We start from the raw sequence: 72,089 nt of genomic DNA on the forward strand, positions 1-72,089 counted from the left end.
ACAAAACCATGTGGACATCATGGCACATGAGGCAGACCATCTGATAAAAATCATTGTCACAACCAATAAAAAATAATAAAAAACTGCTCTCATGGTCGTTCTTTCCATAAAATATAAGACTGAAGTCACCAGATGAAACTACCACTGCTCGCCAAACACCAGTCGGTCCTCATGTCCCAAATGCTTTTTCAAGTGGACTTGACTCTCTATAACCTTGTAGAACCAATATCGGATCTGCGTTTTCAGGTCAGGCGGTAATGAAACACTAACTCACCTCTCGTTCTGCCGCGGCTGGTATAGGGAAAAGTGTTGTGTTAATTGATATTCTAGTTTCAGTAAATGTTGCACCCTCGGACTTGTACAGTTGCTAGGAGCTCAGATAAATGCCAACGAAAAAAGAGAAAAGAAGAAAAAAATTACCTCGCATACTTCACACGAAATATACCATCGTATTGCTAACTGTTACTGCCACCGTCCGCAATCGAAGTGAGCTGCCTTCTGCTGGCCGTGCAGAAATGACGTTAGTGTTGACATTACCTGCAAGAAAAGAAATGAGCTACTTAAATTCAGCTCAACAATTTGAAATTTTAACAAGTAGCAGCCGTGATGGTCGATACATATTTGATCGACTATCATCACATGCAAAGTTTACGTCATCATGAGTAGCCACTAGATATGCAGCAATACGTCAACAGATGGATGATAAATGAAAGAATCGTCTCAAATTTTTATTTCTTAACCAAGTACGGAAAAGCGAAGAAAGCGTGATTTAGCTGCAGTGTGTAGTTGCACACGTGCGCACGTGCGACGACCTCATTGCTAACTTCAATGCTAGAAAAATACGGAAACGGTGCAACGTATCCAATATTTTTTGTTATCAATTGTTTCCAGCGCCACCTCCACTGCGACACCCTCACAAGATTTCTAGACTTTTTCTAACCACCCCGTATAGGAACTCGTCGATATAGGTGGGTTAACCTTTTTGATGTTCCAAAAGCGGCAAGAATTATTAGCTTCTGCTGAGAAGGCAGAAATTTCAAAAAAAGGCTCTGAGCACTATGGAACTTAACATCTGAGGTCATCAGTCCCACAGAACTCGGAACCACTCAGACCTAACTAACCTAAGGACATCACACACATCCATGCCCGAGGCGGGATTCGAACCTGCGATCGTAGCGGTCGCGTGGTTCCAGACTGAAGCGCCTAGAACCGCTCGGCCACACTGGCCGGCAGCAGAAACTTCACAGACAATACCAACTGGTTGTATTTCGCATCTGTTTTTGCGGACAACTTTGCTCAAATTAACGTTCATATTCTGATGAAACAATGTCACGTGGAACCTCCTGCAAAGGGAGGTCTTACACCGCTTACAAAAAAATCTAATAGATCTCGATTCTGCAGGTAGCGCAGATAAAAAACCGTTTCCTTTTAACTCGCTGGACAGGAAACAAATTAAATTAGCAGCTACTGCTGCTCGGACCGATGTGTTCCGCTGCTGCAGGGGCGAAAATTTTTAATGAAATATCTAGCCATTACGGAATGGCGCGCGAAGCGGTGCGGATGAATGTGCAGGCGGCGGGCGTGTGTCCGGTAATACGACCGCCGAGAGCATAAACAAGGCAGCGACAAAGCCGATGAAAAGCCAGCCGCCGTGAACAAGCAGATGTCGGGAGAGTAGGGCGCTTCCGCCTGCCGCACGCTCCACACCCACTAACCAACGCACACGGACACACATATATGTATGTACAACGACAGCGGTTCTGTTATTTCGCTCCGAACACCGCAGTTGTGACAGATTGCTCCCCTGTAGGGATCAACGCACGCATGTATATCATTTCCCAGGACACAGTTTTAGTGCCACGTTTGCTTACGCCATAGTTTCTATGCTGTAGCTTATGAGGAAACTACTGATCTCTGAAGTCAAGTCAAGGTACTGAAGAGACTCGTTAACTGGAATATAAAGAATATTCACTACTGCATGAACCGCTGGTACCCTTCAATGTGAAGATGCCGCATATTCATAATACTTCACAGAACAGACAATAATATGTACAAGGTATCCCAGAAATGTTTCGACAGACTTCGAGACGTTGTAGAGCGTGTCTTGAGTAACAGATCGAGGATAGAAACCCGTGGCCGGAAAAATCATCCAACGACGGATCAGAGCACTGAGGTTACAGGAGTCTGCACCTGCCACCAGGCAACGGCTTCGGCAACAAACATGACTTTGACCACTGACAGACCATAGACGCCAGCTTTTTCTTATTCTGTGATTGCAACTGATTGGCACGATCAACGGGTGACAACATGGTGCTAGCGCTGCACAGAGAGGCCTTGTCTCCTATGAACGTGACGGTCTGTTGCCTCGGTGTATGACGGTTTAGGACGCAGATTATTTTTCTCCTGAAAACCTCTAAAACCTCCGTAGACAGGAGTTAAATAAAGCGCGGATGTAAACCGCTGTCAGAAACCGTCATCTATCTAAGCAACAGAGCATCACGTTCATAGAAGACAAGGCAACAGCCATCTCCATCTTCTCCACTGACAATCGTGGCAATCAGTTGAGATCACTGAATAACAAACAACATTGCGAGACGTTTCGCCTACTGTCGGTGAGCGTACAAAGTCACGTTAGTAAGTATCACCCTGTGTATACTGCTGGGCCAAAACGTTCAGGAGTCATTCCAGCAACGATACGGTATCCAAAAAGCTTAATCCACTGGTATAAGCAACTATGACACAGGGCAGATAGTTATGGTCCAGCGTCTAGGAACGTGGATCACGCAAACGATGAAGGTAATCGGCTCTTCACGTTTCGCTGTCGTGAGCATCAATGGAAAGTGGTTGGAGGACGCTGAAACCACGAGTAGGTGACAACATGTTGGACGTCAACATCGCATCATAGAACGTGGAGGTCGGAAGTGCGTCCACTATGCAAAACAAAATAGGCGGCGATCTGTGCCAGATCTGACGACAGAGTACAGTACCGGAGCAGGCACAAATGTTTCGGAGCACATTGTTCAACGTACTTTATTGAACATTGGGCTATAACCTGCTCACATGTTCACCCAACGACATAGTCGATTACGACTGCTTTGGGCACGTGGTCAGAGACATCGGAGCGTGCATCAACGGAAACGTGTCGTCTGGTCGGATGAATTACGTTTCTAATTACAATACGTCGATGGCTGTGTCCATACAAGCCGTCATCCAGGCGAACATGTGCTCGAGATACAGATCGTGCCACAGACACAGGCTGGTGGAGGCAGAACTTGGTGCTGGAATCATTTACCTGAGCCTGGTTGTTTGATTTGGGGGAGGGGACCAAACAGCTAGGTCATCGGTCCCATCGGATTAGGGAAGGATGGGGAAAGAAGTCGGCCGTGTCCTTTCAGAGGAACCACCCAAGCATTTGCCTGGGGCGACTTAGTTTCATCTGAACTTACATGGGACCTGCAGAATGTAACTGAAGGCACCATGACGACTGTGGATGATGTGAATATTACTGCAAAGCACCTGCACCCGTTCTATATTGATGACTTTCACGGCAGCGAGGATATCTTCCAACAGGATAACAGACCATGTCTGTAGACCTGAAACGCGCTACAGTGGTTTGGGATGCATGACAGTGAACTAACATTGACGCCTTGAGCACCAAATATGGCTGAACAGAACCCGATGGAAAACACTTGGGTACTATCGGATGCCAGCTCTGCGCCCGCAATCGACCGCCCACCAATTTACAGGAACTGCGTAACCTGTGCATAGACATCTGCTTCCACATACCCCTGCAAGCCAAACAATGACTTCTTAAATCCATGCTACGCAGGATCGCTATCGTGGGACAAAACGCTATTAAACAGGTGGTCACATAATATCATGCCTCATCAATGTGTATTACTGAATAGATACTGGAAAAATATATATACAGAGTGTAACGGGTATAAGAGCAGATACTTCTATTGGTGAATGACGGCTGTCTGCTAAACAACACTACCGCAATATTTACGTCATTTGCAGACTAATAGCTATAGCTATTACAAGTCTTATGTGTTTAGGTTGGTTATTACCGCCAAGTACATGTGGCGAGAGCATGCTAACTTACTCCTGCGCAGCAGTTCAGGTACTCAAGTGTGGGCGCTTAGACGCAAAGCGGTTAGCCTATAGCAGTCCGCCTAGCAGTGCAGTTAGCAGAGCATCAGGTAGTAAATTGTGTTAAGTGTCTGAGGGACAACTGTTCGACGCAGAGTAGAAGAGAGAAACACGCTGACGTGTGTAAGTATTAAGGTCCACATATAAAAGCATCTGTAGCTATACTCTTTACATCTTTTATACAGTATATCCTTATGGAAAAGTACATATCTCTTCACAAGAAACAATCGAGGCTCGATTATGATAATATTATATAATGCAAGTGTAGATCTGGCTTACATTCGTATTCATGAAACTAGTTCTGAACTGAAAGAATTTTAGTTTACTTCATCAACTGAAATCACAGTACAGAAAAGAAGTTCACCGTCTTGTTAATATCGATGCACTTAAGGTGTTTAGAGATAGAGTATTACTACAGTTGATCAGCCTACACAATGTGAATGAGGAATCAACTATGAAATTTTTAAGAAAAGCATCCCTGTTTTCACCAGAAGACAAAGAAAAAGAATATGATTCGGGATTGTTTGTATTGCAATACACTGGGGACCTAGAAACGACGGAGAGGCTTCGTCCCGCCGTAGCTCTCAGTGGTGCACAGCCCCACAACAGGCTACAGCAGTCCACCCACCCCACCACCACCCCACACCGAACCCAGGGTTATTGTTGGTTCGGCCCCAAGTGGACCCCCTCCCTTGAACGTCTCATACCAGATGTTCGCGTGGTAGAGTAAGTATCGTGCGTGCGTACGCGGAGACAGTGTTTGTGCAGCAATCGCTGACATAGTATAACTGAGGCGGAATAAGGGGAACCAGCCGGCATTTGCCGAGGCAGATGGAAAACCGCCTTAAAAATCATCCACAGGCTGTCCAGCACACGGGAACTCGACACTAATCCGCCGAACAGATTCGCACCGGGGACCGGCACGCCTTCCCGCTCGGGAAGCAGCGCGTTAGACCGCTTGATTCGGGATTACTCGGACACAGTCTTGGGTTGATGAAGGACAGGGAACAAAACGGACTGCGTCGTTCTTAAAGGAATCATACCGACATTTGCGTTACGCAATTTATGGAAAGAAAATAAAACCTAGATCCGGGTAGCAGGACAGGGATTTGAACCGTCTCCGTGTCCGCTTTGATAGCTGTGCGCCAGCACAGCGGATTACAAACCAAAGGGTCGCGGGTCTGGTTTCCGGCCGGACTGGAGATTTTCTTCGCTGGAGGACTGAGTGTTGTCTTGATCTCATTCTGACATTCCACTTTTGCGACAGCTGTATGGGCACGACGTCTTCTCGTGGGTCCAATGTCTTACCGCACCTTCACCGAGAATACCGACTGGTGACTCTCCAGGAGGTACTCAAAAAACTCGCCACACGACTGTACAAGAAATCAAGTCACTCGAACAATCCTCACATCCTACACCTGGGCAACTACGATCACAACCATAGATGGAAACACAAGCGCCCGAAGACACTCCTTAGGGACTAACCATCTATGGTAACTTCGTAACTGCCGGCCGGTGTGGCCGTGCGGTTCTAGGCGCTACAGTCTGCAACCACGTGACCGCTACGGTCCCAGGTTCGAATCCTACCTCGGTCATGGATGTGTGTGATGTCCTTAGGTTAGTAAGGTTTAAGTGGTTCTAAGTTCTAGGGGACTGATGACCACAGATGTTAAGTCCCATAGTGCTCAGAGCCATTTTTGTAACTTCGTAACAACGCAAACGACACAATTAGGCGAGCCCCTGCACATCAGCCACTGACTAGGTTGCTAGCTGAGCCTCTGCCATGAGAACTGGCATCGCAGGGAAGCCATAAACGACTCTCAAACAAACCCCCAACACATATCACACTGCCAGTTCCTTCGAGGACCATCGAACTGACAAACCTACAACGACATGGCTATGTTACGGGAGCAGCAGCAGCAGCAGCAGCTGGCCCACGAGACATCGTCGGTGCCAGCAGCAGCAGCGCTCACCTCCTCGACAGGACTGATCATTCCATGACAATCTAGCATTGCTTCTATGGTACTGATGCATGGTACCCAACCGCTAACATAACTTTACCTTGCACGATCTGTCGCAGACAGCAAGAAACCACTACTGCCCTTACTGACACTGTCGCAGAGGTTTTTTTCCCTTGACACTTGCCTTGACACGTTTTTCCCTCTGTCCTTCAAACCGCTCTTCTTTCAAGCTTGATTCTGTCGAGCTTTTTCGACCACTTCTATCACCCAGATGCGCCCGTATTAATGGGTAATCCTACCCAGATGTACGGATAACATCGCAGTTCCTCGCTCCTGCGATCTCCTCGATTCAAAATACTAACAATGCAGAGGTGACAGTAGACCTTTTGAGTTGGTCACCATGCTTGTGCGAGCGTTGAGGGGCTCACACCTATATATAAAACACCACTATCGCACTTGGTTTTACACGAAGAACTTTAGGGGACCTTTAATATTTCTAAAATTTAAAGAACGTCTCTCACACCTGCCTGATTTAGCTTCACTGATCAGGATAGTAAAAACATGCGTATATTAAGGGAATTTTCATTGAAGCTTAACTTAAATTCCATAAGGCAGTGAAGCAATTTCGAAGTCTCGGTGCGACGAAAATTGTCAGTCGATCTCCTGGAAACATTTGTAATAATTATTAACTTTCGGTGATCACATGGGGAAGACCGGAGATCTGCTGGTAAGATCGTGTTAGCCTATTTATTTGAAGTAACTGGATATCTTGAGCATTCAAAACGGCAGGTTCGTCCAGTGTAAATCAGACGTTCCCCACTGATCCCGTGCAACACAACGTAGTAAGCAGACACTGTCAATAATAATAATCCGTTAAATAATACGCGAACACACTTACTTTAGTTTAGTTCATGTATTAAATTCCTTCTCATACAGAATCTCATCAAGATGGCGACTCGCTCAACAATACGTACATATAGATCCTTCTTTTACGACTAATCGGCAAGAAGTTTTTATTCTTTTCATAAGAGAAAACATAGATAGCAGAGAAGCTATTCCACGGAGTAAATGGACGCTCCAAGGAATAATTGGGCTTGAAACTACTTTGCATTGATAATCGGTAAGATAAGAAGAGATATTTCGAGATATGTACTGAGTTATACAATTTATAAAGTTTCTGAAAATATCGCGGAGAGACCGCTGCAAGAGACATTACAGACCCATATCCAAGTCAGTGTACCATCGTCTCTTCCTCCCTTCAGTGTACAGATCATAAAAGACAGCGTACGATGGAATGCTGCTAACAATGCGAATGGTGTAAGAGAGGATATTCATATACAGCAATTAGCAGTAAGTGCAACTCATCGCTGAGAAGAGAAGCAACTGTCCTCGCCACTTACATTTTTTGTACTTGTAGAACACTTCCCAGGGTATTCAGAAACAAACAACGGTTAAGCTCAGTCTGAATAAGGATGGTGACCCATCTGTTATTTTCGGCGTCTTCCACAATAAGCTGATAAAGCGGAAGAGGAAGTCGGATTCCTCGACCTCTCCTCGAGTACATTAAGGAGGCCTCGGTCCGTACAATGGCGTATTTATCTCGACAGCGGCGGCGGAGGGCTGAGAGTACGGTGGCGAGCCAGAGTGTCAGGGGAGTTAAGTAGCGCCGGGAGCCCTCGGCGAGCCATTGATAAAACCAGAGGCGAGGGTCTAACAGGCCGAAACACACAGAGTTCCATTGTCGCGGCCGTTTGCTCCCACTCGTCGGTTCGAGGGTGGCCAGCGCGGGGTGGCCCTCATGAGGTTAACACACTTCACGACAGGGTTGCCCAACAGCAAGCGGTTGCTGTCTAACAGAGTACGGGTGCAGCGTTAGTGGAACCGTCAAACGTGCCTCCTAAATGGAACTTGCTAACAGACTAACAATTTTTCTGTTTCAACTACACATTACGAACTACATCGGATGAACTAGTGGCACATGGGGCAGTTGTCGTTAAGAAAGAATTGCCCACCCAGTTCCTATATTCCGATATAAAATAGTTGGCATTCGAATGCCGAGTGGCCGAACTGCTACAACACCACTATCCTAATGGCAGCCCGGAATTGCCGGCGCTCACTTCCCCTGCGCAAAAGCATGGCGCATGCCAGCAGGAAACTTTTCGCCTATTTCAAGCAAAACACGTATCTCCAGCCCTAATTAAAATAAATTAAGAACAGATTTTTGATAGGTTTAGAGACACCGAATTTCTACGTCATTTTTGTAGGAAGATGATGATTAGGTTTTGAGGGCACACGACAGCATGGTTTTTTTGCGCCCGATTTTGTACGATATAGAGACTTTAAACTTCATACTTCTTACTTACACAAAACAAACGCCACGTGGTATTGAAATTTGGGAAGATATATTGCAGAACGAAACACTTTGTTAATGAACAAGAGAAAAGAGTATTTCACGAGCTCAATAGTTTTCGAGGTATGTCGAGAAAGGTATTTAAGCTGTGTCATGAACGAGAAAATTATACCTGTTACCAAAAAAGTAACGTAGTCCTGCTCTGGCTCGAATTAGTGTTAATTTTTCTTTTGACATGTTTAGAAACTCGAAAGGCATCTTTCTTATATGTCAATCTCAGGTTTGGAAGTGATTTTTTTTTAAGACGCAGCCCACTGATAAAGTGAAGCACGTGCAAAAAGGTAGTCATAGAGACTAAATTATCTACTCGGAATAATTTGCGTAATTTTTGCGAGGTGACAATTAAAACTTTTCGGAAAGCTGTGAGGGGGAGGAGGTTTGGAAAGTCAGTCAGCAGAACAACTACCACGAAAGGCAAAGGTCTCAGTTTCGAATGCCAGTGTGAAGCACTATTTTCATTTCAAAATTTTCAAAACTTCACGATTCCCCTTCGCATAATTTTAGATCTACATCTGTACTCCGCAAGTCATCCTATGGGGTATGGCGGAGGGTACTTCGGGTACGACTGTTATTTCCCCCATTCTCCGTTCCATTCGCGAATGGCACGTGGCGATGACGACTGCTTATAAACTTGCGTACGTGCGTCGAAGCAATATGTTGCCCGGCTATTCTTCGGAATTTCAACAGTAACCTTCTCCGTGATACACCACCCCTCACTTGTAAGCGACTGCCACTGGGGTTTCTTGAGCATCACCGTAACTCTCTCTATGATCCCGTGACGAAACTTGCCGTTCTTTGTTGGATCTTCTCTATCTCTTCTGTTCAAAAAAATGTTCAAATGTGTGTGAAATCTTATGGGACTTAACTGCTAAGGTCATGAGTCCTTAAGCTTACACACTACTTAACCTAAATCATCCTAAGGACAAACACACACACCCACGCCCGAGGGAGGACTCGAAACTCCGCAGGGACCAGCCGCAGAGTCCATGACTGCGGCGCCCTTAGACCGCTCGGCTAATCTCTTCTGTTAATCCTACTTCGTAAGCGTTCATGACAGACGGACAATACACAAGACTCGGTCGAACAATTGTTTTGTAAGCCAACTGTCTCGTGGATGAATCACATGTCTTGAAGATTCTTCGAATGAATCTCAGCTGGCATTTGGTTTTTCCATTGTTAACTTTACGTTGTTGCTCAAAGTTAGGTCGCTCGGGACGTTTATTGTTAGGTATTTTACGGTTGTAACTGTTTTCAGTAATTTTCCACGAATTGCGTAATCCAACGATAACAGATCTCTTTGTCTATTTACGAGCAGTACTTTATATCTGTTTGCATAGTGGGTCACCTGCCAGTCCCTACCTTCGCAGGCCTTTCGGCATTTCATCACAGTGTTCTGGCGATGCAGTATTTCTATAGGCAGCATTATCGTTTGCATAGAGTCTCACAGAGTTTCCAACGTTACGCTCTAGATGATTTACCGTCACTGTAAACACTAATGGTACTTAACACTTCTTTGGGGTACACCAGTTAAGAATAACGTACTGAATTCTGTCTCTCAGGGAGTTCTGTATACAATCAGAGATCTGGTCCGATACTCGATGCGCTCGTATTTTGTTCACTGAACGACTGTGCCGAACTGTGACGATTGCTTTCCTGAAGTCAGGGAACACTTCATTAACCATGGGCGAATAGAGCGATTTGTATTTCACAAGATCTCTGTTTACAGAATCAATGTTCGTTTATACAGAAGAGATTTGTGTTACCCAGGAGCGTTATAATGCGTAAGAGCAGAGTATGTCCCACAATTCTAAAACAGATTGACGTCAGCGATATAGGCCTTTAATTATGTGCCATCAGTTCGACGATCCTTCTTCAGAACAGGAATGACCCTTAAAGTTTGGTGCACGCCGTACTTCACAAGCTGTAAGTAGGCTGTTGATGTTTTCTTATTGGCAACGTTACCTAGCGCAATGTATGAAAATCACTGGCTGTGCTGTGTGCAGTCTGTGGCTAGTTTGCATTGTTGTCTGCCATTGTAGTGTTGGGCAGCGGCAGCTGGATGTGAACAGCGCGTAGCGTTGCGCAGTTGGAGGTGAGCCGCCAGCAGTGGTGGATGTGGGGAGAGAGATGGCGGAGTTTTGAAATTTGTCATGAACTGATATATATATATATATATATATATATATATATATATATATATATGATATTAAGGTAAATACATTGTTTGTTCTCTATTAATATCTTTCATTTGCTAACTATCCCTATCAGTAGTTAGTGCCTTCCATAGTTTGAATCTTTTATTTAGCTGGCAGTAGTGGCGCTTGCTGTATTGCAGTAGTTCGAGTAACCAAGATTTTTGTGAGGTAAGCGATTTGTGAAACGCATAGGTTAATGTTAGTCAGGGCCATTTTTTTTGTAGGCATTTTTGAAAGTCAGATTGAGTTGCGCTAAAAAAAAAATATTGTGTATCAGTTTAAGGACAGTCATGTATAGTTCTTCAAAGGGGACGTTTCAAAGCATAAGAGTAATATGTTAATTACGTAAACTGTACTAAGGACTGGAAGACTTGCTATCGATGCGCTGTTTCCATGTAGCATAAAAAATACGAATATTTGTTTGTTCGTCTTCTACGCGTTCATTCATGTGATGAAACTTTGGTGATTTATGCACATGCCTCCCATACGGTTGGGAAGTGAAAAGGGATTGACTTAAACACATACCTCAAGAACACCTGGAGCAATGTCACCCAAATTTGGTACACACATGACTCTTTATTTGTACAGAAAAGCTGTTGGGGTATCCCCTAGGGGTGAGGGAGGGATGAGAAAATGTGAAATTTTAAAATATGCAGGAACTCACTATTGGTATTTCTTTTCCGTATTTAGTCGATCTGAAGCACTTTAAAAGTACGAAAGGCAATCTGTCTCTTTCGTGTTGTTCATTGCACCACCCAGGCTAAGAAAATTGGCACCAGAACGATGCCAATAATTTTGTCATCGAATATATTGCATGGGGGCTTAATTATTAAATGAAAATAATTTTAATTTTAGTAGCTGTGTATCCGTTTACGAAGTCTCGCAACCGGTTGGCCCTGAGTAGTATTAGTACGCAATCTAACTGCATAAAATAACAATAAAGAATGAAAGGAAATTTCCGTTAACACAACTGATTAATTAAGTCGCCAGCAACAAAGCACAAATGTAACTGTTCTGTGTGTGGAAGTGTGGTTCAACGTACACGTATCTGGCACGCTTCTTCCTCAATACGACGAGTAATTTTAAACACCATTTACAACGAACTAATTGAAAAACCAGAAATACTATAATTGCCCGTAGAAACCAGAATTACATGTCTAATACATGTACACGAGCCAGATGCTTTGTTGACTGAACCTGTGACCAAGAGGCATTATTATTAAGGAGATTTGAAATATAAAAAAAGTTTTGTTACCTCCATATATATTGACGAAAAATACACTGTGGTCATTGCAACATTTGCCATATACACATTACACAAACCGAACAGCACCTACTCTCTCGCCCAGCAGAACAATAACTGCACACGACATGCTCTCAACTAGTACTGTTCTCGACATCCTCTCAACAAGCACTGCCCACGGCAACCTCTGAACTACAACTGCCCTCGACATTCTCTGAACAACTACTGTGCCAGTGGAGGCGGCGGAATAATACTCTTTGGCGCAATCTCTGGAGCTGTGACTCAGTGTTGCCACCTTCCAATATTCGTAAGCTGGCGAAGCCGTGGGCAAAAAGCAAGTTGAGCTTAAGAAATGTCATGTTTACAGTTGAACACGAGCTGTGCTATCGAAATCTGAACGCCACAAGGGGCGCGCTCGGAATAACACGAGCCTAGCGCTGGGAACGCACTGGGAAAGCTTGGCGGTCCGGAGCTGGCGAGGGACAGCATTGATGGATGTCCGGCCAAGTTTCTTCGGCGAGCCCGAGTGGCGGGCAGCCAGCGCCGGTCCTTTTTATGACGGCGGAGGCCGATCAATCGGGCACGCAGCGGCGGCGGGCTGACGGCGACAAGCGGGACAGCTCCGGGCGGCGACAACTTGGTCGCCCGCAGTTCCGCCCTCACTGGCGAAACAGGACGGCGGGAAACGAGTGGGGGGCGCGCGGTCCAGATGTCTCTCCCGTAACTCGTCGCGAGCTGCCGTCAACTTGCTGCCGTCTCGCCCTTCGTGTCGGCTGACCGCCACACGCATGTGTGTTTGCTGGTGAAAGTCCGAGATGAGATCTGGATTATGGAACGGCAAGAACAGCAGCATCATTCATTAGACTGAAATACTCAACCGGCCATTAAAATTGCAACACTAGGAAGGATAGAAATAACGAAAATTTATGCAAGGTGCCCCAGAAATGTAGCAACACACTTAGAGGGTTTGTTGAGGAACAAATCGAGGATGAGAACCCGTGTCCGGAATCGTCATCCAACGGCACTACAGAGCGTCGATGTTACAGGCCACTAGGCCACCCCTTCGGCAGCAAACGTGACTTTGTAAGCCGACAGGCAGTAGGCGGAACATCTAGCAATGTTGTTTGTTATTCAGTGATCGTGACTGAATGCCACGATTTCCAATGGAGAAGATGACGCTAGCTGTTGCGTATACAGATATTGTCTCCTTTGAATGTGATGCTCTGTTGTCTTGGTAGGTGACGGCTTCGGACACAGGACTACATCTGCTGTTTATTTTTCTCCTGCACACCGAAAAACAACGGAGGTTTTAGGGGGTTCCAGGAGAAAAATAAAATGTGGATGGAAACCCATGTCAGATTGGTTCAAATGGCTCTGAGCACTATGGGACTTAACATCTGAGGTCATCAGTCCCCTAGAACTTAGAACTACACTCCTGGAAATGGAAAAAAGAACACATTGACACCGGTGTGTCAGACCCACCATACTTGCTCCGGACACTGCGAGAGGGCTGTACAAGCAATGATCACACGCACGGCACAGCGGACACACCAGGAACCGCGGTGTTGGCCGTCGAATGGCGCTAGCTGCGCAGCATTTGTGCACCGCCGCCGTCAGTGTCAGCCAGTTTGCCGTGGCATACGGAGCTCCATCGCAGTCTTTAACACTGGTAGCATGCCGCTACAGCGTGGACGTGAACCGTATGTGCAGTTGACGGACTTTGAGCGAAGGCGTATAGTGGGCATGCGTGAGGCCGGGTGGACGTACCGCCGAATTGCTCAACACGTGGGGCGTGAGGTCTCCACAGTACATCGATGTTGTCGCCAGTGGTCGGCGGAAGGTGCACGTGCCCGTCAACCTGGGACCGGACCGCAGCGACGCACGGATGCACGCCAAGACCGTAGGATCCTACGCAGTGCCGTAGGGGACCGCACCGCCACTTCCCAGCAAATTAGGGACACTGTTGCTCCTGGGGTATCGGCGAGGACCATTCGCAACCGTCTCCATGAAGCTGGGCTACGGTCCCGCACACCGTTAGGCCGTCTTCCGCTCACGCCCCAACATCGTGCAGCCCACCTCCAGTGGTGTCGCGACAGGCTTGAATGGAGGGACGAATGGAGACGTGTCGTCTTCAGCGATGAGAGTCGCTTCTGCCTTGGTGCCAATGATGGTCGTATGCGTGTTTGGCGCCGTGCAGGTGAGCGCCACAATCAGGACTGCATACGACCGAGGCACACAGGGCCAACACCCGGAATCATGGTGTGGGAAGCGATCTCCTACACTGGCCGTACACCACTGGTGATCGTCGAGGGGACACTGGATAGTGCACGGTACATCCAAACCGTCATCGAACCCATCGTTCTACCATTCCTAGACCGGCAAGGGAACTTGCTGTTCCAACAGGACAATGCACGTCCGCATGTATCCCGTGCCACCCAACGTGCTCTAGAAGGTGTAAGTCAACTACCCTGGCCAGCAAGATCTCCGGATCTGTCCCCCATTTAGCATGTTTGGGACTGGATGAAGCGTCGTCTCACGCGGTCTGCACGTCCAGCACGAACGCTAGTCCAACTGAGGCGCCAGGTGGAAATGGCATGGCAAGCCGTTCCACAGGACTACATCCAGCATCTCTACGATCGTCTCCATGGGAGAATAGCAGCCTGCATTGCTGCGAAAGGTGGATATACACTGTACTAGTGCCGACATTGAGCATGCTCTGTTGCCTGTGTCTATGTGCCTGTGGTTCTGTCAGTGTGATCATGTGATGTATCTGACCCCAGGAATGTGTCAATAAAGTTTCCCCTTCCTGGGACAATGAATTCACGGTGTTCTTATTTCAATTTCCAGGAGTGTACTTAAACCTAACCTAACCTAAGGACATCACACACATCCATGCCCGAGGCAGGATTCGAACCTGCGACCGTAGCGGTCACGCGGTTCCAGACTGAAGTGCCTAGAACCGCACGGCCACACCGGCCGGCAAACCCATGTCAGACACGGTCATCTAGTGAGGCAACGGAACATCGAGTTCATAGGAGACAATTCCCTTCTACGCAGCAGCTAGCTCCATATTCTCCACTGGCGACCGTGGCAATGAGTAGCGATCACTGGATAACAAACGACACTGCGAGAAGCTCCGCCTAAGATCTGTCAGCTTAAAAAGTCTCGTTTGCTGCCGCATGGTGGCCTAGTGTCAGGCGCTGGCGGCTGTAACTTCTGCTCTCTGTAGCGTCGCTGGATGACGTTTCCGAACATGGGTTCCAATCCTCGATTTGTTCCCAAACTAACCTCCTGCAACCACTCGAAGTTTCTAGGTTTATGGATGACTACAGAGTGTGAAATGTAGTACAAAGAGCTACCATCTTTGGCAGTGACAACGACTCTAAGTCGTCTGTGCATCGAGTCAAACTGTACTTGGATGACAGTATTATGTATGCCATTCCATGCTGCTCCAACTATATGCCAGACTTCACCATTGGTAGTGCCTAACGACTGGTGGCGAGCCAGATACTCAGTAAACTGTAAGCAGATATTCTCACATCAGCTGTGAAGAGCCTTGAAGATGTTTTGTCTTACATGAGGTACAACACGATATTCTTACTGACAAGCAACACTCAAATGCCATTTCTGAATGAGAAAGTCGGTGTGTAAACATTCTTTATGTAAAGAATGAATGTGCCGTTAATCCTACCAATTTCGTGTGGCTGAGTTGCAATGCTAAATATTTGTATGTCCAAACATGAAATTAATTTTATGACAATTTGTCCTTTGCTGCATACCGCCTTCGTAGTGTTGCAGCTGTAATTGAGTACACATTAGAAAATAAGGGAATAGGAGCCATGTGCGAACATATGGTATTCACAGTTCAGCCCGCATCTCGTGGTCGTGCGGTAGCGTTCTCGCTTCCCACGCCCGGGTTCCCGGGTTCGATTCCCGGCGGGGTCAGGGATTTTCTCTGCCTCGTGATGGCTGGGTGTTGTGTGCTGTCCTTAGGTTAGTTAGGTTTAAGTAGTTCTAAGTTCTAGGGGACTGATGACCATAGATGTTAAGTCCCATAGTGCTCAGAGCCATTTTCACAGTTCAGGTTGTGCAGTTTACGGCACACTAAGCCTTGTTTCTACATGTCACTGCCTTCAAAATAAGAAGAGAACATTCGGATCCTCTTCCTGAGCCAGCCCTCTAGAGAGAGAATTAGCGCCAGCTAAAAATTGTGTGCGTCTTTGACTTTCGATAATAGGCAAACAATGAAATTAACAAGGGTTTTCCCACAAAGAGAAACTTTGCGGCGCTCGGCTAGTGCAGAAGGTGTGATGGTAAGACGCCAGCAGTGTGTGGTTGTGATATGACAAAGTTGACCTCCTTCGAGTCAAAATACAAAAAAAGTATAAAAAAGCATCAATTTTCTATTACAGGTAATAATTTCCTTTATCTATGTAGTTACATAAGTAACCCGTCGCATCCATATGGAACTATAGATCAGAATACTGCGGTTTTGAAGTGAGGAATACACGCCATCGCCGGCCGAAGTGGCCGCGCGGTTCTGGCGCTGCAGTCTGGAGCCGCGAGACCGCTACGGTCTCAGGTTCGAATCCTGCCTCGGGCATGGATGTGTGTGATGTCCTTAGGTTAGTTAGGTTTAACTAGTTCTAAGTTCTAGGGGACTAATGACCTCAGCAGTTGAGTCCCATAGTGCTCAGAGCCATTTGAACCAATACACGCCATCAATTCAAATTAAGTTTAGCAAAATCTGTTTTTCTATATATACAAAAAAATTCGTTAACAGGACGTACATATCTGAGCATCTTTTCTACACCTTCGTGAGCAAACTGTATCGATTGTTAACTTTCAATCGCTACTACAGCCAATAATGGTAAACACAGGAGTCAAGATGACAGCTGTTTTTTGACTGCTAACTAATACGAGTGCTCAGCACTCCGCAAACATTAGAATTTAATCGTGTTACGATTTGTTAAACAACTCTAGGAGGAACATCCACCTAACAAGCGAAAAAATACGTATAGCAGATAGAAACAGTAACTGTTTGTTACTGTAAGAACAGCCTATGGTAGTACCAAAATGCGTTTCTCCATCGCCGCACTCGTATCCAGTTACTGAGTAAAAACATCATCACTGTTCTGGAAATTAAAAAATCGTTCAAAATTTTCCACTGGTGGAGTCTAGAAGGAATTAGGTTATTAGACTATTGGTACAACATAAAATCACCTCATTAATCTAATAAACTAACTTTTTTGGACCGCTGCAAAATAAAATTACGAACAACGGGTAATTTTCAGGCCAGTGATGAAGTTTCTGTTCTATAAAGAACAAGCGTGTGGTGGCGATGATATGCAATTCGGTAACTGAGTAGATTGTACCTGAATTGATAAAATGTTGGTTGGAAACTGCAATACACAGACATGACTACTGTTATTTTCACCATCGATTTCTCACTATCTGATCATCCTCGGGCTCTCTGTATCAAAGGAGAACAACTGAATATCAAGTGTTTATAACAACTGTTGATAATGCCTCAATCATCGAGTAGACATAGATTATACATACATTATACATAAATTATACTGAACTGTACAACAATATACAAAAGACGTTTTTAACTGAGCATTCCACAACTGGAATAATCAACTGAAGACTTGAAATGTTGCCACATCGATGACAAATTTATTATTGCAAGAGAACGCATGGGAGGGACGCACCGCAACGATGCAAACGCACATGCACGTATTGTACAGGTCCCGGATGTCAGTTTGTGAGTTGGAATTCCATGTCAGTGGCACTTGGTCGGTCAATACAGGTACGGTTAATGCTGTTTGCAGGTGACGCTGGTGTTGTCGTCCGAGTCAACACTCTGTAGAGCACGTTCGGTTACAATAGCTGTACGTGAGCGAGAGTTATCCTTTTGGAAAACACCTCCTGTAATACTTTTTATGACTGGCAGCACCACAGGTCGAATCACAAGACTGAAGTACAAACTTGCAATCAGGATGCGTCGGATAACCACAATAGAGCTCCTGCTGTCATACGAAATCGCACCCCAGACTATAACGCCAGCTGCAGGTCCAGTGTGTCTAGCACGCATCCAGATTGATTGCAGGCCCTCAGTTGGCAACCTCATAACCAACACACGTTCATCACTGGCACAGAAGCAGAACCAGTTTTCATCAGAAAACATAAGAAACCACCACTCTGCCCTCCAATGTGCTCTCGCTTCACATCACTGGAGTCGCAAATGGCGGTGGTTTTGGTTCAGAGGCATGCATGCTACAGCACGTCTGCTTCTGAGCTGGCCTTGAAGTACACGATTTGTAACCGTTGTGTCACTGTGGTGCTAAATGCTGTTCAGATTGCTGCTCCAGATGCAATACGATGCGCCAGAGCCATACGCCGAACACGATAAACTTCCCTTCCAGCAGTACCACGTGGCCGTCCGGAACGTGACCGTACCATCCCGTGACCACTGCTGGTAGCAATCATGTACAGTGGCTACATTCCTGCCAAGTCTCTCTGCAATATTGCAGAAGGAACATCCAGTTTCTCGTAGCCCTATTACACGACCCTATTCAAACTCCGTGAGGTGTTGATAACGGAGTCTTCATCGCCTCAAAGACACTCCTGACTGACATCAACTCAACACGTCCGATTTCAAAGGTGACTACCATACACAACCGGTACAGCGTGAATTTAAAGAAACCCTATTTGCATCCTGATGGCAGGGCTACTAGGACCACTCTTATGCGACTGGCGCGAAATTTGAACAGCCATCGTATTTCAGACGTAGAAACTCGCTTACCAATTTCCATTTATGCCGCACGACTCCTTGATGTTACGACATTTTCCGTCACTGAAGAATGAATTTGGTCTCGAAAACGCGTGTTTTGAGGCATAATTCATTGACGTGGCCAGTTGTAAAAGGTGTACCATTCATATCGGTGCGTTGTCCTATAAACACTAACGTTACAGACGCTATAGTTTTGACTTAATGCGTTACGAACGCTGCTGTCGCGTCATGTGACGAGACGGTGTGAATCAGGCACGCCGATGTGCAAGCCAGGCTTAGCCGTTTTACGGTGAAGAAACGGAGCACACCTCGGAGTGTATGCATAAAACTGTATTTTATCCAAGCTATCATTTGCAACAAAGTGCATAGCTGTATCTAGCGTAGTTCCTCAAAAAAAAAATTTTGTAATCAGGGAAAGGTATTATACTCACCGCATATTTATAACAACATATTATTACAGAAACTGCGGCCGCCTTTACTGCACAATGGAAGAAAGAAGATGAGATACTAATTGTCCGATATGGCTCTCGCGTCTCGGATGAAGCTACGGGACCTAGAAAGTGCCCCTTAAGCGGGCTGAGCGGCAAGCACCGCTTAGACATTTGCGTCGGAATTCGCCGCCCTCGCCCTGCGAAGATAGCGTCCGCAGGGCGGGGGCGAGTGTCGGGATTTAGTATTTCCCTTTGTTCCCGCTCCGCGACTCCCTGTGCCCCCCGTCTCGTCTCTCCGCTGCTCTGCTCCGGCACAGGAATGATCTAATGTTCCGTAACGACTTTTAAACTTCCCTCGCGAGAGAAACTTCTGTATCTGTTCCTCAACAGAGGCAGACAGAAAATAATAATAATAATAATAATAAATTTCCTAAGCTCCTCAGACTTTCTGCCCCCGCGGAAGTTCTTAATAATGCACATTCCTTCAAGTGCTCTGCAGAGTTGAAATAATTCCTGCGGAACTTTTTTACGTAGGATTATGACGCACCGTAGACGCAAAAAAAGGGGAAGAGAAAAAATGTACGAATATACGGCTGTTACGGTGAAACGCTGAAACACTGGCGAAGTTTACAGCGGTAGCGCGGCTTTGGCTTCCGGCACAAAGACACCTGCGTTCCAGCAAAGTATTTTGCCCGCGTGTCGTCGAGGAATCCACTGTGCCCCTCGTACTTTATGCGCGCTTGTATGTCTCGCGGTATAAACAGTGGGACGACAGGGCACTACGCGTGTGAAGAAGCAAATCTTCCTCGAGAATCTAACCTTACGTTTGCTAGCGTTAATATATATCTTTCATACGTAACTTTGCCTGATGACAGATCCAAGTACCAGATTTGTGGTACAGCACTGAACGTATGACCACCAGGTGACTGGGTTCATCAGTCAGTCAGTGTGTAATGTCCTTAGGTTAGTTAGGTTTAATTAGTTCTAAGTTCTAGGCGACTGATGACCTCAGATGTTAAGTTGCCTAGTGCTCAGAGCCATTTGAATGGGAGTATAAGTTTTTCCTTTTCAAAAGAGCCATCCGATTTTACAGGGGTATATCTGTTACGTGCATACACATATAACTTAGTGTGTACGGTCTCTTCTGTCCCGGAGTGATTTACAAAATTTAGCCGATTTATCAACCTTCTTTTCTTTAAATACATATATTTTTTTTAATTCGTACTATCATGATTCCCTCTACAACTGTAGGACTTTTTTCTGGTATCCGATGTGTGTTCTTTCAAATAAATAAAGCTCTTGTGATTATTATTTCAATAAGTACAGTATATACAGTGTGATTTAGATGTCCCTACGGATTCAGTTTATGCAACTTGCACTACGTCTGTATGGGGAACGGTATCCAGAAAGGCGACAGTCATGTAGTTGATACAGGTTCCTTCTCAAAGCTTCGGCCTATTGTTAGCAAAGGGAATCTCACTGTAAAAAATGCAATCGAGGAATCTTCGTGAGTTGGTGTTTTTGGATCAAGATATGCCTTACTTCTGCCAACTTATCATCCAATCCTTCTGTGTGTAATTAGCGTCGTAGTCAGACAGGCTTCCGATTTCTCTATAAGTTTATTGCGTTTATAGTACATAATCGTTCGTGAACGGTTCACAAACGATGCCTTATGAAGTGTGTTTCACCATCGAAAACAAAAAAAAATAAGAGATACAAAATGGTAAGTGTGGAAATAACAACTTCCCGGTATATAATCTCTAAACTACTTACGAAACATTATGTACGTACTACAAATGGAATAAAGTTACGGAGACGTTCAAAACCTGTATGTCTACACAGCTAATTACTCAAAGAAAGACTGGTGGAAGTAAGATAGATGTTGGTCCGAAAATACCGGGTAACTCATGGCCAATGCTCAATTATATGTTTTACAGAATGATTCCGTTAGCTAACAGTCACCCAAAGCTCTGAGAGGAAATTTGTATCGATTACGTCAATGTCGCCTGCCTCGATCTTTTACTGATACAGACGTAGTGCGGACTGCATGAAACGAATCGGCAGGGACAGCTGAATCATCGTGTATATCGTAGTTCCGTATCGCAGTCTCCACTTAAGCTGTACAGCTAATGCGTATTTTCTGATGCTAGCTTCGATTTACTTAGATAAATATTGTTTCAGTTCGTACTGTGTGTCGTGAGGGTCTTCGTAGCTGTAGAACTTGGTTTTACAGCAGCTTTATTTTCAAGAAATGTTTCTCTTATTTCTAAGCCATTGATAATAATTGTTTTAAATCGATCTTTATCCCGATGTAGTAAATTCTAGTAATGAAATTTGTTTGTTTTGTTAATGTGTCGGATTGAGTGCCAAATAGGACGTTCAAATGGTTCAAATGGCTCTGAGCACTATGGGACTCAACTGCTGAGGTCATTAGTCCCCTAGAACTTAGAACTAGTTAAACCTAACTAACCTAAGGACATCACACTCATCCATGCCCGAGGCAGGATTCGAACCTGCGACCGTAGCGGTCTCGCGGTTCCAGACTGCAGCGCCAGAACCGCGCGGCCACTTCGGCCGGCCCAAATAGGAGGAACAAAGTTAGAACAGGTGGACGGTTTCAAGTACTTAGGATGCATATTTCACATAGTGAAAGAACTGGAAGCGAGGTGTAGCAAAGCTAATGCAGTGAGCGCTCAGCTACGATCTACTCTCTTCTGCAAGAAGGAAGTCAGTACCAAGACTAAGTTATCTGTGCACCGTTCAATCTTTCGACCAACTTTGTTGTATGGGAGCGAAAGCTGGGTGGATTCAGGTTACCTTATCAATAAAGTTGAGGTTACGGATATGAAAGTAGCTAGGATGATTGCAGGTACTAGTAGATGGGAACAATGGCAGGAGGGTGTCCACAATGAGGAAATCAAAGAAAAACTGGGAATGAACTCTATAGATGTAGCGGTCAGGGCGAACAGGCTTAGATGGTGGGGTCATGTTACACGCATGGGAGAAGCAAGGTTACCCAGGGGACTCATGGGTTCAGCAGTAGAGGGTAGGAGGAGTCGGGGTAGACCAAGGAGAAGGTACTTGGATTCGGTTAAGAATGATTTTGAAGTAATAGGCTTAACATCAGAAGAGGCACCAACGTTAGCACTGAATAGGGGATCATGGAGGAATTTTATCAAATGGTTCAAATAGCTCTGAGCACTATGGGACTTAACTTCTGAGGTCATCAGTCTCCTAGAACTTAGAACTACTTTAACCTAACTAACCTAAGGATATCAAACACATCCATGCCCGAGGCAGGATTCGAACCTGCGACCGTAGCGGTCGCGCGGTTCCAGACTGTAGCGCCTAGAACCGCTCGGCCACTCCGGTCAGCAGGAATTTTATAAGGAGGACTATGCTCCAGACTGAACGCTTTTAATATTTTTGTGGGATCTGAAATTCAAAAACCCTTCTCACACCGGCCTTATTTAGCTTCACTGATCAGGATAGTAAAAACCATGCGTATATTAAGGGAATTTTCATCCACAAAGCAGGCTTATCACATTCACACAGTTCAATACTGTTCTATCCTGATTAAATTGAGCTTAACTTAAATTCCATAAGGCAGTGAAGCAATTTCGAAGTCTCGGTGCCACGAAAATTGTCAGACGATCTCCTGAAAACATTTGTAATAATTATTAACTTTCGGTGATCACATGGAGCAGACCGGAGATCTGCTGGTAAGACCGTGTTAGCCAATTTATTGAAAGTAATAAACTGGATATCTTGAGCGTACAAAACGGCAGGTTCGTCCAGCGTAAATCAGACGTTCCCCACTGATCCCGTGCAACACAGCGTAGTAAGCAGACACTGTCAATAATAATCAGTTAAATAATACGCGAACACACTTACTTCAGTTTAGTTCATGTATTAAATTCCTTCTCATACAGAATCTCATCAACATGGCGACTAGCTCAACAATACATACATATACATCTTCGTTCTTTCACGGTTAATCGGCAAGATCTGAATCATTCTATTCATAAGAGAATACATAGATAGCAGAGAAGCTATTCCATGGAGTAAATGCACGCTCCAAGGAATAATAGGGGTTGAAACTACTTTGCATTGATAATCATCGTATTTTATGAAATTTCTGAAAATATCGCGGAGAGACCGCTGCAAGAGACATTACACGTTGAAAGGCATAATCAGTCTTAAATGATGATGATGATGATGATAATGTTTCAAAATGTAATACGACGCTATAGTCGCCATCGTTTGTTGTATGTTCTTTACGCCGCTGGTCGAAGCCGACTTCCAGTATCGTAATTTCCTTTTTATCTGCGCCGTGTGATTTTGCTGTGCCGTGTACACTGGCTTGCAAAGCATGTACGCAGACGTACATGTGGTGCAGATACAGACGAAGAGCTGCTCACGTTCCATCCGAGACAAAGTAGCTCCACGCCACGCTGTCTTGACAATGGCTGAGACGCTACGCACTGCTTGCTTGTCCGTTAGAGGAGGGTTCAAGGTGACGACGCAACACGCACGGCGGCACGACGGGTCGTCGTCGGTAGGCGTTGTCGCCCCGTCTCGTCGCGTCGCGAGCGTAATCCCGGCGCGCCGTGCGGTGCCTGGCGGGTTGCCTGACTTGTGACTTGCAGGCGCGCGGCGGGCAGGTAGGCGGGCCGGAAGTTTTAAGCGGATTACGAGAGGAGAGGCGGGCGGCGTGTGTCGGCCCACGGCGGCTGCGCACTGCCTGCGACTGTCAGTGTCGAGGCTGCAGCCGTCCGCCTGCGGGACTAAGCCGCGGGCCCGTGGACGGCCCGAGCAGGCGCGCCTTCCTCGCACTAGGCGAGCCGCCTCAGCGACAGGCTGGAACCGCGTCGGAGGTGAAAATGCCTCATTGCCGTCTTCAGCACTGGTTCGGTGGGGAAATGAAGGGCCTCCTACCACTACCAGAGTGCATATACACTACTCTTCGTGAAAACTAATTTCCCAAGAAGAGGACATACTGCAATGAAATTTATTCTACAGGGTGACTCAATTGCCCCTACCGATGTCATTTAATGCAACCCGCACTGCTGTATCTGGCGTTCAAAAACCATGCGCGAGATTTTCACATTCTCTCGCTCGCAAACTATTAGTGCTACAGGAGAAACGAACGGGACTTTTTCGTAGGAATCTTAATGTAGCTAAATTTTGTACTGGGATACGTTTTTGGTAGAAGCCGTAATTACCGAGTTATACAAGAAAAACATTCAAATGTGACCTTCAAACGCAACCCCCTCCCCTCCGACACTCAGCCCCCACCTGTCAGAATTTCTAGTATGTTGTTCGTGGCACTTCCTCCCACCAATGCACAAAAATTTGCGACTGCACGAATTGTTTCCCACATTTGACCTCCTGAGTAGGTAACAGTGACGCAACCGGTGTCAGCACGCGGAAGAACTGAAGCACAAACATACAAGAAGGTTACTGCATCATAGTGTGCGAAGGAAAACGTCAGGAGTATCTAATTCAGCACTTAAGACAACAGCATAGAGCAGACACAATACTCTTCTGTAACAGGGCTACGTCTAGTAACTTCACCTGAGGATGACACAAGAACGCCTTTCAGCGAACTTTGCATAAAGGAACGCTCTGAAGCCCTGAAGTTAAACATTAGGCCAACCAACAATGCTGCCAGGCACAGAAAATGGGAGCACATTTTGTCACGCATACGAGGGGAATCACATCATCGACTGCTATAAAAACCTTGAATTACTTCCATTCGCTCTCAGAGATAGGCCACTGCATCTGCATCACTGTTACCGACGGAAGGACAGCTCTACTAGTCGCAGGATGCCCCGGTGAATATAACAAAGTGTCTATAGCTGCCACCACCCTTGCGCGGGCTCAGCACGGCCGTTGATAGACAGTACTGGAAAGAAGACAGAGTGATTGTAAAACTCTCGGAAACAAAATTTCTGTCAATAGAATTATGTCTCAAGGGCGCCCCGAACCTGTACACAACCCTACCATCCGCTCGCCTATGCTACACCCACAGGAGGCTATATCTGGTGGGCTCATACAAATATGGTGCCAGAAAATGGTCTTCTGATGCCATATCACCTACATTTCTGACACTTGTTATTGGCATGTGCAAGATTGTCAGTTTTTGTACTCCAAAATTGTTAAGGGTTTCGTGGCCACTTGTTGGCTTGTGAGCAAACACGGCGAAAATACTATTTATAAAATTACGAAGAAGCTCAAAAAATGTCTCATATCAGCAGAGGAGAAAAGAGACCCATTTGCAACGTCGCAAATATAGCGTCCACCATGTACATGTGGGGAAGTCTACGATGGAATGACGATCAATCAACACCAGGATCACCGAACAAAATCGGCATTACAGGGTGGGGTAGGTAGGGAAATCGGCTGTGGCGAAGCACGTGCTATGAGACCGGCCACATAGTTAAATTCGATGTTGCACTCTCTTGCTCAGGGAAGCTATACAAACACACAAACATGACATCAACTTCAGCAAGAAAGAAGAAAGCCCCATGGCAAACGGATCCTGGATTCCCGTGCTGCAAAGAATGGCCGTTGAAAGTAGTAAGGGGAAAACGGCAGTGGTTAATGACCACGGAAAAGACCTTCATCACTGGTGCGCCAGGTGCATATAATATGCTGCCACGAGGTCGACTCCAGTCCATCATCATCAACTGAAGGTGAAGCTTTGACAATGCCAGTCACTCGTGATAGCGAAACGTCAGAAAAATATCAAACAAACGTCGGTCGAAGAACCCGGGACAGTCGCCAATGAGCAATTTGTCACTTTTTGTATTGCCTGTGCAAATATGTAATTTTCAATTATTTTCACGGTCGTCTCTATTCGTCTCCAGCATCACAATTCAAAACTTTCCACGTATTTTTTGCTCCATTCCTTTTCTTGGTCCACATCTCTGCTACGTACGAGTGCAATGCTCGAGACGTAGCCCTTCGCCAGTTTCATCCTTAATTTCAAGCTCAGCTTGCTGGAGAGCTGAGTCCTCTTCTTGTAGAACGGGGCTTTGGCTGTGTCAATTCTTGCTCGAGTTTCATTTGTGCCGTGGGCATCAGTAAGTTTGTCAGGTACTTGAACTGCATCACTTCCTCCAGTTATCAATTACTGACAGTTAACCTCAGAGGTTTCTACCGTTCTGATATCCACATCACTTTTCATTTTTCGATGTGGATTTCCATGCCACATTTCCTTCCAATTTCCACCAACTATTCCATCATGCGTTATAGCTGTCTTTGATTTTTGGCGAGCACTACCAGGTCATCTGCATGCTTGATGATGCTGATGAGTCGTCCTCCTATCCAGAAGCTTCCGAATTCTTTCAAAGCTTCTTTCGCCAGCCATTCTCCATATAGTCTGAAAAGCCTCGGCGAGAGACATCATCCTTGTCTGACTGCTCTTCCGAATTCCAAAGCGTTTCTTTCTCCATAGTTCAGCACTTTTACTCTTAATCCCAGGTACAAGCTGAGAATTAGTCTCTGGTCTCTCCAGTCCATTCCTGTCTCCTTAACGACGTTCATCAATGTTGTCCAGTTGACTCTGTCGGTAGCATTTGGCGGTCTATAAAAGAAGTGCAAATTTCTTCGGTAACAGCCAAAACTCTCTCCAACAAAATCTTCACCGTGCCGATGTCGCCCCTGGTTCTCTTTTCCTTTTCTAAATCCAAACTGGTCCAGCACATATCAGCGATATAGCAGATCTCTGAGTTTCGATTCGCAATACGTGTCGTGGCACAACACTAGCAGGCAAGCGAGTCAGTCTCCCCATATTGTCATATCGAATTACTCGTAGTTCGCGCCTACACTCGGGCAACCAAACGCACAAATTTCCAAAACGAGCTGCTGTTGTTAGGCAGGCTCGCGTGTTGCATGCCAGCATTGCTAGGACACAATTAATGCCCATACTGAACATCCGTAATGTATGAGTGTCCAAAATTTCAAGAGATGCTCTGCCCACTGATGTGTGTCTGTTTTTCATACATCTTGTAGTTGTCGCGCAGTCGTCTTCTGAAACCCTGGAGGCACTCATCAGTAATCCTGTATAACTCGTGGAGGTCCGTGGTCCTAGAACGTGCGGTTACTGTGTCGGTAGGACGCGATGCGAGCCAGCAAAATTAGCTCTCTCTCTCTCTCACTCTCTTTCTGTTTCCCCCTCTTTCTCTTTCCACTCCCCTTTGTCGACACCGGAAGCTGTATGCAGGGCCCAATGCTGGAACGCAGCCACGGCATAAAAATTAGAACAACTGCCAAATGTCGGCGAGCGCTCGCATTTAATTGCCGCCTGTCGTCTACAAACGCAGAAAATTCACGGCCCGCGGGAATGCGACACTCCAGACGCCGGGGTCACCGACACTCGCTTATTTTTAATTCCGCCTCTTTCCGCTTCCGCCGAAAATATTTGTTAGCCACGCTGGCGAAATTAAAGCACACAGAAAAAAAGATACATACGAAATGTACACACTCGTTTCACTAAAAGCTCCACAACAGTATAAACAACTGTTTTGCTCTGACCCCGTGGTTGGTTACTGAGGAGAATATTACAAGGTATTAACCTTCGTTAAAATTTCGCAATGCCCATAAAAACAATAACAAAAACAGGAGAAAAAAAAGAGATTTAGAAAAGTTGGTGGATGGAAGGAACGACGAGTTAACACAGATGTCCACTCAGCAATTTTTTGCTTAGCTGATGTCCGTCTGATGCACAGATATCACATTAAATTATTGTAAAATGGCTGTTTTACACAAATTTGCAGTGACACTATTACGAAGCGCTCTGTAGGATGCTCCGCAATTTGTTTAAGTTACGTCATCTTATATTTCACCTAAAATGTTTTTATTGTCCTGTAGCAGTTTCGGCTTTTGTGCCATTGTCAAGCATCCACAAAAACATAATACAACGTAAAGATTTGATATCATGTTATGGCATATAACAGGTTAAAAACAAAGTTATTGTACGGATGTTTCACTATTGATGGTAGGAGAATCAATAATTGTTATGAGTGACATGTTTAGATTTGTGTTATATACATGCAGGTCGAAATCAGTCACCGTGGTGCAGAGATAACAACGTTGACTCACGAAAAAAAGTGTCAGGGACAGGATTGTCTATAACCTACACGTACAATAACGAAAATCTAAATTAAAAGTGCTGCATGTAAGTGAAGCGAGCCGCGGTGGCCGTGCGGTTCTAGGCGCTGCAGTCCGGAACCGTGGGACTGCTACGGTCGTGGGTTCGAATCCTGCCTCGGGCATGGATGTGTGTGATGTCCTTAGGTTAGTTAGGTTTAAGTAGTTCTAAGTTCTAGGGGACTGATGACCTAAGAAGTTAAGTCCCATAGTGCTCAGAACCATTTGAACCATTTGTAAGTGAAATGTGTCTGTGTTTCATGCTACTGAAAATAGTCCAATAAATTGAAGGGTGAATAAAGTCCTTCCCGGCGTTAGGCCACGTCATCAACAACCATTAAACCTACTATAGAGCCGACGTTTCGACCATCATTGCAGTCATGCTCATCTGGGCAACTAAATTGGTGGGTTCTGAACATGGTCTTCCCTATAAATACATTATATACGTCTTCAGTCAACCGAGATAATATATATGTATAACGACATAAGACTCTGAGTTAACTGAAAACGTTGAGCACACACTTCGCATTTCTTCTTTGCTTGAGATCAAAATTTCTGATTTTAGTGAAGCCACTAGAGAGCCTGTCGTCAGTTACAGAAGACACTATGAAGCTGTCGCTCTAGGTACAATCTCCGCGCGAGTATATATGAGGAGTCATCGACAAATAAGAGTATAGAAGAATCTTCAGGCGTGTCCTAGCGCGTAGAAACTTCAGTATTTTTGCAGATGGTGCAGTTACCTAAACTAAAATTATAAATTAAACTCCTCCCGAACAGGCTACGGAGGCCCAGCGGTACCGATCGGCCGCAGTGACAGTCTCAGCCCACAGGCGTCAGTTTAGAAGCAAAACTTTATACGTACTCTTGCTGTAGACTCGATGACTCAATGCCATATGACACCAGCGAATTTCTGTGCGCCGGACGCAGCTGCTTCGCGTATCTACAACGTGATTTCGTATGAACAAAAAAACCTCGGAGTTTATACGCAAATCTATTGAACGACATATCGCACAACGATATATTTGTGCATGTCCATTCGGTGGAATTTGTGGGTACTGATTATTGGGAACTATGATGCGAATCAAGTCAGCAGCAAAGAAGTAATAATTTTATACTTCATATGAATTGTATGTTACATGGGACATGTCAGAAAGAACAGACACCACGCATTCATATAACTCACTTGCCTCGATTGGCAACGAGTTCAGTATCTTCAGTGTGAATGCACACTTCGTCCTACCAGCGGCAATCTAAAATTAGCAAGCATCGAGTACATTGACGGGGATGACATCGGAAGTTCAAAATGGCTCTGAGCACTATGGGACTTAACATCTCAGGTAATCAATCCCCTAGAATTAATAACTACTTAAACCTAACTAGCCTAAGGACATCACGCACATCCATGCCCGAGGCAGGATTCTAACCTGCGACCGTAGCGGTCGCGCGGTTCCAGACTGAAGCGCCTAGAACCGCTCGGCCACCAACGGCCGGCACATCGGAAGTTCACAAGCTTTTTGCGGATGATGCTGTGGTATATCGAGAGGTTGTAACAATGGAGAATTGTACTGAAATGCAGGAGGATCTGCAGCGAATTGACGTCTGGTGCAGGGAATGGCCATTGAATCTCAATGTAGACAAGTATAATGTGCTACGAATACAAAGAAAGAAAGGTCCCTTATCATTTAGCTACAAAATAGCAGGTCAGCAACTGGAAGCAGTTAATTTCATACATTATCTGGGAGTACGCGTTAGGAGTGATATAAAATGGAATGATCATATAAAGTTGATCGTCGGTAAAGCAGATGACAGACTGAGATTCATTGGAAGAGACCTAAGGGAATGCAATCAGAAAACAACGGAAGTAGGTTACAGTACGCTTGTTCGCCCACTGCTTGAATACTGCTCAGCAGTGTGGGATCCGTACCAGATAGGGTTGATAGAAGAGATAGAGAAGATCCAACGGAGAGCAGCGCGCTTCGTTACAGGATCATTTCGTACGGGCTTTTGTTGAAGTTTCGAGAACATACCTTCACCGAGGAGTCAACCAGTATATTGCTCCCACCTACGTATATCTCGCGAAGAGACCATGAGGATAAAATCAGAGAGATTAGAACCCACACAGAGGCATACCGACAGTCCTTCTTTCCACGAACAATACGAGACTGGAATAGAAGGGAGAACCGATAGAGGTACTCAAGGTACCCTCCGCCACACACCGTCAGGTGGCTTGCGAAGTATGGATGTAGATGTAGATGTAAATATAGAGTGTGGATATGTGGGGCTAGGAGAGAATGTGATCCAGCCGGGGAGAGTGCCGAGATAAGTCGGCGGCCGAATAGTGCAGTGGTTAACACAGCTACCTAATAAGCATGACGTCCAGAGTTCGAGTCCCGCTTTGGCATACATTTTTACTTGTGTCCGCTGCTTCCGCGTAAAGTTCCGATATAATATTTTCCTTTCCTGTCTCCCCCCCCCCCCCTCCCCTCCACCTATAATATACATACCGTAATTTATACGACATACATGACACGGTAGTTTTTCATGCATCTCGGGGTTTATGATAGGCAGGTGGTCTTTACCCCAACAGCGATTGTTGACTGACACACACACACACACACACACACACACACACAAACACACACACACACACGCATGCTTTTTATAGTATGTATGAATTTATACATTTGTATCGTTCGGATATTCATGACGTGAAGGCCGTGGAAGGGGGTTTCGGTAATGCTGCTATGTTAAGCTGTCATTATGGGGAGATGTGTAGATCCTCATGACACATACATAAGACACCATGAAGGGTGCTTCAAATGGCGCGGATCGGCTACTTAGATGCTGGTGTAGATCTAGATAGAGTGACGGGGAGTGGCGGCGGAATCTGAAGGCGTCTGCGGCGAGCGCCCGAGTCGGCAGAAGCGTGCCGGCCTGGGTAGGTCATTAGCTGTGCTTGCGCCTCGGCGCCTACCCGGGAAAGCCATTACCGCAGACGAGCCAGCGCAGCCGCCGCGAGTGGCGACCTCGCCGGCCTTAAAGGAAAACCGCGTGTGTACACGACACTGCTGCCGCACGGGGCGGCCAGAGCGGAGTCTGCTGCAACCAACAGTTCGCGCCTTCACGGAGAAAATCTTGCCGTATACACTCCAGCCCCTGACAAACCTCTCTCTCTTTGTTCTGTTTCGACATAATAAAGGAAGAAGAGCATGGTTTGAGTTTCCTCGACGGAGAGATCGTTACAGACGGAGCACAAGCGCCGAATAGCGAACAGGAACAGATACAGGGGGGAGGGTGGGGCTAGAGGGGTGAAAAGAGGGGAAGTGGTCATGGACAGTTGGCTACATGAGCCCTGCCTCTCCCGCTAAAAGGGCATTTTATAGAAGTTCTTTCTTTTTTGCATATATCTGTTTCTAAATCCTGCCCAGTTATCTTTTGCGGAATAAAGCAGCACGAAAACTAAAGGTCTCTTAACATCAAGGAACTCTAGAAGTTTATCAGTTGAAGATATTAAGTCTGTGTAGGAGTCTGCGATCGTGTTTTGTTCATTGTAAACAACTGTCCACTTATTATTTAATTTAAAATATTACTAGTTTCAGTGTTCTTGCCATCAACGAGACTTCGTTTCGTTCAATCACTTTCATCTTGTCTGATTATTCCGTTGGTCCTTGGCAGAACAACATTACAATAAATGAAAAGCTCTACATTGCTTATGTCCTACAGGATAGTTTACTGAGTTTACCCGTTTTCAGCTTGCAAGACCTTCATCAGACAAAGTTTTGGTGATAGCCCTGCAAATCACTTTTCTTTCGACGACTCGCTTTATATACTGTATGATGCCAAAAGGCTTTCTATAAGTAGGTTGTACACTACTGTCTAAAATTCTATTCTGATTTCATTTACGTATCTTGTAGCATTGCTTATGTTTTACTGTTAGACACACAACTTGCCCATATGAATATTTTTAGCTGATAAACACGAATATCCTATTCTAAACACTTGAATCTGTGAAGCTGGACACTTAGCATGCGTCATCACTAGTGCTCTGTACTGTATATAGCTCGTTAAGTGTACAACAATCTCAGATCATCAGTAGCACTTGTCCGTGTACATGCGTATACAAAGCATTTGACGTTGATACTCGTATTGCTTGGACATAAATGCAGTTATATATATGATGTCTGTTCCTTCGGACATGTCCGAAAGGACACCATACTATAGAGCCCCGTTAAGCCAAACTAACTGGGTTCAAATGGCTCTGAGCACTATAGGACTTAACATCGGAGGTCATCAGTCCCCTAGAACTTAGAACTACTTAAACCTAACTAACCTAAGGACATCACACACATCCATGCCCGAGGCAGGATTCGAACCTGCAACCGTAGCAGTAGCGCGGTTCCGGACTGAAGCGCCCAGAACCGCTCGGCCACCGCGGTCGGCGATTCTCTTATCAGAATAGTATGTTATGCCCGACGGTCAACTCATCCTTTTTATGTACTAACAGATTTTTACGTTTCCGTACCTTAGTTGGTAAAAACGCATAAACTTAAGACCATATACCTTGGTAAGTGACAAAAATTTCAACTTCATACGTCTATCTCTTCGCGAGAAAAAGTGTTTTCAACAATCGTACAGACAGACGAACAATAAAATGAGCTAATTACTAATGCAAACAAATCATTATTATTATTATTGTATTAAAACATTTAATACGTTACAGCGTTTCTGAAAAATAATTATTATATTACATTTTTTAACAAAGTTCGTAAGAAATAAGAAAATGTACAAAAAATCATAGAAACACAATTAAGGGGTACGTACAGCAGAAATCACACAGCAAGTTGGACTAGAAAAATACAGAATAAATTTATGAGTTAATAAAATGGAAGGAACATGCAGTACGACAAAAAATATATAGAACAAGAAATGCAGAATAGAAATACAAAAATAAAACACTGTTCCACAGTGTTAAGACCAGTATCATTATATGCATGTGAATGCTTAGAGGTGAGCTATAAGCTCGACAGAATAGGGATCCTGGAAAGGCAGACTGTTAGAAAACTAATGGGTGAAAAATAAACTAAACATGTTTGAAAAATGAGAAGTAATGAGATCAACCAAAATATAACAAGTAATGGTATAGTGAAAGTTAATCTTCTTCGGACATTTCTACCGAACTGGTGAGAACAGACTAATTAAAATGATATTTCTATATTTCTGGAAAAAGAAATGAACTACGGCGTGCATTACATAAATAACGAAAGAACTAGGAAGAAACAACATCAAAGAATACGAAATAACGGCAATAAAGCTTCTTAAGAATAAAATACTAAATTTAGAAGGCTTCCAAGCCAGAGGAAATAAGAAACAGGGAACAACACATACAGAACAAGGGAAAAGACAGCTTAGGGAGAAAATGCATGAGTACAGGAAAATTAGGAAACAACAAATAATGAAGAGAAGACCCTCCCTCGTTGCTTCACTTCTATAGGTACTTATTCTCCAGCATATATCGACGCACTAACGCTCCTAGAAGGAACGATACCGCGATAAATAGCTCAGCCACAATATAGGGATGATTCAAGGTTTTTAATCATGCCATAAGAAGGTCATAACGTTATTTGTACAGGTTATTCACAGGTTTTTACAGACTTCTGCTGTGGGTGAATTACTTGCTTGAACCGTGCGTTAACTCTAGTTGTCAGAACAGCAACGCTGAAGATAACTTAATTGAGAACGAAAGCGGGAGAGAAAGAGAGACAGAGAGAGAAGACAGAATTCTACAAAGTACATCTACCCTTTTCTGTGCCAGACCCAGGCAGCGCACTTGCTAAGTCTTCTCAGAATCCTGCCGATTTGCTCGCGCGGCATTTTCGCGCAGGGGCGTGGCGACAGTGGCGCCGGATGGTGCCGACACCGTGCAGCGAGAGTTGATATTGGGCAATTTCACACGGCGAGAGACGTTCTTAGCCGGTTAAATTCGCTGGAAGGGAAATTTTTCCCCGCCGCTAAGCGCGCCAGTGGATATTGGTTCACGCGGATTGGGAATCCGATATCTGGCCGCGCGCGCTGAGGTGGCGGAGTGTGGGCGGGGACTTCGTTAGCGCTGCGAGACCCTTCCCCCGCCCCCTAACCACCCCACCCCCGCACTTACCCCCGCATGTACGTAGTCTGCGGCAGTGCTCGGGAGGCCGCTGGCAACTTCCATGTCGCTACTTACCGAACAAGTGTTCGCTGTGTGCCGCCACTTGCACCCCATTTTTACCCGCAAGCTTCTAATTTTCCATCTCTGCAGTGCACCTTCCCACTGCTGCTATACACCATATCATCACCTCAACCTCGACACTCCTATTCGTATCACCTGTCGATTTTCTCTCTCACTATTATATTTACAACACTCACACGACTCTTCTGCTAGGAACTTGGGGATAATTCTGGATAGTTACTGCACTCTGTAAGAAATTATCACTTCATTCACTACTGAACTATAAAAAAGTATATCCTCTTGAGCTTAAAAAGAAACGCGTAGAATCACTAATACTCCCTATAGTTGATTATGGTGACATTCTTCAAGGGCTTTCGTATGAGAACTTACTCTGGCTGGAACTAGCGTTAAATGCTTTCGTGCAATACATTCGTGACGACCACTCCTGTCTGCAAACAATTATCACGGGGACTTGCCGATATCCATAGAGACTGCTATGCCCTGTGTTCCCTGCATCATCTTCTCAATCTTTGCACTCTCTCTTATTTACCTTCAACTCTTGCAATACTACCTGAACAGCGCAGCCCAAATACTCGTTTCAGCAAAGTAAAATCCTTTCTGTACCACTAAAAAACACAGTAATCTTCTCAAAATCTTTTTCTATATCATGAACCCGGCTTGGCAATGATCTTGCTAACAATCTCTGAGTAACTGAACTCCTTTCGAAGTTCAAAACACAGCTAATTGTCCAACTTCTACTATAAAATGTGTCTCTTTTATATGATATTCTGCAGCTCACTCTTATCAACAGCTCTTCCTACCCTTCCATTTTCAATCCTATCCTCTTTTATTATTTCTGATAATACTAAACTCGGCTTCAGAAGTGAAAAGCTAATCAATATTAATAATTTTTTACTCATAATGTCCTTTATTATTACAGATATCATTAATGCCAATTATCATTACTGGATGTCTATGTGTACTTGTATTATTGGATGTCTGTGTATATATGTTCATATGTGTGATTGAAGAAAGGCCTTTAGTCTTAATATGGTCAGGGTAATAAACAAATAAATTTCTATGTGCACTAATGACAGTTATCGACGCTATTTATTTATTTACGAGGGAGGGCGTCCGCTGCGGCCGAGCGGTTCTAGGCTCTTCAGTGCGGAACCGCGCTACTGCTACGGTAGCAGGTTCGAATTCTGCCACAGGCATGGATGTGTGTCATGTCCTTAGGTTAGTTAGGTTGAAGTAGTTCTAAGCTCTAGGGGACTGATGACCTCAGAGGATAAGCTCCATAGTGCTTAGAGCCATTTGAACCATTTTTTACGAGGGCTGTTCGGAAAGTAAAGAACGATTTGTCACCAATTGGAATCCACAGTGAAAATCCAATGAAGCTTTGCACAGGTGTGTTGGGCAGTATATCTAGTATGCCCATTGACAGCAGTACTTCATTCTTCTTAGTTCTGAGCGCACAGTGAGCCCTTTAAGATGCCTAGAAAATGGTGTCTCCCGCTACGTATGGGTGCCTGCCGAGGGATTCCGCCTGATATCATGCAACCCCACACAACGTAACTGCCATGCAGTTCCTTCTTCACAACAGTTCTCGCCAGCACATTTCAGGGGCAATGAGGATGCTCCTGCAGTGTTTTATAAGGGACGTGATTGATCACTCACGATGCTGGCGGACTTGGCTCCCTCTGAGTTTCTTCTTTGCTGAAACGAACCACTGGCTATATAGACAACACTTTAGCACAGACGACGACCTGCAGCCCAGCGTAGGAAATTGTCGGAAAGTACAGGATGCTGCCTTCTGTGACGAGGGTATTGGAAAGTTGGTACTACGCTACAACAGACGACTAAGTCGGAGCCGCGGCTATGCAGAGACGTAGCTGGAAGGTGTAGCTAACTGTTGCAAATGAAACATTGACGATTCTCGTTGTGGTTTCGCGACGGATCGTTCCTTACTTTCCGAACAGCCCTCATCTGTACTCACTGACGACTTCAGATTCCTTCACGACGATCTTTGCAGTACCCACGGAGGAGTCACTGAATCTACAGATTAGAATGCCACTGAATGATGTGAAGGAAACCACGATGCAAAAATTCCTAAACAGAGTTAGTTTTCTGAGAGTAAACAATAGTAGCGCTAGAGATGGTAAAGTTGAAGTTTGAGATAAGTTGCTACAGTAGTAGTAAACTGATATTTACTGTTTATTGTTAGCATCAATAATAGTGATAATAACAATAGTAACACTTGTTATTGTATTTTTAACGTTAAAGTCATTTTTATTTTTATTAAATTTAGTGTAGAAAAATAATTGTAGACGGAAAAAATGGTGTATTGAAAATATCAGGTAACAGATTGTGATTTTAAATAAATAAATTAGTCAACAGCCGTCTACAAAGGACCTATACACATAAGACACAACACTCACATTTCACTAAGGAAAGATACACAAGGGAGGAAAAACTTTCCAATTAGGTAGCAGGATAGTCCGTCGAGTGCATCTGAGGCAGAAATGCCATACAAATTAAATTTTCGGTTCTTCTCAAGAAACCATCTTGCAGCCATTCCACCTTGAAACAATCTGGTTAGAGACACAAGAATAACTGGTGAAGAGAAGTGAAGAAAAAAGAGATTTGTGGAACAGTTTCAGTAAAGGAAGGGATCAGTTGATAGGCCAGGTCCTGGGTACCAAGGAATCGTCGGGTTAGTAATGAAAGGAGCTGTAGATGGAGGTAAAAATTGTAGACGGAGACCAAGGATTGAGCACAGAGGCTGCAGTAATTGTTCGGAGCCGGCCGGTGTGGCAGAGCGGTTCTAAGCGCTTCAGTCTGGAGCCGCGCGACCGCTACGGTCACAAGTCCGAATCCTGCCTCGGGTATGGATGTGTTTGGTGTCCTTAGGTTATTTAGGTTTAAATATTTTTCAGTTCTAGGGGACTGATGACCTCAGATGTTAAGTCCCGTAGTGCTCAGAGCCATTTGAACCATCAGTTATTCGGAGATGAAAAGGGTTGCCGAGGGTAGACTAGCATGGTTAGCTCAATGAAACCAGTCTTCGGAATGAAGCGCATAACAATGGTGACCAGACCAGTGAGATAAAATGTCATTAGATGTTACCTTCACATATTACACGAAGGCTCGCTTCCGTAGCCGATGTAACAAACGCACTCCTGTACAGTGGCGCTCGACTCGGAAGTAAGCCGGTTAGAATCCTGGTGGTGGATGAAATTGTCACTGACACTCCATGGCCGGCAACAGGATGACAGCTGGTGGCGTAAAGTTCGTGATCAGTCTTTATGTCAGTGTCCTGGGCTAAATCCCAAACCTCTCCGCTGAGTATCGTGAAGCGAGGTAATGTTGCGCTGTTCTACATCTACATCTACATCTACATCCATACTCCGCAAGCCACCTGACGGTGTGTGGCGGAGGGTAACCAGAGTACCTCTATCGGTTCTCCCTTCTATTCCAGTCTCGTATTGTTCGTGGAAAGAAGGATTGTCGGTATGCTTTTGTGTGGGCTCTAATCTCTCTGATTTTATCCTCATAGTCTCTTCGCGAAATATACGTAGGAGGGAGCAATATATTGCTTGACTCTTCGGTGAAGGTATGTTCCGAAACTTTAACAAAAGTCCGTACCGAGCAACTGAGCGTCTCTCCTGCATAGTCTTCCACTGGAGTTTATCTATCATCTCCGTAACGCTTTCGCGATTACTAAATGATCCTGTAACGAAGCGCGATGGCCTCCGTTGGATCTTCTCTATCTCTTCTATCAACCCTATCTGGTACGAATCCCACACTGCTGAGCAGTATTCAAGCAGTGGGCGAACAAGCGTACTGTACCCTACTTCCTTTGTTTTCGGATTGCATTTACTTAGGATTCTTCCAATGAATCTCAGTCTGGCATCTGCTTTACCGACGATCAACTTTATATGATCATTCCATTTTAAATCACTCCTAATGAGTACTCCCAGATAATTTATGGAATTAACTGCTTCCAGTTGCTGACCTGCTATTTTGTAGCTAAATGATAAGAGATATTTCTTTCTATGTATTCGCAACGTATTACACTTGTCTACATTGAGATTCAATGGCCATTCCATGCACCATGCGTCAATTCGCTGCAGATCCTCCTGCATTTCAGTACAATTTTCCATTGTTACAACTTCTCGATACACCACAGCATCATCTGCAAAAAACCTCAGTGAACTTCCCATGTCATCCACCAGATCATTTATGTATATTGTGAATAGCAACGGTCCTATGATACTCCCCTGCGGCACACCTGAAATCACTCTTACTTCGGAAGACTTCTCTCCATTGAGAATGACATGCTGCGTTCTGTTATCTAGGAACTCCTCAATCCAATCACACAATTGGTCTGATAGTCCATATGCTCTTACTTTGTTCATTAAACGACTGTGGGGAACTGTATCGAACGCCTTGCGGAAGTCAAGAAACATGGCATCTACCTGTGAACCCGTGTCCATGGCCCTCTGAGTCTCGTGGACGAATAGCGCGAGCTGGGTTTCACATTACCGTCTTTTTCGAAAGCCATGCTGATTCCTACAGAATAGATTTCTAGTCTCCAGAAAAGTCATTATACTCGAACATAATACGTGTTCCAAAATTCTACAACTGATCGACGTAGATGGTGACCCGTCCGTCAGATGGAGACGTTACACTTGGCGGCGCCCTTGAGCCATTCAAGGGGAGTAAGCTATGTGCCGGCGTCTGGCTTACCTTTCATCATAATCATCACACAAGCACTACACTACACACATATCCATTACACTCATCTACACTCCACACATCGAGGCTTACGAGAAACGTAGGCAGTGGCGCGTACGTCATAGCACGTGACAGTGCACGTCTTACGAGTGTCAGTGTCTCCGACGGGCAGCGATTTACTGTTTCAGACGAGTTTAATAAGCTTCGTTGGTCCATTATGGATCGTGGGACGACGGCTGGCATGAACTTCTTGATGCAGTAATTTACCAACAGCCGCATGTATTGTAGAAATTTATTTTATTTTATGAACTTCTACGTGCTACCAGTTTAGACATTATATTGATGCCATCTTCAGGCCCCACTCGTCATAGTCGTAAAATCTCTATACACGGAAGGAGCCAAATAACTGGATCCGACACAGACTCTGTCTGTGTCACCTAGCCACCAAGAGCTGTTGCAGGACGAATTGATTCACGGATCCAGTTATATGGCTCCTTTCGTGTATAGCGATTTTATGACTATGACGAGTGGGGCCTGAAGATGGCATCAGTATAATGCCGAAACTGGTAGCACATAGAAGTTCACAAAATGAAATAAATTTCTACAATACATACGGCTGTTGGTAAATTATTGCATCAAGGAGTTTAATAAGTGTTGACTGAGCGTTTAAATTCATGCAAGCCCTCGATAGCACACGACAAAGTTAACACCTTTGGTGGGTACCTTTTGAGTTACATATCGACTTCCCGTGGACCCTGGACGGAGGCGAGCATTCGCTAAGTGTGGCGGACAAGCTGACTAGTGTGATGTCACATGTTCGTTGCGCGTTCCGTATTTCTCGTGGAGCCTGCCACACATACACGTACGACACAACAACAATGTGCATTGAGGCAGGGCATCATTTGCGACAGGAATTTCCGAACCAAAAATGTCACACATTTATATGTTTTTCAGTACACGAAAATAAAATAATACATTTAAAAATTATGCCGGACACTGATACCACAATTCATCAGTGCTGAGGGCCTTGAGCGTCTTTAAACCGGCTCTGGTACTAGCTGCATGGTATATTTACATGAAAAATCAGTAGAAAAAGAATTTAAGAAAAGAGGTGTTGGTCGCACATTGAGAGGCTGGAAGGTGGTGCGTTCCCAGGGCGGTTGACGCAGGTCTGGCGTGCGTGAGGCAGGCGATGTCTGAGCGCATTCCAGGCTAATGGAGGGCTGGCGCTGTGCCCGGCACCGGCGCAACACGGCAGAGCCGATAGCAGCCACTGTGCGGTAGGCGCGGCTCACCCCATCTCACGTCACAGCCGTCCGTCCACATCTACCTGGGCCTGACGTCGCAGCTGTGTGAATGGCTCAGGTGGTTCACTGGAACCAACGGGACGACATAGAAAAACTAGTTATGTTCGTGTGAGGGTCAACTTTCGACGCACACAACTCAGCTACAGTCCCACTGACGAACCCCTACTATACCCTCAGATGATAAAAGTCGTGAGATACTTCGTAATATCATGTCGCACCTCCTTTTGCCTGGCGTAGTCCAGCAGCTCGAAGTGGCATGGACTCATCAAGTCATTGGACCTCCCCTGCAGAAGTATTGAACAATGCCGCTTCTATAGCCGTCCATAAATGGGAGAGTATTGTTGGTGAGGGTTTTGGGCACGAACTGACCTCTCGATTACGTCCCATAAATGTTCGATGGGATTCGTATCGGGCCATCTGGGTGTACAAATCATTCGCCCGGAATGTTCACAACGTTCTTCAAACTAATAGCGAACAATTGTGGCCTGGTGAGATTGCGTCATCGTTGTTTGGGAACACGAAGTTTATGAGTAGCTGGAAATAGTCTCCAAGCAGCTGAACGTAGTCCAGGACCAGTGCATTCCATGGAAACACAGTCCGCATCATTATGAAGCCATCACCAGCTTGCACAATGCCTTGCTGACAACCTGGGCCCTCAGCTTCTTGAGATCTGCGCTACACTCGAACCCTACCATCAGCTCCTACCAACTGAAATCGTGACTCATTTGAACAGGTGACGGTTTTCTAGTAGTCTAGGGACCAACCGATAGGATCACGAACCCAGGAGAGGGGTTGCATGCGATGTTGCGTTGTTAGCAAAGGCACTCGCGTCGTTTGTCTGCTGACATAGCCCATTACTGCAGTGTGTAAGCAGGCTGTTTAGGTTTATATACTGGTAATGCCACTTAGCGCTCTGTATGAAAATCACTGGCTGTGCTGTGTGCAGTCTGTGGCTCGTTTGCATTGTTGTTGGCTATTGTAGTGTTGGGCTGTTGGCTGTTAACAGCGCGTAGCGTTGCGCAGTTGGAGGTGAGCCGCCAGCAGTGGTGGATGTGGGGAGAGAAATGGCGGATTTTTGAGAGCGGATGATCCGGACGTGTGTCCATCAGAAACAGTACATTTGTAAGAATGGATGTCATGAACTGCTATATATATTTTGACTTTTGATGATATTAAGGTAAATACATTGTTTGTTCTCTATTAAAATCTTTCATTTGCATACATTGATTTCTGCGGCTATTACGTGCAGTGTTGCTTGTCTGTTAGCAATGACGCAAACACTGCTGCTCTCGGTCGACAAGTGAAGGCTGTGGGCCACTGCGTTGTCTGTGGTGAGATATAATGCCTGAAATTTGGAACTCTTGGCACCCTCTTGACACTGTGGATCTCGCAATATTCAATTCCCTAACGATTTCCGAAACGGAATGTCCCTTGCGTCTACCTTCAACTACCATTGCGCGTTCGAAGTCTGTTCATTGGCGTCGTGTGGCCTTCATCACGTCGGAAACTTCGTCAGATGAAAAACCTGAGTACGAATGACAGTTCCACCAATGCGCTGCCCTTTTATGCCTTGAGTACGCGATACTACCGCCATTTGTATATGTGAATTCGCTACGGCTTGACTTTCATCAGCTCAGTGTAAAGTGTTTTCCGCAGCACAATCGCCAGCCGAGCAAAATGGGAATGGGCAGTGTTAGTGGACATGGACCGTGACAGTAATGGCACACGAAATTGGGCGATTCAACAACATATTCCACGCTTCCTTAGGTTTATCAGATGGCCCTCACGGGTAAAGAAACGTGTATTAAAACAGACTAAGAGCGAGTTATTCCACCTCCATAGCTGAGTGGTCACCGTGACTGACTCCCATACGGAGGATCCGGTTTCAGTTATCGGCTTCGTTGGGTTTTTCCATGGTACGAGAACTGTATCGGGGTCCATTCAGCCTCGTGATGCCAGCTAAGGAGCTATTTGACCGAGTAGCGGCTGCAAGGTCTGCAAAACAGACATAAGCCTCCACATACGCTTCCAAATGACCACATTGCCTGAGAACGACATGGCGGTCGTTCGGTGCCGACTGGCACGTCTGAGGCCAAACGGCGGAGCATCGTTATATGAGCACGTTTTGGCAATATTGACTGGAATATACTCTCCGAAAGATAGGTTGAAACACAAAGAGCGAAAGGTTTTCATAAACCAGACTGCAGTTACAAGAGTCGAAATCCTGGAAGGAAAGGAACAGGACAGAAGGGGGTGAGACAACCTCTAAGCCTAACGCGAAGTTATTCCATCTGTACACTGAGCAAGCAGTAAGAAAAATCAAGGAGAAATTTGGATAGGGTACTGAAGTTCACGCAGAACAAATTTTAAAAATGACTGAAGTAAAGATGATTTAAAAAGCATACCGACAATAACAAGAAAAGCATTCTGGCAAAGAGGAACTTGTAAACACGTGACGTAAATTTAAGTGTTAGGAATTTATTTCAGGGGGTATTTGTCTGGAGTGTAGCCTCATACGGTAGTGGAAAGTGGACTACAAGCAGTTCGGAGAAGAAGACAACAGAAGGGTTTCAAATGTGGTACTAAAGAAGAATGCTGAAGATTAGATTGTTACATCATGTATCAGTGAAATGAAGAAAAAAGTAATTAATGCACACAACTTGACGAAAGCAAGAGCACATATAGTGGGGCATAAACGAATCGTCAGTTTGGTAATGGAAAGAGGTGTGAGGTGTGTGTGTCTGTGTGGAGGGGGGAGGGGAGGGTAAAATTTGCAGAGGCAGACGGAGGCATGAATATAGTAATCTGCTTCAAATGGATGTAAGTTGCAGTAGTTATTCAAAGATGAGGAGGTCAGCACGGGATAGAGCAGTGCGGAGAGCCGCATCGAAGCAGTCTTTGGAGTGAAAACCACAACAACAACACGAGTAGGAGCACCAATACTAATAAACGGGAACATCTGATGAAATGTCTCTCCAAGCTGTGATTCATGGTTCACTGGATAGGACATTGCACATGTGAAAGGGGTAGTTAAATGAAACAACACAGTTGAGACAAATGGAAGTAAACTGTTCATTACTTCAAAAGTAATCGCTGTACATCTTCATACATTTGCCCCATTGTGAGAGAAGACGGTGCGTATCTTCGCAGAAAAATGTTTGCGATTGCCTACGGAACAATGATTGCAACCAGTCGCACATCTCTTCCTCGGAAGCAAATCAATGGCCTCGAATGTCTTTCTTCAAGGGTCCAAAAATATACCAGTAGAAACCGGATGGGTAGAGATCAGGACTGTATGGAGGATGTGTAAGGGTTTGCCAGCCCACATGTTGTTGAGGTTGTTTTGACTACGTTGCAGACGTTTCTCTGGAAAGTGCTTGCACATCCTTCACACAGTCCTGATCTCCCGCCATGCGGTTAGCTAATTTTTGTGTCCTGACGAAAGACAAACGTGACCGTCGATTTAGTTTGGACAAAAAGGTGGAAGACTGTGTACAATCATGGTTCTGTAAGCAACCGCAACCATTTTTCCATGAAGGCAATGACCGTCTTGCGTCACAATGGGATGAATGTATTAACAGTTACCACAATTGCTTTTGAAATAATGAACAGTTTACTTACTTTATTCCCATCTGCCTCGCATTCATTCGACTTTTCCTTGTATTAATAGACCGTGACGATTATTGTTATCCTGTAGCAATTACACACAACAGTAATAAAAGACGATAACTTCTATCTTCCAACAGAGAACAACTCCGTTGCCAAATGTATGTGCCATATATCTAGTCTTTGTAAAATAGAACTTTAACATTTTGCTGATACCTCACAATAGCGTGGGTGTTGGCTATCGACTGCCTCGCGCAGACAGAAGGCAGTTGCCAGTGTGCCTACAGGCCTACAGTGTGATTTCGCGCAGCAAAATCTGGCGCGTGGTGACACCACAAACACGTCAGCATGGCTGCAGGCAGCCACTTGTCGGACAGTGTGTGTGTGTGTGTGTGTGTGTGTGTGCGTGTGTGTGTGTGTGTGTGTGTGTGTGTGTGTGCGAGCTTGCTCGCGAGCGGCGCGGTTTGCCGCTGAGGTCCATAGCGAAAATTCGATTGTAACGCTCCGAGCCGGTGGCGGTGGCGTGAAAATATCGGCCGCGCACTCGCTACCTAGTGGCCAGTGGGTAGAGCGCGCGTTTGGCGTTACCGCTAAAGCGTACGGCCGCCGGGCGCCTGATTGGTCTGCTTTCGTCTAGCATGCTGCTGCACGAATACACACACTCACACACACACACACACACATAATTCAAAGTGTTAACTACTTATGAGACACATGACGGTTTCATGAAACGTCTAGAGCATTAGTTCCGAAATGTGGCTTTGTATGGAAGTCAAACATGGACTGCGAAAAATAGAACAAGTAGTTAAAGGAGAAAAGTAATGAAGCTGTGTGCGACAGAGGGACGGTAACAATCCTCTACATCCACTTTGCGAGCCGGTTCCGTGGGAGTACAAGGTTATTCGTAAGTACCTCCGGGATTTCAGAAGACAACTGTACGAAAACTAAAGGACACACAGAAAATAAACATATTTTAGTGGACAGAATATCTCTTCAACGTTTTATCTCACATTACAGTGCTCAATATGAGCGCCGCTTGCGGCGCCACGAATGTCAATAAGTGCACTGAACTCGAAGCCACAGAGACGAGCTGCAAGGGAAAGGTCGGTAGCAGCCCATTTAGGAAACCTTATCACTGAGCTGCCTATCTGCAGGGGTGAACTGAAGGAATGGAAGACTTGCCTACATGTTCTGACACGCCTTCAACCTTGTGTCACTACGGTACGGCGGATATTACGAATCGGAACTTGGAAAGATACGCTATCCACTGATATCCGTCATTTTTCCGTACGTCTTATAGTTTTCACACAGTCATCTTCTGAAACCCTGGAGGTTCTAATCAATAATCTTGTAAGAATAGAGTGTTCGTCCCGTTGTCGACGAGGCCATTAGAGAAGAATTACAAGATCTGAATCTGGATAAATGCGTGCAAATATACATTTTAGTTGCAAAGAGACCGTCCTAGATGTTGGCTCAAGCGGTTTAGGAAAACTATGGAAGAAATGAAACTCGATGGCCAGAATGAGATTCCAACTGCCAACTTCACAAAAACGAGTCCAGCGTTTTACCACTGTACAACTGTGTCGCTTCCCTTAACATGTCTCCCGGGGCCAGAAGTCAACGCATCATGGTCAGGTTTGTTGCATAAAAGACATCTTTTTCGAAAAAAGCTCTTCTCATATGAAGGAAATCACGAATATCAACGGACTTAAAATTTCAGTTAATTAGCAGATACTATTTTTTCATTTTATTGTTAAATGCTACAGTAAACGTGAATTTTTATACCATAATCAACCTGAGATGCATTATTTTATGACACTAACCTAAATTACGCTACTATCTTCCTCGTCTCGCAGGCGTTCGGATGGAGCTTGTAAAAATAGTGGAATCACAAAGCTTCGCTAGTAGCCGTAAACATATGACCTACATTGACAGTTCCTCTACGTCAAGACAATGAAACTAGTTACAGCATTGTAATTGCGAAATGTCGGGAAAAAGTATACATGCTGATTCAGCTGTCCTTACCGGTGTCATTTTACACAATCCGCAATTCTATACGTGTCCTTCAAATACCAAGCGAAAGATTTTCATATTCCCCAGTACGTTATGCACAAACTGTTAGTCCTACAGAAAAAATGAACAGGACCTTTTTGTAGGAAACTTAATGTAGTTAAATTTTGTACTCAACTACGTTTTTGCCAGAGGTGGTTCGAGTTATGCAAGGAAACCGTTCAGAAGTGATCTTCAAATCCACAACCACTTTCACACTCAGCCCCCATCGGTCAGGACTTCTAGTTATTGTTCACGGCACTCCGACCTACCACCGGCCAAAAATTAGCGACTGCTCGAATTATTTCCCACATTAGACCTTTCTTATTCTTCATTCACTACCCTTATCACGCCACCAGCTTAGTCGAGAACTTACAAATTGTAAAACCGACGTCCTTGTACTAACAATTTAGTGAATTTTAACAGCACAAAAGAAACAGTTGCATCGTTGCGTTCGTCAGGTCTTCTGACTACGAAACTACACTGCTGATAAGCGTCAAGTCCGGATCGAATTTTCAACATAATTTGTTTCAGCGTAATGTTTGCAAAAGTCGTTTTTTTTATTACCCCCACGGGCCCCTTTAAATTAATAATGTTAACAAGATAGCCGACTGCGCTGGTGGCGCAATGGCCCATCAACAGAGACCAAAAATTGTCGAATATCGGGAATAGTTCGTGTAGTCGGAAATTTTTGTACAGTGGTAGGATGGGATGCTACGAGCAACAGACCAGAAATCCCGACTGGTGAGGGATGAGTGTGAGGGTGGAGGTGCGTTTGAACGTCACATTTGTAGGCTTCTCTTGAATAACTCGAAAAACGTGGCCTCCAGCGAAAACTTTTCCCGGTGTAAAATTTAACTACATTATTTTCCTACAAAAAGATCCCGTTAATTTTTTCTGCAGCGCGAGAGAATATAAAAATCCCGCGCGTGGTTTTTGAAGGTCAGATGCAGAATTGCGAGTTGCACAAAACATCAGTAGGGACAGTTGACTTATCCTGTACATTACAAAGGTAAAAATCGCAAAAATCGACTGTTGATATAAGGGATGATACAGGCTTCAATTTTCTGTTTTCAGTGACAAGCATCGGTGCAACATTGTTTCCAAATCCCTGATCTACAGTTGGCACTCTCTTCTTGCAAGCGAGAAACAAAAGTGAATATCAGAATCTCTACCACATTCGAGCCGAACAGGAATGTCAGCGCGCGATTACTTTAATAGCCTACCACAGTAAAAGTGTCCAAAGGAAAACACACAAACTTAGGATCAGAATACGCAGACAGTCTGTTTCCCTGCTGAATTATTCCAACATTACAACAGTGTGTTACGTAAGGTGCTCAGATGGTATCAACTCGCTTAGTGGTTCAAAAGGAAGTATGGAATACGAAAGAAGGTGGGATACAAATGTTAATGTCGGGTCGCGTATATCTCGGAAATCTCCACGTGGCATGATTATCCTGTGAGCATTTTAATGGGGAAACACTGTTTCCCCGTGAGCGCGACGGCCGCCATGTCACAGGAACCCTGGCTTCTCAAAATAACACGGGATTATCCAGAATAAACACGTTCGTAATGACGTCACGGTGAATGAGTCCTGCACAAACTAAAAAAAAAAGGAGGGGATGGGGGGAGAGGATCGAGGTGACTATAACTCCCCTGACTGCACAGTACACGTGCCATGCGTGTCTGTTTTAAAACTCGTAAAAAACAGGGGAAAGTCCGGTGCTTAAAACAGGGGCGTGATCGTGTCCGACGGCTGAATAATTAAACCCTAGCGACCACTGTGGCGATACGGTGTGCCTCTGACGGGCGCCTAGGGTTCGCAACACACGCCGTGGTTTTATACTTCGTAAGTGTCACATTAGAAGTCGTAAATAAGAACCGCCGTCGTAAGCTTCACAGAGTCCCTCCATCTTCTGAAACCACACATACACACACACACACACACACACATGCACGCACGCTTGCTACCAGCCACCCTTTTTTTTTTTTTTTTTAGCCTTGTTTCCTAGCTGACTGTCAAGCGTTGCTGGCTTTCATGCCGTCGTCGATAAACCGAACAGCGAGAGCCGTGCGAAGCGGCGATGGCTACTGTTACGTACGAGCTTTTGTTATCGCCACATACTCTGCACTCTATTTCAGTTGCGACCGCCGTTCGTCTCCCCGTCCTAGTCCTTTATTTACGTCCGTCTCTCTCAGTAAAACCTAAAAGCGTGTAAGAGTGTAAGAAAGAGAGAGAGAGAGAGAGAGAGAGAGAGAGAGAGAGAGAGGGAGGGAGGGAGAGAGAGAGATAGCGCTGTAAAACGAGGGATAGAGAAGAGGGGATGAGCAGGCAACGAAGGAGAACAGAAAATCATATTTACCGGATCAGTTAACTACCTTTTTTTTCAGGTAGAGCCGCAGGTAAGTAACGGGACAGTCTACTTTGAGCAACCGGATCCTGTGCAGGTGGAAAAAGGGGAAAAAAGGGGGAGGGGGTGGAAAACTTGGCGCTTTGTGTGGGAGTAACGGCCGGAGAAGAGTTGGCTAACAGTGAAGCAGCTTGTTGAAAAGCGCAGCGCAGCCCGTGAGCCGGTCTGACCCTGAATGGCACGAATAACATTTCGCCCCAGCTGGCTCCTTCCTCCCCCCTCCCTCTCTCTCCGCCCGTATTCTCCTCTTTGTCAGAACCTCCCAACGGCGTTGTAATGGGAAGCACTTTCGAAAAGCAGGAATTTTCTCTTTGTACTTCGCTAACTACCGGCTTCAACTCGTTTTGTGGACTGTTCACAATGCGCGAGTCGCCACGCAGCAGGTAATCAGGAGATAGAATGTTAGAGACTAATTTAGTATAAAGGCAGCGTAGTTTACTATCCACGTCACAAAGTGCCAAAGGTCTGAATGAGTGGGTACTCCTCATATAGCTGGCTCCTTAGGTTCTTGCACCATCTCCTTTTTCTGTTTCGATTTGGTAGCCCAGTCAATGAAGGCCAAACAAGATCGGTTAGGAGAAAAATCATTTAGTCGTCACGTTTTGCGCAGTGTTTGGAGGGAGTTTCGGAAACAACGAACTAAAATCCTGGCAGGTGATTTGCGAGAGATGGGGTGGAAGGGGTGGCGGCGTTTAAAGGTCACTGTTTCACGTTTTTCTCGAAAAACACGAGATTCGCAGCTTATACCGAAAATTATTATTAGAAAAGACTCAAACTACATTAAGTTACCTACAAAAATGTCATATTCATTTTTTTCTCCAGGAGTATAATGTCCTCATTACAGGGAAAGGTAAAATCGCAGATCATTAAAAATATTGTTTTAACTGTATAGAATTAATGTTCATGTCGGTTCAAAACATGTGGAATGTGTAAATGTGTATCACAAGGTGCAACTTTGTGGAACACCCTGTAGTCGCTTCTTGTGACGTAGTAGTGTAGATGGAGTGGGGAATCATCTGCTCGATCTTCGTGCTAGTATCCCACACATTCTCCCCCCCCCCCCCCCCCCCCAATCCCAATCACCCTGTTGCTTCCCCGAAACACAAAGCATCCATTACTACGGCTTTATGGCACTTAGAGGCGATACATATATTTAATATTAATTTTTAATCGATTTCATTTAAAAGTGAACATTAATTTTATACCGTCGAAACAGTATTTTAAATAATCTGCAACATTAACATCCCCTGCAAAATGGAAACTATTAGTCCTACAAAAAACTGAGTAAGATCGTTTTGGAGGCAATTTAATACTTTTAATTTTGTATTCTGGAACATTTCCGCTAGAAGCCGTGACTTATTCGAGAAAGGCATAAAAGAATGCCTTTAAGGTCCCCCACTACCCCAACGTTCACTAATTTTCCTTCGTTGACTTGACTATATATGACTACAGTCGTGGCAATAGTTCAGTTTGGATACAATGAGGGAAAGGATAAAAACAAGTTCGAAACTTCCTAGAGAGATTAACTTTGTAACGAGCCAGAATTCGAACCGGACTGGAAATCTTGCTGTAAGCTTTATCGAGTGCTGCATCAGAGTATCTGGCTTTCCAAAACTTCTGAAATGGTTATTTTCATAATTAAGTTATTTTTATGAATAAAATAGTCTAGACCGCTTAAACGACGTTTCGACCACTGCCTTCATCAGATCACACCACGAACAAATGATGAAAGCCAAACAGCGCTGACACCATGATTCTGCCGAGTTGAAGACAGTTGTGGGACGCTGTTTAAATAGCGATAAACACAGCAGAAAAGTAAAATAAACTGTTAGAATTACCTGCGTATCATAAGGGGGCCGTTCGATAAGAATTTCTAGGCCAACCGATGCGCACGTTGAAAATATTAGCTCCTTCACCGCTTTGCAGTATCTGCTAAACCTCAGATAGGTAGAGAAAAATTACGACCATGGACGATACACTGAATAACTTTCCTTTCGAACACTTTGAGGCGTCCACAACTTGTACGGCAGGTACGGTAACCACTCAGGCGTCGTCCACCAAGGAAGCTGTATTGCCATGAAGTTTCCTTAATTTGTTTCATTAAATAAGAGTGATAGATTTGCACTTTGTTATCTGAACACGAAGATATTTATAATGCATTACTTAATTTACAAGCAGTAAGTGTTTTCAGTGAGTGACAAAATAGCTTGTTTGCCTAATGATTACACTTACTGAAACGGCGCCAATAGTGCTATACAAATTAGAGGTGTTTTGGTATTGTAAACACAATACTACGCTCGTTTTAGATTTTTTCACGATTGAAGTATATTTAAAGTAGCGTCAGTAAGAATAGGTCTGTGATAACAGTCCATTAATTATTCGAACACCTAATGACTCCTATGCGCTGAACAGGCTTTAAATTAAATTTGTAAGCTCTATCCAGCACGGGAAGCCGTATTACGTCATCCCGAAAGCAATATTAATGAGATTTGCACGGAGCCATAATCCTCGCATGCTGCAGCAGCAAAATCCTCGCGTACCGTGTATTTGCTGCCATGCTTGGCAGTTTCTGTCCTCCTTACATTCGCGAAGTCCCAGCTAGTCCTGTGGTACCTGCGAGGACTGAATAATACCAGTATACGCAGATGTTGAAGTGGAATAGATTACAGAAAAGAATTCAGTTAATTTTTATGATTTTGTTTAAAGCATTTCACGAAATACAGGGCCTGATACAATGTAGACATCCATATAATTTTAAGAGATTCATGGTACCGAAGCGAAGTTTTCCAGAAGTGATAATGCGTAAAGTAACTGATATATTGTTTGATGATTACAACTTTTTCATTTACCGAGATACCAGAGCAACTGCGGCTTTCATTAGTTTTTTACAGAATATTGTACTTTCTCTATGACCCGACCCGATGGTCGCGTGCGTTATTGCGGATGTGGTCAAACTCGTCTCTTAGTGTGTTTCATATCGATTTTTCTCGCGATCTGGGCAAGCTATGGCATCAAACGTTCTGACTGACTAAGGAGAATAAGGAGGATAAATTTCGTGTTTTACGGGAGTGGAAGATAATGGGAGCAGACGGAGACTAAAGGTGTATAACAGAAAATGATGTAATAATATCTTACAGGATCACGTGACAAGATTGTAGGGAGGCGGATCATTGAAGATTTAGCCAATGTAAAAAACTTACATGAACAAGGAAAAGGCTAGATGAAATACGCAAACATTGTTAGGCTTATTTTTTACAGTAAATAAAATCAGAAAGTGTTTAATCACTGATGCTCACGTTGCCTTTGTGAGAGCGATTATGATGTAAAATTCAGTAATCTTAGGAATGAGCCTAACATAGTCGTCAATTACCCATTTTTGATTTGAATTTGAGGTGAGTAATTAATGATTTATTTTAATCCTTTCGCTACAATTTTTTTCGGAGTAAAAGATATAAATGCTTAATAATTTTAATTAGTGACGCTGTCAGAAGCAATAATATGAAAAAAACATTTTCCTGCCATTTAGATTTCCAACAGGGGGCGGGGGGACGGGTGGGACGTACAGGGCTATTCGTAAGTACCTCCAGTGTTTCAGAAGAGGACAGTCTACAAACCACATGGCGTGCAGAAAACGGACACACATCACCGTTTGTGACGCAGCAAACATCAATACGTGCATCCAGTGACACGAGATGCCCAGAAAGGCGCTAATGCAGTCTGCTTTGCAAATATGTTCATTTGGTTGCCTATCTGCAGGCGCGAACTAATGTGGTGCGAGAATACGGAGCGAAGCTCAGCAGAGCGTTAACAACGAAACTTGAAAACAGCAGAATGTACAAGTGCCAGTTATAATTATTTAAAAAATCTGCAAACCGCTAGAATACTTCCCTTTACCAGAGGGACATTGATACGTAGCAATAAAATGCAGCAGATTCCCTCTAGTACCCATCGTGGTACACATACATCGCAATGATAGTGAAATCAGCAACAGGCTCTCTTCTATCACTATGGACGAGCAAAGATCTCATCGGTCTAGCTTTACGATTAGTACTGAAGTACCCTGCCATAAGGATGGGAAAAACCGACCGGTTCGAAGTGGTACCGTTATTTTAGTTCTAAATAACCGGTATTTTCAGCAGTTGTCTGATCTCGATACTAGACTTGCTTTCTTTAATTTTTATTGTTTACTAACAGCCGAGTAAAGACACGGAAGTATCAGTTAGCCATAGCAATTTTTTTAAATAAATCTTATTTTAAAAGAAATGAGTAATTCTTATACGTAGGATTTGCATTGCTTTGAAATATTTCGTTATAATAGAAAGTGGGAAAAGCGATCACTGCTATTGTAATAACAATGCCGACAGAAACGAGCAACAAGCAAATAGCATAAGAATTGATACAGCATTGCTGAGGCAAAAATGTCCGTGTTGCAGTACGTCGTGCCATAAGGTAAGGGTATGCACGAAGTGTGCAGGACTTGCTACCGTCTGGTCTATACGCTAGTTTCTCGCTGTCGTCGCCGGACATCCGCTGCATTGCAAAACGGCACCAACTCTATAGTCCGAAAATATTATTACAGAGTAACGTATCAATGTACTACAATGCTTCATATGCTTTAAAAGATTAAAGATTTGTCTGTCATTTTTATGAACTAATAAAAGAGGAAGGAAGTTATGGTAATAGTAATAAATTAAAAACATAACAATAATTCAGTCACAGAATACAGTAGAAAAAAGAAAGTAGTTGATCAGCTGCCTGTGTCTACGTAACAAACCTTCATCTGCTTGGCCGGCCGGAGTGGCCGAGCGGTTCTAGGCGCTACAGTCTGGAGCCGCGTGACCGCTACGATCGCAGGTTCGAATCCTGCCTCGGGCATAGATGTGTGTGATGACCTTAGGTTAGTTAGGTTTAAGTAGTTCTAAGTTCTAGGTAACTGATGACCTAAGAAGTTTAGTCCCATAGTGCTCAGAGCCATTTGAACCATTTTTTTCATCTGCTTGTAGCCACTGAAAACGGACAAATCAACATGGAAAACAGAGACATTCATCCTCAGTTTTCTCCCTTCAGCACTGACTATTCGTAAGGCTCAAATAGTGGTCTGATCTCCGATTACAACGTGATTTTTTAGCAGAGTCTCCAGAAATTAGAATCAATAGGACAATACTGGCGATTGTAGTATTCAGCTACTTACCACTCGTCGAGAAAAGCAGCGAACCGTGGGCTGACTAACTTCTGTTTTATTTGGAATCTAATTTAATATTTTTATTCTATGTATACTGAAATTGAAGTACTCAAAATTTTTCAATTTCTGTTCGATTTCTACGTTTATTACACAAAATAATAGGAATAAAAGCCCGAAAATCGGTTATTTCAGATGCAGGTTATTCTGAACGGTTTTAACAATCAGGTTTAACTGACATGAAAAAAAAAGACATAACCGAAACCGATTGCTTCAGTGATAATCACCATCCCTATCCTGCGAGTTCATCAACAGCTCCAGCGGCGAAGTAAACAGTGTCTCGCAACCAGTGTACGATTTGTGCTTTTACCACTGGGGGGGGGGGGGGGGGGGGGCGGATATCTTAGGGGGTTAGTACAATTACATATGTTACTAGCTTGGACCGTGGCGTTACCCATGGTTAAACAGTTATTTATAAACAGATGTTAATGCCGAAACTCACTATTCACGCGTATGCACTATCAGAAAAGCCGTCCCTTGTTCTATCTTTAAAAGTACATTATAGGTAAAGCTTATTTACAAAATCATCTACATACAGGTATACGACGGGAATTCAAAAAGTAAAGGCACATTTGTGAAAAGCTGTACATATTCTGATGATAGAAAACTGAAACATGCGTTATTTTTCTACGTAACCTCCCTGGACTTCAATGCAGTTTTCCCGACGTTTTACGAGTTTTTTTCATCAGAAAATACGTTTTTCGGTTGCATCTGTAACCACTTTTGCACTGCAGCAATGACGTCTTCATCACTTTCAAATCTTCTTCCCTGTAGTGCTTCCGTTAAGGGTCGAAACATGTGAAAATCGCTTGGAGCCAGTCTGGACTGTATGGTGGATGTTCCAGCAACTCGAATCTCAACTCCTTTATTGCGTCGGCTGTCCGTTTGGCAGAATGTGGGCGAGCGTTATCTTGCTGCAGGATGACACCTCTTCACAGTTTTCCACGACGTTTGGATCTGATTGCAGGTATTAGTTTCGTACGCAACACATCACATCCACCATACAATACAGACCTGGCTCTAAAGCCTCGTTTACGCTGGGGCGACGTCTTGCAACATTGTGGCATGCTACGGAAATGTGGCGTGCGTCGTCTTGTAGCATGCTACAACAGGCAACATCTTGCGGCGTATGTTGCATGCGGCAGGTTAATTTATACCAAAGCAACAGAATTTGTGCCACACGTGTGTCGGTCTTGCAGTATAAAGGATGATAAAGTATCGCAGCGGCGGCCTACTTGGTACTTGCACATGCAGCTAACAACGGAAATGAAAACCAAAGGAAAAGAAAACGATGGTAGAAGAGAAGAGTATTTAAAGAAGGTCCACGAAATAATATCCTAGGAACTAGAAGCAGACGATGGTGCGTTATTTAGTAATCTGTGCTTTCGTCCCAAGCGCGTTAGTCCGCGCCATACCGTTGCCAAAAGGTGGCCTAACGGTGAATGTTCGCACAGGTACCGGGCCGGTGACCACCTATAGCGTCCCCAGTGCCAAATTTTTATCATGTAGCCGTAAAATAATAATTTCTCTGTGTAGGTTTAGATCGCAAAGAAATAATTTATGACAGAATGATCTAAAGAGACGACAAGATACGCTCTTTTGTTAATTTTTTAGTCGACTTCACTTCCTCTTTTGTCTTGAATGTGTCTAGAGGGACATCTTGCGTGCGCTGACGAATGTAAGCATATTTGTATGAGTTAAGCATATAATATACTGATTTAATATTATTGTGCACTTTTAATTTGTAAGAGGTGATCCCGATTTCATGTCTGCCTTCCTTGAATTAACCTGCATTCAAGTAATTTACAGCTCAACAATCGCAGCGGCCGATGCAGCCAACGACGCCATTACGTGGCGATATTAACTTATGAAAATTTAACGGAAGCGGAAAACTCGCCCGCTATTAGCATAATATCAATTTTTCTCCACAGCCGCACGAAGTTGCAGAAATACTTAGCTTTAAGATTCTTATTTTCAGTACCGTAGCTGAGAGCCAGAGCCAGGACTCCGACTACAGTACAATGGTCAACGGAGGTAAGAAAAATACTCTCGCGCGTGTGTGGGCCGCAATTTTAATTAATAACTAAAGATTTCTTGCTTTAAAGTGAACTGAGTAGCCGAGGAAAGTAATATGAAAAGTTTATTACACTGTTCAACTTAAATATCATTTTTATTAAGGCCCACCACGTAAGTCGGCAACAATCAAAAAATAATAATAACAATAATAATATATACATTAAATTACGACGGCCGACGGACGCGAGATTGGCGCCGCAACTTTGGGGCCCGATTAATATGATTCTATTGTACTGAATGTAATTATGTATGTGTCTAATTGTTGTAAAATATTAATGCTTGTATGAATTCTTTTACATGTACAACAACAAAAGCACATCCTGAGGAGATCTGGAGAGGAAAAAGTGTAGAAAAGAAAGAGGATTGCGAGAAAGAAAAATAAGTCGGCAACAATCAAATAATAATAATAATAATAATAATAATAATAATAATAACAACATATATATTAAATTACGACGGCCGACGGACGCGAGACACCCTGTGTCAGGGCCCGGGGTGGGACTTCGAGCTCCCAGCTCACCCAACTCTGCGGTACGACTGCTGCGGTATGACTGCCACACTAATTCCCTCGCAAGCTCGCAAGTAAACCGATGACGCACCTTAGACGAAAGCAACAATGACAACATGGGAATGATGATTTAGTTCTAAATGTTTTGAAATGCTTAACTACTATATAACACTTTTTCAAAATTAATAAGCAAACATATTAATAGTAAGATTGTATTAAAAACTTTCAGTGTTCGGCTCCACAAATTTAAATTATATGTAAAGTTTTACTCCAGTGTGTGGGAAATAAACATCCCAGGTTGGGATGTATAAACTAAAGCCAGAGGAGGGGATGGTCTGATGCAAATCGCACACTGCTCGCAACACCATCCTCTCGGTTAACGCCGAGCGAGATCTGACAGGAAAGCTGCGGTGCAGGAGGAAGACGCAGGAGCGTCCGCCGAGAATATAAGGGAGCTGGCGGACACGAGAGCGGGGCTGATAAATGCGACCTGTGCGGCGGTGGCCCCAGCGCGTGGCGCGTGCCACGGTCCGCACCGCCACTTCGCACGAGAGGGGCGGGGGGGGGGGGGATGGGGGTAGGGTCCTCCCCTGTCGCGGGCCCGAGCCCAGCTGGCCGGGGTTTATTGGCTAACGAGGCCATATTTCCCGTCCGTTTACACGAGCCTCATTTGTCTAGCCGCCCGCCGGGCCGGACGAAGAGAAGCGAGCCCCCACAGGGTGTCCCGCAAGTTTCGCACCGCGGCGTGGTCCACACGCATCAATCAACGGGGCTATCGGTGCCTCGCCAGCTCCTCCACTCCGCTGCTCTCGAGAAGCGAAGTATGATGGCTCCGAAACGTTAAGGCACAGCATTCGTGTACACCAGGGCCGGCCAGAAATTCTGCACGCGTGCGGTGCTCCTGCACATGTGCAACTTCCGGGTCACAGCGTGCACGCCGCAGCCGTCAACGTTCATGTAGTGCATGTTTCTACGCACAGGGTGTCGCTTTAGCCACTTGCTGGGATACTCTGTACCGGCGCATTCTAGTGCTCGTTCCACAGCTTGCAAGCCAACCATGGGAAGGTATTTCGCGTATTAAACATTTAAAATACTGTCACAGTCTACTCATTGAGACGTCTACTTTTACGTTAACAGTTTAACCCCCAGTTAACAACCGTGGTTTTTTTTAAAGGCAGCTTGACTGGCGGCACGTAAATACGCGTAATGTTTTTGATCTAGTATTTCAGAGAGAGAGCACTTAGCGACTTCAAACGAACCTTATTCATGATTTCAAATAACATAAAACTAATGCAAGGTTTCCTATAACTAATTCACGGTGCCCTCAGTTACACCCACATAATTTCTGTCTCACTGACCTCTGAACAGAATAACCGCAGACCTCTCGATGATCACCTGTTATTCCAATACCATTATTGCTATATCTTTCATCAGTTACGTCTGAAATCTGCATAATAACCGACAATTAGATGAATTTATGTTTTATCGACTTCAGCTGGGCGTAGCCCTTCACACATTAAAAAAAATCCCTAAATGTAAGTATACATTGGAACAATCGATTTAATGACCAACTTTCCTGATAATAATGTCACATGGAGCAGAATGAGGCAATAATGCACAGTTAGTAAACAATAATTTTTAATTATGAAGGGAACAAATCCAAACACGTTTATCACTGGTCATGAGAATTGATAATCGAGTTGATGTGTCTCATCCATCTTCTTAAGGACATTTAATTTTGCTTGCCGTTCTTCACTGTTGAGTACACTACATTCGTCTTTGTGATATTTATTGTAGTGTCTTTCAATTGAAAACTTACGCTGGCCGCCTATTATTCGGCGGCACAGCAAACATTGCGAGTTTTCAACAACGGATACAAAAAAGAATTGCAGTTCCCAGTCATTTTTAAACGACTGAGAACATAGATCTCCCGTCCTTTGCTTTTTCACAGTACCTGGAATTTCTCAGTACTTCTCTGTTAAGGTTACGGTTACCAGGGGTAAACGAGACTGGGTATGTTGTGCTCTTGCTTGTACCACATAAACAGGGAAGTCGAACCGCCGCCGTTCATTTAGGACACAAGTCTAATAACAGATGTCGCTCGCTGTCGCACACGCGCGCACATGTGCAGCACTCCCGCACGTCTGCACACTGTGCAGCGTTTGGCCGGCCCTGGTATACACCCTGCCGCATCATCCACTCGCGCACGCACGCAGAAATACAAGTACAAGAAAGTACACATCACGAACTTTGGGAATCATAAGTTTCTTTTGAGCCACTAGATTATGTCAGAATCCTAACGCAGCCGCATTTCTGCCAGAAAATCGACTCTAGAATGACCAGCTTCTAAAACAGCCTTCCAGAAACCAAAGACACTTCTCATTTTCAAAACATAGTTAATAGTCCATCTTCCATCACAACGATAGTTCTTTCTGTAAACTCAATCGTCTGGACCTTACTACACTATAGATACCCTTAATTTCCGTACATGCCGTCCAGCTGGCCGGTGTGACCGATCAAATCTAGGCGCTTCAGTCTGAAACCGCGCGACCGCTACGGTCGCAGGTTCGAATCGTGCCGCCGGCATGGATGTATGTGATGTCCTTAGGTTAGTTAGGTTTAAGTAGTTCTAAGTTCTAGGAGACTGATGGCCTCAGCTGTTAAGTCCCATAGTGCTCAGAGCCATTTGAACCATTTTGAACCATGCCGCCCACAAACAACTTTACAGACATGACCACCCTTACTCACACCTGCAAATTATACGTCACTGTGTGTCTCCTGGCATCTTTTCTCATGTCATGACCGTTTTATCACTTTTCAAAGCCACTAAAGCTAGTGAGATTATTCCTGTTGTCGTTTGTAAAAAGTACTGTTACCCAACATATCGCTACTGCTATTACTTAATTCAAACATAAAAGAGAAGATTGAGAGGCCGGCCGCTGTGGCCGAGCGGTTCTACGCGCTTCAGTCTGGAACCGCGCTGCTGCTACGATCGCAGGTTCGAATCCTGCCTCGGGCAATGGATGTGCGTGATGTCCTTAGGTTAGTTAGGTTTAAGTAGTTCTAAGTCTAAGGGACTGATGACCTCAGATGTTAAGTCCCGTAGTGCTTAGAGCCATTTGAACCATGTTTAGAAGACAGCTTCCACTACTTGCAGTGTCCGCCCCAGTAGCTGAGTGGTCAGCGTGACGGATTGCCGTCCTCTGGGCCCGGGTTCGATTCCCGGCTGGGTCGGAGATTTTCTCCGCTCCGGGACTGGGTGTTGTGTTGTGTTCATCATCATTTCATCCCCATCCGGCGTGCAGGTCGCCCAATGTGGCGCCGAATGTAATAAGACCTGCGATATGGCGGCCGGACCTGCCCCGCGAGGGGCCTCCCGGCCAATGACGCCAAACGCTCATTTCCATTTCCACTACTTGCAGTAAGATATTGTTTTAAGTTTTGTATTTCACATGTGTAAAGATGCTGCTGCTGGATAGGAACAGTGATCAAATAAGAATGACCTTAGGATCTTACTAAAAAGTGAGAATGATGAAATAAGTTTTATGTTTGTGGATAACTACCGTAAACTTGTATCGCACTATCTGAAACGAAACTTCTATAACCCAATGCTCTTGTTGACTAGATATGGTTCATCCCTTGTTGTCTTATAACATGTTCGTGTTTACTGGCGTTCTTAATTACGTATATTACAGACAGGACAAAATGGCTTGCGTATGGACAAGGGGGCAAATGTGCGTTTTATTAGAGTTAATATAGGAATTTTCTGCTCGTCCTTTTCGTAATGGAGAGAGCCAGATACAGCCGAAAACTGCCGCTGGAGAGCGCTGCGATCGCGTATACCACGATGACATCACGTACTGTAAGCACAAGTCGCATCGTTTCTGGGCTCTCACAGCCAAATGTCCGGAAGCCAGACACTCAGATCGGTACCAAACGTTGTGTGTCGATAGAGTATCAATCGATACTTCGATTTCGTTCATACTATGTGCTGTCGTCCAGCTGCACGAGCGTACACGTTAATTAAAAGTAAGCCGGCCGGTGTGGCCAAGTGGTTAAAGGCGCTACAGTCTGGAACCGCGTGACCTGCCTCGGGCATGGATGTGTGTGATGTCCTTAGGTTAGTTAGGTTTAAGTAGTTCTAAGTTCTAGGGGACTGATGACCTTAGAAGTGAAGTCCCATAGTGCTCAGAGCCATTTGAACCATTTTTTGAATTGAAAGTAACGCCAGGACCATGAGCACACGAAAACCGTAACTGTAACGAATACGCATAGCTTCAGTGGGGAAGTTGGTAGAGCGTACCATGGGTCCTGAGTTCATACCCCCCCCCCCCCCCCCCCATGATGGTAGTGGTTCAAATGGCTCTGAGCACTATGGGACTCAACTGCTGAGGTCATTAGTCCCCTAGAACTTAGAACTAGTTAAACCTAACTAACCTAAGGACATCACAAACATCCATGCCCGAGGCAGGATTCGAACCTGCGACCGTAGCGGTCTTGCGGTTCCAGACTGCAGCGCCTTTAGCCGCACGGCCACTTCGGCCGGCCATGATGGTAGTTTTTTTACTGTATTATGCATGAGGTGTTATATGTGACTATTAATACTTCCGCAAGTGTGATGCAATTGTTTCCTTATTCCACTATTCCTACTGTTTATGTGTATTCTGTGAAACTAGAAATGCATTAGCTGCTTCATCACGATCGGTGTCTGTTTTATCGCACATGGCCGACAGAACACCGCACCTATCTATACAAATGTACTCTGTAAGTTTGCTACTTTCAACTAACGAAGGGAAAGCAGTCTGCCAAAAGAACATTGCTACAAACTCCGAGAACTCCTTTTACAAGTCAGGAAAAAGTTCTTCCACATAACTGTTTGACGTGTAAACAGTTACAGATCATCAGTTGGATTTCAATGTGGGACCTTTAGCACGACGGCCTCTCGCGCTACCAACTCACCCACACGAGATCTGCGAAACTATCACGCACAGATACGCCTTTCCTATGCTTCGTAGTTTTAGTGTTACTTGTGATTACCGCTTACGCATCTTCTACTGGACGATAGCACATAGCACGAACTACATCGGTGTTTTGGTTGGTACTCTATCTACATACAATGCTTGGTTCCGATCTCAGTGTCTGATATCTGGAGGTTTCGGTGTCAGGAACACGTTGAACTCGGCACGTTCAACGTTGACGATGGAAAGCACGGTCTGTGTGCTGACGGCTTTAGCGGTCGGATTCCAGATACTCCAGTCGGGGGCTAAATGCCTTTGAGATCTGAATTCTAAACTCGGGCAGGAGAGCCGGAGAGCGCGCATTTGCTTGTCTCCACCCGGGCCACTTGCTGGCCGGTCCAGATGTGTATCAGGTGAGAGGGCCAAGCCGCAAGCTTTGCTTGTCGGCCAGCTCCTCCAGACTCGGCCGCTATTGTCTCCGCGGGATGATGGAGCGGCGTCCTTAACAGTAAAGCCGTGTCGAAGGCGGACGCTATCTCTCTCGGCCTTTGCTCTTCCGGCGCCGTCGGGTGCTGCTGCTCTCCTTACCGAATGCCGCGCACTTTTCAACGGCCGCTCTCTTAATGCTGCACGAAACCCTATAAACTTTTCCTTCTCATACTTTTTACTTTAGAAAAAAAAAGATTGGGGGGTGAATCTCCACTGATTAGCAAGCTATTACGAGTCGTGGACAGATGGGTATTCATTTCAAACCGAATGAAAAAGTGTTGCTATTTATAACCGAAAATTGAGGATGCATCGTTCTCTCTTCACCGAAACAAGTTAATAATTTTACCTTGTCTGTAACATTTATAAGTAGGCTGTTTAGGTTTTTATGTTGGTAACGTCACGTAGCGCTCTGTATGAAAATCACTGACTGTGCTGTGTGCAGTCTGTGGCTGGCTTGCATTGTTGGAATTTGCTATTGTAGTGTTGGGCAGTTGGCTGTTAACAGCGCGTAGCGTTGCGCAGTTGGAGGTGAGCCGCCAGCAGTGGTGGATGTGGGGAGAGAGATGGCAGATTTTTGAGAGCGGACGATCTGGACGTGTGTTTATCAGAAACAGTAAATTTGTAATACTGTATATCATGAACTGATATATATATATATATGATGACTTTTGAACATTATTAAGGTAAATACATTGCAAAGATGTTACTTACTGTATGTTTCTACTTCAGTCTAAATGTGTTACTTCTCTTCCAATGTTGTCTGCTAACTTTTAACTTCTTTGGTGATAATACTCAGTAAATGTCTGAAGATGGCCTCGTAAGCCGAAAACCGGTTAACAAAAAAAGTAATATTGTAGAACAAAAGCAAACTTGCGCTTTTCATCTATTAAAACGCCAGTATTACAATCAAATTATCGACTTCACTGTAGCTAGAATTTACCCTGTCCCAGTAAGCTTTACATGTACTCTACCCACTGCACAGCTTGCCCAGACTGGAAGGAAAGAAGGTTTTCGATCTTCTATGTCAGCGACGGACAAATAAGCTTACAAATGATGCACTCCGCCGGAAGGAGTACGTGGACAATAGGGAGATCGTAGTAAGACGTTGGCCCTGAATTCGACGAGTAGGGTGATACCATGCGAGCATACAGGCCCTGCCAGTAAGGTGTCGTAAGGTCTTCGCATGGAACAGAGATTATGTCGAAAAACACGGTTTTGTAGCTTAGTGTAAAATTACTCGCGTGTGCAGATGTCCACCTGCGGGAATCGGTACCCACCATGAGCACTGTATTGCGCAAGCCTGTGTGTACTGCGGCCGCCGACAGAAACAAGCTCGGGCGTCGTGCCGAAGCGGCGAGCAGCCCACGTCCAGGATGAGTACGTAGCAGACACGGCGCGGGGCGACGCGACGCTTGTTAGTCCGGGGCCTTTTCCTTCTTCCCTCCCGTTCCGTTTCCTTTTCCTTTCCGTTCCTTTCCCACTTGCTGGCGCCAGTGTTTGGGGGCCCTCGGCGTCCAAATCCTGTTAGCCGCGCCGCCTGCAGCGCCGGCTCGTTATTATACTGGCGTGTCCTCTGCTCTCCCGTACAGTAACCTACCCACGCAAACAAACAGCTCCGCCCGGAGCCGCCGCGAGCAGCCCACCACGCCACTCTCCCGCTGCCTCCGGGAGAACAGACGATGCGACTCGAAACAAAAGCCATGGAAATAATGGGTGGTCACCCCACTTGAGGGCCTCCGCGCGACTCCGTCTCGATAGCGCTACGTACCTCATATTCGAGAGTACTACAAACAAAATATATCTACCCGCCGGTCACTGCTTACTAATGGTCCAGATACGTGAAGCGGTCGCGAGTGTGCAGGTTCTCGGCGCCCTTTGTGAGTGCTCTGTAGCTTGTGACTCCACCGTACTCCAGTGGGCAATGTGGTGTCACGATGTACTCGTATTCGAAAAGCATAAAATAAATAAATAAAAAAAATACGTGCATTAACTGCAGATCGAGAGAAAGATATAATTTATATCGATTATTGAAGCAAAGTCGATCGCAACACCTTGCAACTAGGAATGCCGGCCGCGGTGGTCTAGTGGTTCCAGGCGCTCAGTCTGGAGCCGCGCGACTGCTACGGTCGCAGGTTCGAATGCTGCCTCGGGCATGGATGTGTGTGATGCCCTTAGGTTAGTTAGGTTTAAGTAGTTCTAAGTTCTAGGGGACTGATGACCATCGATGTTAAGTCCCATAGTGCTCAGAGCCATTTTGCAACTAGGAATGGCGGTTGTCACTGAAACAACTAGATTTCGTATATATACATTTTTTGCTGTGCCAGTTTAACCTGACTGTTAAAGTCGGCCGGCCGGGGTGGCCGAGCAGTTCTAGGTGCTACAGCTGGAACCGCACGACCGCTACGGTCGCAGGTTCGAATCCTGCCTCGGCATGGATGTGTGTGATGTCCTTACGTTAGTTAGGTTTAAGTAGTTCTAAGTTCTAGGGGACTGATGACCTCAGAAGTTAAGTCCCATAGTTCTCAGAGCCATTTGCCATTTTTTGTTAAAGTCGCTCAGGGTAAACTGTTTCTAAAACAATCTATTTGCTGTATTTTGTTCCCATTATTTCCTATAATAAACGTATAAATCGAACAAAGACTGAAAAATTTTGAGTCCCTCAATTTCAGAATACATAGAATCAAAATATTACAATAAATTCCAAATAAAACAGAAGTTAGTTCACCCACGTTACGCTACTTTTTCCGAAAAATGATAGCCGGCCGATGTGGCCGTGCGGTTCTAGGCGCTTCAGTCTGGAACCGCGTGACCGCTACGGTCGCAGGTTCGAATCCTGCCTCGGGCATGGATGTGTGTGATGTCCTTAGGTTAGTTAGGTTTAAGTAGCTCTAAGTTCTAGGAGACTGATGACCTCAGAAGTTAAGTCCCATAGACCTCAGAGCCATTTGAACCGAAAAATGATAAGTGGTTGAATACTACAAATAATCACCAGTATTCTCTTACTGATTCTAATTTTATAAAACTCTGCTGAAAATCAAATTGCAATCGTCCATCATTTCACTATTTCGGCATTACGAATAGTCAGTGCTAAAGACGGAAATCTGGGGTTGAAGAACTTTTTTTTCAGTAATTTGTTGTTCTACAAGGGCTGCAAGCAGATAAAGGCATAGAAAGTAGATCATCTACTTTCTGCTTTCATTGTGTGCAATGAGTGAATTGTTCCATTTTTAATTTATTCCTGTTACCATGATTTCCTTCCTCTTTTATTATTTCATAGGAATGATAGACACATCATTAATTTTTTAAGCAAATGAAGCAGTCTGCTTAACTGCTATGTCACTAAGTAAATTTTTTTCCAAGCTAGCAGACCTGAGTTGGTGCCATTCTAGAATACAATGGATGTCCGGCGACAACAGCGAAAAACTACTGCATAGATCGGGTGGGGTGTAACTCTTGCACACTGCACGTACACACGTACCTCGAGCCACGACACACGGCAAGAGGGACACTATTGTCCGAGCAACGCTGTACGAATTGTTTTACCATGTGTTTGTTGCTGTCGGCATTGTTATTAAAATCGCATTGATCGCTTTTCACATTTTCTTTAACAACGCAATGTGTCACATCAATGCAAACCTTAGCAATTAAAATTATTCCTTTTAAAAAAAATGTTTATTTTGAAACGAAAAATTTTAGCACTGCTGCTATGGCTGATATTTTCTTTTTTTAATCGGTCATTAGTAAGAAAGTAGAAATACCTATTAAACCGAGATCACACAAATACCGAAAAATATCGGTTATTCAGAATTAAAATACCGGTATTGGTTTTAACCGGTCGGTTTTTCCCATCCCTACTTGCAATTACACTTCTATCACAACCTAACTTCATATTATGTAAATTCTATTTTTGTCACTTACGTAATATATTTCTAACATTAACATAACACTACTTACTGTTTACCGATTCCGTGCATACCAAATAAACCTTACGGAATTGTCTTCATGTTTGTTTCCATCAGGAACTGCATGCTCCAGGACCGTATTAATGAGATACAAAATAGGAGGAAGGGCAGCGTCGGTCGTATATTTTTCATCTGTTTATTGCAGATGGTTTTCAGCTACTGTGTAGCTATCTTCAGTGCAGGTATACCAAAGTCATAACTTATCATACATAAAATTGCACATTACATATTACTGATTTTTATGGTACAACATCGATACAATGAAATATGTCGATATAAATAATAAAAATATATTGACAAAAATAGCTTTTTGGCAATCAAATACGTTCATAAATATCTGCAGATGAGAAATATGAAATTTAAATAAGAAGAATAACCCAAGCCGGGCCAAAGTTTATGAGAAATCAAACATTTCGGTTGGCAATGCGAAATTTACGACGAGGCTAGATTGATTAAAAGGACGAAAGGTAATGCTGAAGACGTAAAAATTGAACCTAAAAACACCAGATGAATTAACATTAATAGAATATTGACCTTAATATTAATTTCTCCATAACTTTTCAAATAAAGCAGTGTCACAAAATCTATGATCGATTTTGGAATCTGTACAGTTAATTCAAGATGAGAAGCTTTACACATCATTTCACTTTCTTTCTAATGTTCGTGAACACTACGTTTATTGTATTTTATTACGATGGCAGATCGAGTCGTGAAAAGAATAACTGATTCAATAATTGTTGCTACTACATTTTTATTCATTTCGACTGATTTAATATGCAAGTGACAATCTGTTTTGTGTTAAAAGAATTACAGATTAAAACAGAGTTTGCCACCAGGCAGCGTACTTCTAATATGTGGCCAGAACGCCGGTGCTCTACTTTTTTACTGGACTCGCATTCGAAAGGGCGTCTATTCAAATGTCCACCCGGCTATTTAGATTTAGATTTTTGTGGGTCTCCTAAATCACCTACGGTGAAAGCCGGGTCGGCCCATAAGAGCATGCCCGATTTCGTTCAACATTAATCCCTAATCCAACGCTGTCTCCAATTGTCTTCAACGTTCCTATTAAACTCTTACACACATTTTACTTAACTCTGGGGAAAACAGTTTGTTTGCATTAGTCACTCACGTGGCATAAAGCAGTTTATAACAAAAGGCTAAAAAACAACCCCGGTCTTAGTGGGAGCTGCTGAAAGCATAAGCACTAGGTGCCGGTTTACGACTTGTTAAATGCAAAATGCTCGCTGCTACTCGGAGACCGCGAGGTTTATTGCCAGACTTTTTGCCTTTAACTTTTACAGTTAAGAGTCACTCAGAAACTCACCCTCGTTGCGCAGAGAACTGTGACGTGCCTTCAGAAATTTTGGCAGTGACCGTCCCTTAATCCTGAGAGGACACGAATTGAGGTTGTCGAGATGCAGAGCTTTGTTGCTGCAACATATGAGACGCCTACGAAGCATTTTAATTAACAACAGTTCTTTAAAAAGGTACAACAATAACGGTTACTTGAATACCACACCGCTGACATGGTCCTACTGCGAGGTCGTCTTCATTCGGCCTTCGAACTGACTTACAAAGTTTAACAAATTGTAAATTGTATATTTTGGACGCTGTGTTGATTAAACAAATCGAAGGCAGGCTAATGATCAGCAAAGGGGTCACCCTTAAGTAAAATGCCAAACAGCAAATAATACTGTAACTGGTCACAATTATTTTCTAGGGTAATCCATTTTTTCACAGCGGCGTATCTGTCTACACAAATTACGTGCAAGGTATAAGACTAACACATTTAGTGCCTTTTAAATCACATGCCTCACACTAAAGCCAGAAAAAACGTTCTGATCTGTTACGACCGAAAATCTTTCATTTCCGAGTTCTTAATGCAAGTAAGAAACTTGTAGAAAATAGTCAAAATTTCCTCTAGTTGCTTGTACGCACATACTCACTTTGCTGATTACAAACTCTCTCGCCCTTTCAAACACCCACGGACGGTGTAGCATGGTTTCACACACAACCGCGAGACTTTGATCAAGTGTCTTTATATCGTGAATACACTGATGTGACAAAAGCGATATGTGTATACACAGATAGAAGTATTATCGCGTACATAAGGTATAAAAGGGCAGTGCACTCGCGGAGCTGTCATTTGTACTCAGGCGATTCATGGGGAAAGGTTTCCTATGTGACTGTGGTCACTCGACGGGAATTAACAGACTGCGAACGCTGTGTGGTAATTGGAGCTTGACGCATGGGATAGTCTATTTCGGAAATCGTTTGGGAATTCAATATTGCCGGCCGCGGTGGCCGAGCGGTTCTAGGCGCTTCAGTCTGGAACCGCGCTGCTGCTACGGTCGCAGGTTCGAATCCTGCCTCGGGCATGGATGTGTGTGATGTCCTTAGGTTGGTTAGGTTTAAGTAGTTCTAAGTTCTAGGGGACTGATGACCTCAGATATTAAGTATCATAGTGCTCAGAGCCATTTGAACTTCTCACCACGGACTACACAGCAGCCGACGGCCTTCACTTAACGACCGAGAGCAGCGGCGTTTGCGTAGAGTTGTCAGTGCGAAATACAAAAAACACTCAGTGAAATAACCGCAGAAATCAATATGGGACGTTCGAAGAACGTCTCCGTCAGGACAGGGCGGAGGAATTTGGCGTTAATATCCTATGGTAGCAGATGACGGACGCGAGTGCCTTTGCTGGCAGCACGACATCGCCTGCAGCGCCTCATACCCATACCGGTTGGATCCTAGACGACTAGAAAACCATGGCGTGATCAGATTAATCACGATTTCAGTTGGTAAGGACTGATGGTAGCTTTCGAGTGTGGCGCAAACACCACGAAACCATGGAACAGGTTGTCAGCAAGACACTGTGCAAGCTGGTGGTCGCTCCATAATGGTGTGGGATGCCTTTACACGGAATGGACTGGATCCTCTGGTCAAATTGAAACGATCACTGACTGGAAGGGGCTATATTCGGCTACTTGGAGACTATTTGCAGCATTCATGGGCTTCATGTTCCCAAATAACGATGGATTTTTTTATGGATCACTTTGAGCGGTATCACCGAAGCACAGTTTTTCGTGACTGGTTTGAAGAATATTCTCGACAGTTAGAGCGAATGATTTGGCCACCCAGATCGCCCGAGATGAAAAAGCAGCTGCGGAGGCAGCATGGCTCAGTACTTCTGCGGGGTCTTCCAACGTCTTGTTGAGTCCATGCCACGTCCAGAAGCTGCACTACGCGAAGCAAAGGGAGGACCGATACGATATTAGGAGGTATCCCATAATTTCTGTAACCTCCGCGTACATGCTGCACAAACCAATAATTTTTGGTGGTTCCACTGGTAAAAACCCAAAGTATTCAAATCGGGGGAAATGTGCAGACCACCAATGGAATTTGTTCTCCGTTATCTATCGATCTGTCATGAAATATATCATTCTTGAACAATGCAACGTCGGGCCTGGTGGTCTAGCCCTGAAGATCGTGCCTGAAAATTAAGAGGTCGTGAGATCGAGTCCGAATCGGACCACGGAAATCTTCTGTTTGCCTTTAACCTAACGTTCACCCCTCACCCACTTGGGGATTCGCCAAGAACGACACGAGGTTCAGATTCCACGTCAAACTGCAGGTCCACTTTCTCTAACGGGATAAATGGCATAGGTTAGGGACAAGCAAGTCGCTGTTAGTGGCGCCCAATTGAAAGACTTGTGCCAAGCCACTGAGCCACACGTTACTACAAGTATTATCACACTGAATGGGGGTGCAAAGTGTGGGTGAAGCAAGTGTCGCTAGGGAGAGGAGTGGTGCAGATGAAGCGTGTTCTGTAACAAGGGTCTACCTTCAATGTGGATAATTAGCTCTCTTTTCTGAGAAGAAGTTGTAGGTAGCACTAGCGACGGATTGAGAATTCCTTATTATTTCTATAAGAAAATGTTGGAAATAAGCAGTACTAATTGTCGCACCGACTGATTAGTTCGTGGCTTTGTAATAACATTTACAACAACTTGATGTCATTTATCTTTCATAACTTTACACATGGAAGTGTTCAAAGCAAATTTTTTATCATTCTAAAGTTTAATTAGACGCTAATATGGATAATAGTTCGGGGAGTGGAGGGAGAGGTTACTAGCTAATATCTGACTGCACTCGGGGATAACGTTCTCAGAAAGGTTGGTAACCGCAGTTCTAGAACGAGTTATTGTGTTATTATTTTATTTGGTCCTGTGAAGTAAAAGAGCATCAAAGCGATATCATTTTTTATTCATCACGTGCTACAGATAAAAACTGCGGGTTAGTGGTTTATGACGCGGAGGAAATGTAGGTTACACAGTCTGTAATTGCCATTGTCGTCACAACACAATCGCTTGCCCATTGTTTTCTGACACTAACATCCTACATTCCACTACGATGAGGGCGTCAGGATATTCCGAGTGGTGAGCTGGGATTCCCGTAAAACACGCTTTAATGGATGATGACCTAAGTGATAGCTGTTTGCTTTTTCCTGCGATTCGTTTAGCGTACCGTCAAGTAAGCTATTCTCCCAGCAACAGGAGAGTCTGTTCTGGTACCAGCTGACGGTAAGGAAACACAGCTCTTCTTTCTTCGCAAAGTATAAACGAGTTTACTATGTTTCCTGTCGAGTACGTCCTTCGGAAAAAATTAAAGCACGAATGAGTGGCTAAACATCTTATCCTTGTACGAAAACTAGGCCGTGTTTTCTGCCGGTATTTGTGGCTTCTGTTCATCGATTTTATCACAAACTATTTTGGAAATATCACAACTAGGAAAAAGCACCCGCTATCCGTAGTTTACATATTCATTTGTAAGATAGGATTGTAGAATTTAAGTAGTCCTAAGGGATAACAATACATGAGCCAATATTCTTAGCACTATCACCTTCTTGTCTAGAAGAGACTTTTTCAAGATGTGAGAACGTGCTCATTCGAGGATTTCATCTTGTCGTCCTAGTCACTGCTGCCAATATCTAGGTTATAAATGACTTCACATTAGTCTCTCGTGCGAATATCTATACATTATGGATTTGCTTATCCGCGTTACAAGGGAAATTTTTGAGGTATGCGCGTGGCTAAACAAACTTACGAACATCACCTTTCCTACTTCAGTGATTTTTTATATTCAACAATTTTTAATACTTAACGGCAACAAGATACTATCTTCAAGTACCCATATGTCATTATACATTGCTTGGGTAATGTGTATTCCTTTAAAATGCGATATTTCCACCCATTGATCCCAACCGATTCACATTGCAGAAACATAGCATCTGAAAGAACTGGTGTTAAATATATATTCATCACTCACAACAACAGTCTTCTCCATGTCTTCGGTGTCTTTTCAACATTTCGTGACGAGCACTGCGTTTTCTTTCTGTTTCCTTCATAAGTCAATGCCACCCAGCGACCACAGTTTGTTATACGCTGCCTCCCTAACTAGTAATTATTAGGCCCCGGATGGTTCTACATACGAACAAGACGATACCTTGTGTGACCACGTAGCTCTGAATCTGTCATATTTAATTTTATTTTATACTAGACTTTTCCCCGCGTTTTCGCTCGAGTGCGCGTTCGGCGTACACATTGCACACATCTTCTCCTTCCCCCTCTCTCTGTGTCCACCTCTTCCTCCTCCTGTCTCTCTGTCCACCTCATTCTCCCACCTCAATCTGTCTGTCTTCTCCTCCCAACACTCTCTCCGTTTCTCCATCGTCTCGTCCACCTTCCTTTTCCGATCTCCTTCGCTCGCTCTCTTCCACCGCCTGCCCTCTGCCCATATCCTAGTCCCCTTTCTCTGTCCGTCTCCTCCTCGCATCTCTCCCATTTTCATACACATACACACACACACAAGCACGCACAGACACACACACACACACACACACACACACACACACACATCATGTTTTCCTATACAAGGATTAACACCTCACACACCACACAACAAATTAGAAACGTCAAGGAGACATCAGACTAATACTGAGTAACACCACCACTAGCATTAATAATGGGCTTAATTCAGTGAGGAAGAGAGTCCGCAGATTTCTACAGGTATCCCATATCCGGCTGAAGACACTCATTCGTGATTATATCCTACAAAGCTACCAAATTTTGGAGATGTTGGTTGCTACATTTCAACTGACGTTCCATATGATTTCAGACAGATTTTACAGGATTA

Source organism: Schistocerca serialis, chromosome 5 (genome assembly GCF_023864345.2).
Source record: "Schistocerca serialis cubense isolate TAMUIC-IGC-003099 chromosome 5, iqSchSeri2.2, whole genome shotgun sequence".
NCBI classification, from domain to species: domain Eukaryota; kingdom Metazoa; phylum Arthropoda; class Insecta; order Orthoptera; family Acrididae; genus Schistocerca; species Schistocerca serialis.